This window comes from Perna viridis, chromosome 7 (assembly GCF_037379345.1).
Source record: "Perna viridis isolate PV_CMFRI_1.1 ecotype Kerala chromosome 7, ASM3737934v1, whole genome shotgun sequence".
NCBI classification, from domain to species: Eukaryota; Metazoa; Mollusca; class Bivalvia; order Mytilida; family Mytilidae; genus Perna; species Perna viridis.
In genome coordinates this window covers 20,264,167-20,336,255 of record NC_142451.1, presented here as the reverse complement: position 1 = coordinate 20,336,255, position 72,089 = coordinate 20,264,167, and the positions used below count along the sequence as shown (strand labels likewise).

The window sequence follows — 72,089 nt, the reverse complement described above, 5'->3', positions numbered from 1 at the left end:
GAAATGTTTTTTTGTTTTTTTGCTTTGTTTTTTTTTCGTTCTTGCAAAAAAACTTAAGTTTATAGGCTCGGAAGTCATTATCATTCGAATATGATTGTCTTCCTATTCTTCCATAACTGTATGAAAATCTAAACTACACCTCGTATGCACTTCAAGAAGTAATTAAGTTTTGGTGCTTGTTCCGAACAAAGAATTTATAGAGGCATGACTTAAATCATCCGAAGAGAAACCATTCGGATTGACATCACGTATGGTGTTTAAAATACAGCTGTTGTGTCTCCAAAAATGATGATTCGAGTTGGTCATTTCCTTCCAGACTTGCCCACATAGTCGATTTTGTGGAAATTTAGATAAACGGTTAAAAGTAGAGTTCTTCTTTATCTACGAAGGAAGATAGAGTTTCCCATCTTTATTCCAGCAACTATATAGCAGATATAGGCATGATAGGTATGTTAAGATTCGTGTGGCAAATAACTAGAGCGGCTTTATATTGCCAACTATCCAGCAAATCACTGCTTACCTGCGATAGTGGCTTCCAGACCGCGCACGTGTGAGTAATCGAGGGTCTGATGAAATAATTCCATTGGGCATCTCCAAAGTTTATTCGATTAACGTCACCGTGCTTTTCTAAAACACGGGTCATGTAGTTTATCTGCCCACAATCCTTCTCTTTCAAAAAGGTATTGACGTGGTACATTTTTTTGGCTCAAACTTTACATTTCAGATTTTTGGAAAACTTTTGCGATATTTGGAGGAGAGTCTGAAGTTATTTTGGTTTCTCGTCGATTCCCGGGGCTTTGCCCAATTTTGAAATTTTACGTGTTTTCAAAAGAGACTCCTTTGTGAATGTAACAGAGAGTGAATAAATATTACCATTTTATTTTACAAACTCAGAGACGTATTCCTTAAAAATGGAATCAATGGCTGAGTCTGATCCTAATAAACCAAAGTGTCTACCTAAGCAGCTATTTATGATACTACGCTCTGATTTATTATTAGAGTCGTTTATATGAAGAATCTTTTTTGTTCTGTAGGACTTCCCAAAAAGTTCCAGAGAGCCTTACTTTTATTTCGATTAGAACGACCATTCCAAACAGTTTTATTTTAGTTTGAACTTCCGTTTGTTTGATTTCGTTTTGCAGTTTTTCCTTACAATTCAGATAAAGTTCGGAAATATTTTTTTCTTGGGGCTGGGATATTTTGTTAATTTTTTTAGCTCATTTGTCTCTTGTCCCAACAGCTACGATAATTTTTCACTTTGGGAATTTTCCGTATTTACGAATCGACAGCACTGTTATGCATGGATGAATTGCAAAAACGGTTTTGCTGACCATCTTAGCACTCATTGTACTAAATATTGTGCAAAATCAACACTGATTTGATTTTTTGCAGGGCCGAATTTGATATATATAAAGCTTTTCCTTTGTGCTACCTGGATATTAGGCAAGTGTCCATACCCGCTTTATGTCTTTGTCGTTTTAATGATACCAATGAGAATTTCTATCTAAACAGGAGTTTGAATAAATATAATACATTTTAATTCATATTATTTATGATAACAGACATGTACGCAGTCTTTCGCTTAACCATTGTATTAAGGTAGATCATACCAAAAACTTAAAGTAGATATATTTCCCTGATTTCTTTTCGAAAACGAACTTAGAGAAACAAACTGTAAATTTTAATATTAAAATTAAACATAGGTGACCAAACTTATATCGAGATAATCGAGTCTATCTGTATCTTTTGAACTAATTCTGTGGGGAATTTACACATTTCCGCTTACTATTAAAATTATTACTTCTTGTAATATCTAAAAAAAATCTAATAAACCTATTACATTTCTTTTGAACATTTTCCCATCAAATATCCCCACTTTAAAGAAGGTTTTTAAAATAAATGTACAAACAAATTAATTAATAATTTAAAGACAATTATTTTGCATGTTTTCAAACAATATTTTCTAATTTGAGAGAACAAACTTCTTTACGATTTTGCAAGATGACAAAAAAAGAATGGTCTGTATAATAAATATGATCTACCTTAAAATGCAATTTTCTTTTCAACAATTGAATAAACAAACGAGTAAAATATGTCTCTTCGTCCTTTATAAATTTATCTGTCTCTCTTTGTCACTGACATGCGGTTCTTAGTTTCTTGCTAACATCCAAAATTAATCTTATTGAAAGATTGATCTCAGGAGATTTATTTTTTTGCAACTTAACGCGTCCATTCTAAATGAATTTAATTTCAGCGATTCAAAATTATATACACAGAAATAACTAGTGAAGCAATGTCTAAATCGATTGATTAATTGATAACCATACAAATGATAAATGGTTTAAACGGCTAAAACAACAGTTTCATGGATTTACCCAAGCAACCAATGTACTTTTAAAGATTTACTTAAAAATATATACATGTATATGATAATAATGTGTATCGCATATAGATAGTTTTAAATTATAATTATAATTGATGTTGACTAAATATATTTGATTGATGGTTTGATGTGGTTGCACGTTTTTAACTTCAAAATATTTGTTTAAGGTCTTTACGGATTTTTCTTTCACTGTCATATACAACTAAGGTTAAACAATCACCCTATTGAAAGAATGTTTGAAAAGACGTTTGAATTGCTACTATAAAGTATATAGCTGTCGAATGCAGTAATCTGCCGAATGATTTGATCAGGCAATATCTGGCTCTTTGCCCGTCATTAGCATTTTATTTGTTTATTCTTTTTCTTGGCAAGTCATTAGTCCGTTATCATTTTCTGTACCTAAAACATTTAAAGGCTATAGGTTTCATTCCACATCTTCTAGAACGGTGTGTGCGTCCAATTTGTCGATTACAGGCATTTACTATGCTTTTGGTTAAAATTGTATGCGTAAAAGCCCTATATCAGAAGTTAATATAAATTAGGGTGGTTAATATATACACATTTGGCTATTTGTTAGGACCCTGTGATCGGTTTTCGATTGTGGGCTATTCGCAAATTAAGTTTGTACTTGAATCATGGAAACGTTGAGATGCGTCAAATTACTAAGTTTTGATGGCAGACGGGAAGTGTTCAATTATGTAACCAAATCAAAAGAATGTGTCGAAATATGAAACCATCAAAATGCTGGTGATACACATAGGAGCTAATGTATGGAAGGGATGTTCCTCTGAAAAAGTGACAGGTTTGATGAATACTATAATGAACTCTAATATTCCGGTGCCCAAAGGCTTCCGTGGTTGAATTTGCGTAACTCAAAGAATTATTCAGCCAATAATAAGTCCCGTCATACTGTTGATAATCATAATAAGCTATTTGTTAAAAATGGGGAGATAGTGAGAAAATGAGCACATCTTTCCGATACTTGAAAAAGTATATTTCTGAACACTTTACATGGTGTCTAAATAAGTTTATTGATGATCCTAGTACATGAATAAACTTTTTCCTTCAGTTCGCCAGGAAAAATGATTGAATGATTTATATCCAATTTGATGTGATTATATGTTTATGTTGCAATGTATAAAGATAAATATATTTTAGATGCAAATTAAATTACATACATCATAATTACACTAGTGTGAATCTTTTTCATTTAGTCAAATACTGTCATTTGCGGTTTACATTGCAATCATGACTTGTTAGCACTGCCCATTTGCATATTTTACTGCATCTAATGATTTTTTTGCATAAGTAGTCTAAAGGGTTTTGGTCATTATCTGTGGTGGTTTCAAATTCTGCTGTAAACATAATGTTTGCGAACAATGATTAATATTCCCAATATATGTTGATATTTAATCTCTTATAAATGTTTCATTGGTTGCCCCATTCAAGCCATCTTGCGGTTGCCGAATATTTCACAATCTGCGATATGGTATTCAACATACATTAGTAAGTGTGATTGCAATATGCCAAGGTCTCATGCAATTGTCGTGGCATATTACATATGTTCAAACATTTTTTGTATTCATTTTGCTACAGTTATCAACAATATGTAACTATATATAGCTATATAATATTACATTCAAATATTACGATTTCCATGATGACATGCTGTGGCTCTTTTGCCACCTATAATAATTATTTTTTATTTACGCATCTGAGATTATTTAAAGTTGTTCATGGCGCAAAAAAGGAAATAACAAAAATTTTGAAATAAAATACAATGGCTCTGACGAAAACAAAATAATCAAAACCAGTCAACACTTTTTGGCGACGTATTACGAAAAACAGAAAACAAATAAAAACAAAAACAAAAAACAAAACAAATACAAAAAAAAAAAAAAAAAAAGCAAGGTTTTGTCAAAGGAGGACTAAACTAGAATAATACAAACAGCTGATGTTCAATTTTCCGATTTTGAGAAAGATATGTCTTCCCCTCTCCCAAAAACAGCCACATTGACGCTGCGCCATTTTAAGAACATTAAGTCACATCACCCTGTCTCAATATCTCTGGCAGCTAATTTGTCTGACCCATCTTTCTGCCCTGTCAGAGCGTTGTTTGTATACTTACAGCATTTTGTTTTATAGCAGTATATGTCGAATCGTATTCTAAACGAACAAATTTGCTGTATGGATGATTTTTTGACGGGTTTTTAATTTGTCGTTTGGGCAACAGTAATCAAGGGAACCAAGGTTATAGCGGTAATCAAAATAATGTAATCCAGGGACAAAGACCAGACATGGAAAACAGACATACACAACAAAGAACATGAAGTAACTAAAATCATACATACAAAGTAACAACAGCAAAAGAGCAACTCGGACTCCAATAAAAACTAAAAAGTAAGCATTTGATATTAAATGAAGTTGTAATTATAAATTTAATATTGTCATGCAAAAAATATTGACGTAGTTTGCCGACCATATTTTTGTGCTATTTCTAAGCCAATTGTTATCCATTGCATGTTTATTATGTTGTATCATGTACGTTTTTGCCTTTCTAGGACAATAACTCTAACAAGGAGTTGTCCAAAACATTTAATCTATGTAGGCTTTTATAGACATGGTAATAGGGATTATTTCAGCAAAAGAAAGTTGTTTTCTATCTATCATAATTTTAAAGATATTGGATGAAACTGTGCAAAAACGACATTTTTCACCTTTCAAAGGCAAAAACACAAACCAGGAATCGTCTGCCAACTTTGATCTATTGCAGACTTTCATAGGCCTCATGATAAGGATCATTTTGGCAATTGAAAGAATTTGGCTTAGGCTAACGGTTTTGGAGATACATGTAGTACATTTTGTGTATAAATAAATATTGTGTCAAATCTTATGCGGAGATCCAATCAATTCGAAATATCTGACATAATATGGTACTTTGTTGGTGGTCTAATAAGGAAATGATGTTATAATTATAATTCTATGTTTATCCGTTTCTCTGTAGAACCACTTTTCGGTACAATATATTTTTGTATCTTGTGATGAACAAGGACTCCAAATATATTAAATTATATATACAAAAACGAGTTGCTCGTCGCGTCCCTCCAGAGCAAGATATATAATGTGTAAAACAAGGAGTCCTGGTAATTGAAAATTCTATGTCACTAACTTACATCCTAGCAGCAAGTATTCATATTACTGTAAAACAACTAATCTTTGTAGTGTACTAAATTTCGCTATTTTGGCGGTCGGCAGAAAAACGGAATAATAGTACAAGCAAAATTAATTTTTAACATTAAATAACACTTATCATTTTTTAATCCGCGAAAAATGATACCCACGAAAATGCTCACTTAACAAAATTCGCTAAAATTACCCACCGCGAAAATTAATAGGTTTACAGTCGTCTACATTACTTAAAATTGGATGTTTGCATTAAAACCCAGTTTCCCCAAATCTCCAAAGTCCTTTACCTTTTTGTTGTTGATTTGAAACAGAAAACTAAAAATCAACCTGCAAAATTACATAAAGCTATTCCAATATGAAATATGTCAGGTTGGTTTACGAAATGGTATAACAAATCGCTTACGTAAATATTATCCCTCCAAGAGGTCAGTGCAATGAAGTTAAAATATTCTCTCTTTTCAGCCAAGATTTTCTCTTAACCTGATAAGCATCAAATCAAAAGCCATTCCAGTATCCAGTTACAAACTGTATATTCATAACGGGTATGTGTGAAGGGTACGGGTTTACCTGCCTGATTACTCATTAGTTTTACTCGCTTTTAATTTACGACAGCTTAACTCTATTAAGAACATATTCTTTCGACATCTTTGTGCTATTAGTAACGGTTATTTTTTTTTAATACAGTGGATGTCAGAGCAGTGTAGTTTGTGAATGCACAACAACATAAGTTTGTTGTCACATCCTACAAACTTGCTTCCTTATTGCCTTCGACTCCATCGTGAGACAAAGGTAGAAATTAAAATTGAAATAAAATAGACCATTCATAGGAAGTTTGATGCCCTTGCGCTCGTTACGAATTGAAAGCAGCACATGCATGACTATGCAACCAGGTTCAAATACTATGTATAAAAAAGTAAGGCTAAAAATCAAAACCAGGATAACGAACATCATGAGAATAACCAGCATAAAATCAAATTATGGACAAATATGAAGACATTGGAGACTTGGAGACATCAAATTAGGTAAATTACAATCAACTTTTTAAAAGAAAAAGAACCTTAAAGAACAAGTTAAACAAAATTACGATAGACGCAAAGAGGTGCAAATAACAAAATTCGGTCCTTGCATGCTTAAAGCATGCTTATCATAAATAAATCCAAATTCACCATATGAAGCTACCTCACTAACTTTCACCAAAAGCAAAAAAAAACAAAACAAAACAAAACAAAACAGTCAATTTTGAAAACAAATATGGCAACCGACACCAGAGGGATCAGTTTTATAATATATAAAATAAAAGAAGAAAAAGGAGAAAAAAAATTACAGAACAAAAACGAGTTCTGAAAGTTAAAAAAAAACATACACAAATTAATATGTGATTGCGTACAAATCATGTTGCTCAGAACTGGCAAGTCACATCCCGTGCAGAACGATCAAAATAACTTTAACATCGTAAACACCAAATATATTAAAGGTACGTTTCAACGTGGTTTGATGATTATAATAACATGGCATTATGGAAAAAAATAATGGAATTTGGACCGACACGCCTCAAAGTATCTAAATGAATGTTTTTATTTTAAGCAGTAATTTTTTCCTGTGATATGATGGCCATCTTGAAATGATTTAAAATTCAGATAAAACAGATAAAACCATTTGCCTAATTCTATAACAAATAACGATTTGATTTATCTAGTGTTTCCAGGAATTCACTGTGTCAATGTGGCGTATATGCATAAATGGGAATACCGATTTAAAAAAAATGATAAACGAAACAAAAATCCACCAAAACATTTCAGTGGCGATATTAAAAGAAACAAAACTAAACAAAACTATTAACTTCCAACGTTGTTTAAGGAACTCCCCCAAAATAAAAAGAAAGAATCTACACTTGCAATTTCATTTTTTTTACCCCGGACTAGACTTTTTATGAGCAACTCGGCAGGTGTTTCTAGAAAAGAAGAGGACGCTTACCCTACCGTTGCACCTGGTCCATGCATCCAGTTTTTAGTGGAGCCCGAGTAGCGCATTTGCTTTTGTCACTTTGTATGTATGATTTTAGTTACTTTATGTTCTTTGTTGTGTATGTCTGTTTTCCATGTCTGATCTTGTCCCTGAATTACATTCTTTTGATTACCGCTATAGCCTTGGTTTTCTTGATTACTCTTTTCTTCTTGAACTTGACGCTTTTCCACAATGATTAGCTAGATCATTTTCATCTCCACAGCACGGATTCTCAGTGTATTCTGTCAGTTGTCTTTTTTATACTGTTTACCCGTGACGAAGGTCGACAAAGAAAAAAAATGGGCCTCATTTTTTTTGTTTTTATATGTGTTTTTTATTGTTATTCTATTTGTATTTAGTTCCATTTTATCTTTTGAAGGGCCCCGTGCAGTCAAAAGAATAGGCCTGCAGCAGCGCTAAGCTTGTCGTAAAAGGCGACTAAATAGTTCTCAGGAACCTAGCCGGCGGCTTGGCGCTCTGCCCACGAAGCAACTGGGTTGGGTGCCCCAGGTGGTGGAATGGGGTACCCCTGGTGTGTTACATGCTGGGGTTGTCAGGCTATAATGCGGAAAACATGACCGCAAACCATAGTGGTACACAGTGTTGGGAAAGATGCCACGTTCCCTGGACGTTAAAGAACCCTGCTGTGGTACTCGATAGGATAGGAACTTTTGCGCTCCGCCACAGAATACTAAATTGCCCGACCCTACCCACTTCTCCCTATTTCCAGTGGCAATCAAAATTTGTGGACTCATCATCCTTGTGTCCCACCCCATTTTTTCATTACATCATCATTTCATGTTCATTTTATCTTCCACTTCATGTTCATCGCCTGAATATGGCAGAAATATTGCTGCTCGGGTGCTAAACCCCAACAATCAATTAATCAATCAATCTTTTGAAGGTGGCTATTGTTTACTTATATTTATTATTCCTTTAAAAAAGTATCAGACTAGGTAAACCATATTTCCTGCATTCAATTTTACTGAGAGTGTCATACTTAGTCACCCACAACCATTACACTTACAATAGTAGAACTCAGCCAATTCTATATTTGTAAAACAAGATATTTGGAAAGTTCCTTAACCCGCTGTAACACTGTAAATGTATATCTTGAGAAGGATTTAAATGAATAAATAAATAGCAATCCACATCCTAATTGTTATAATCGAGGACATGCATAAATCTTTAGAAAACAAGCTGAAATTTCAACATTGTATTTGAAATACACTTTCCTCTAAACAGTACTTTTGATCTATCAGTTGTAGTTGAATAAAGTAAAATATGTCTCATCATTCTCTTTATCATAACAAAGATATTTCTCTGCTTTTATCATTTACATGTGGTTCTCAACTAGCTAACACACAAATAAATTAATTTGATAAGAAAATCAGGTATTATGAATTTCTAGAGATAATTTTAAAGGTAACTCTCTTTTTTGTTTTCATAATCATCAAACAGTTTAAAATCGGGTATGTAAATCTTAATTTCATAGCATCATGATTGAAAAAAAAATTCTTTGTTGAAAACCACTACAATCATAAACATATTGTAACTTTAAAGAAAAGGCAATCAAGTTCAAGAGAACATAGACCTAATAAGGACAGAGATCTAGAAAGACAAAGAAATTATAAAAGTTCAAACATAGACAGACTGCGCAAACTCCACCAAAAAAACCCAGGGTGAACTCAAATGTTCAGTAAGAATGCAGTTCCTGTTTCATTACTATGGCTTTTAATTATATGTGTTACATTTAATCAACTAGAAACAAATCAACCCTAAACATGAATTAAATTTACTGCAAACTAGCATATGAATTAGGCTGAAAACACTTATGGTAGAAAAATGGCAACTTTAAGGCTACCTATGCTTGCAGCATATAAAAATAAATTAATGTTTATAAACATGAAATACAAAATACTTTATTTAAGTAACGCATTTTTCGTTCACTTTTAATTGCAGAAAAATCACTGCATTCATATAAATATAAATATTTTGCTTAAAAAATGTTTTTTTTTAATTAAGGTAAATATACAGAAGTTAACCATCTAAAAATGCTTAATTCTTTAATAATTGAACAAGAACGGAATACAAAACACCAATATATTATTTGGTGTATATATATATAAATATATATACTTAAACATATTTTACCTTGTAATCTGGCGAAAAACTTTCAAAGCTATCAGCATGAACAAGTTACAACATAAAATTTATCACTCCTTTACTGACAATGACATTCAATGTCAGAGGTTATCTGTGTTAATATAAAAGGATAATAATTTACAGAAATCAGCACACCTTGACCTGATATTTTCGAACGTGCTTTTTCTACTATAAAACACAAAAGAAATGTCGTCATTTACCACGTATACTAATAAATATTTTATTTTTATCAAGAGCAATGTATAAAATTATATAGAAATATTTCTCCATTATTATTATCATCATCACCACAATCATCATCATTATCATCATCACAATTATCATCATCATCATCATCATCATCATCATCATCATCATCATCATCATCATCATCATCATCATCATCATCATCATCACAAAGGAGAAAGGGAATGTATAGGAAATTAGTAATATATATTCAGGGATACAGACATAACCAAATGTTTCATTGTCGTACATCATGGAAAATAGGTTATTCGGCAATACTCCCTTACTTTTATTTGTTGTATTTGTGTATAAAACCGGTATCTTCCTATTAAACATATAATAATCGAACAATATACTACAGAATATACATAACAATACGTAGTAATTGAATAAAATGTCAGTCGATATAACTAATGTTCCGATTTACGCTAATAAACCCATTTTATCAACAAGTTCATTTAAAAAAATTAAATAGTTATAATATTTTATTTTAAGGACTACTTAGAACCATAATGTGTATCTTAAATATAATTAATTTGAAAAAGAAACAAATAAAACCAAAATAAAATTAACACCTTTATAGGGACATAATACACAAAAAGTGTATATGTTATTCAAAGTCCTTGTAATTTTATAAATACAAGTTAGTTTCAATTTCAAGTGCAAAATCACTTGCTTTAAAGATATTCACGCCTGAATGTTTATGCAAATCGAAGCTGTATTAAGTCCATCGTGTCTGATGTTAATCCAATAAATTATATTGTATCCCATTTTAGCAGTTTAGTATAATATTCTAGCATTAATTTTTCATTGTGAAATTTTAATACCTAAGTGAACATGACCTAATATGTGAGATAATGAGGAAAAACACCAGAGTCCATGTATGTGCTCATACAGCTGCTTTTTCTAAATTTACATTTGATCAAGTCTTAAAACAATGTATCTACTTTCATTGTTGAATTTGACCGACTAGTTGCAGAAGGTACAAGATAGTCCATGTTGTGAATTTTATTCCAAATGACGATACAAGGTTTCCTGCATTTTGAGAATCTATGCCGTTTATGAGACTTGACGTTAGTAATAGATTTTGAAAGGGAGGTCTATAAGTATGAAGCATTATATTGAGCTGTACTGAAGTTGTTTGTGGAATATAGAGCTACAGTGATTCAAAGCATCGGTCTGTGCTTGTAATTATTCCGACTTTCACGGATTTTAGTCGTACATTACATTATTCCAGTATTGTGACATTTTTATACAATTGCAATTAATTATTATCTGTTAATTAAATCATAGTTTTCTAAAGGATTCCATTTATATACATGTTTATGAAGAGAGCATACCACTCGGACATTCCTCTTCAACAGTATCAGTCAAGATACTTGAAAGCCATAATTAAAAGAAATATAAAGTTTAACTATGCAAGAGTAATCAAGGGAACCAAGGTTATAGCGGTAATCAAAAGAATGTAATGCAGGGACAAAGACCAGACAACAGAGGATTTTATTTCCAGCTGAATAGCTGAAAAGTTTCAAAACATGCTTTATGTGTTTATCATTTGTTAATTAATGCTGTGATGGTCTGACGAAGCAATGTTTAAGTAAATAGAATGCTCATGTTACATTTTGAAGTGATAAACCTTGTATAAATATTAAATTCAATTTAGAAATTGGGTTTAAAAATATCTTTTCCGATAAAAATGTATATTGATTTTTTATTTGAATTTAGCAAAACATTCATCTCCTTATTAACCATTCTAATTGACATCCTGTCTTTGTAAAGAACTTTATATTGAAAAATCAATCATGTTGATAACAACAGAAATAAATAGTGTTATACATTAAACGTAACAATGAACACACCCTGAAGTTTATTTAACAGGATTCAATATATAAATCATATACGTGATAATTACTGGGAATCTTTTCGTTTCTAGAAAACTACAGGACGCTTCCCCTACCGGTGTACCATGGTTCCAGATTTTAGTTGATTCCGAATAGCTCATTTACTTTTTTCACTTTGTATGTATCATTTTAGTTACTTAATGTCCTTTGTTGTGTTTGTCTGTTTTCCATGTCTGGTCTTTGTCCCTGGATTACATTCTTTGATTTCCTCTAGAATCTTGGTTCCCATGATTACTCTTTCATAACCTTTAAAAGTATCTTTATTTTCATTATTAAAGGGGGGATTGACAATTGGAAAGTTTAAATCATCACCTTTGACAATGCAGTACGATTTTAAAAGTCCTGTGTAATCAATGTATATGTTATAACATAGATATAAAACAGACGAAGTTAATCAAACAAAATAAACAATAAAAATAAAATAAAAACAGGACAAATGAAGCAAATATATCTTTTAGAAAAAAGAAATCTTATTCATAATGCTACGATCTGAACTATTATTTGACGACCATCAGATTTCTTTCGTATATTTTGGAATGGTTATGGTGTTGCATGAAAATGTGAAATAGTTCAAAGGTCATTTTTTTATTATCCAAACTATATTTTCCGAGTGTATTAATTGTATTTTTATTCTATTTATGTTCCGTTAAACAACTATCAACTCGATGGGTATTTCTGAAAAAGCACAGGACGCTTCACCCACCGGTGCACCTGGTCCATGCTCCCAGTTGTTAGTGGAGTCCGAGTTGCTCATTTGGTTTTGTCACTTTGTATGTATGATTGTACAACATACATCACAATGAAGACGAGATGTACATTTTATCTACACGGTATATTAAAAAAAACGTTGTTCTAATTCTACGTCTGATTTACAAAAGTAAAATTTAGACTATTATTTTAATAATTTATATTGCATCAATCAAAAGTATTTTAAAAGTAAACAAATATTACATGCATTCCAAAGGATAGAAAAGCTAATAGAAGGATAGCAGGCTATCGATTTTTGAGGATTTAATGCACCAGAAAGTAATATGGCTAAATTATATATCGATGGAAAGCTTATGTCAGGCTCTATCGAAATAGCGATGTCATACACATCGATTGTGGTCATGTCTCTAACAAAATATCGTTAAAGGTCAATAATGATTTTTGAGAAAAAAATGTATCATTTTTGTATGGCAAACCCCTTTGCTGGAGCGATTTTACATCAGAGCAGCTCAAATTCATCCCCTACAAGAATCAACAGCTATATTTAAGAACAACTAGCAAATAGTGCTGTCCGCAGCAGCTTTTGGTAAACATTCCAAAAACTTTCAATTTTAGCGGTCCGAAATGAAAGGCCGACCTTGACCTTTGAGTTATCGTAATGTAAAAACAGGAAATTAAATATTTAAAAAACACATTCTGAAATTATTTTGTAATATCTAACATTTGCAGTAAATATTAAATTTTCTTTTCTATTTAAAAAGCAGCTTTGAAAGTGTTATTCTCTTTAGTTCAAAAAGAAGTTCCAAACAAACTGTCTAATAGGCGCAATTTGTATTTTACCATCTGAGTTTCAGACAAAATTTGCTGTAAACGTTGAATTTTTCATTGACTCGAAAGAACACAACTTAACCTGTCTATAATTGTTTTCGGTTTGAAAAGCTCATTAGCCATTAATTGGAACACTTTGTAATAGTACCCATTTGTCGAAAGAATAGGTTCTTAGCAGGGTTAAGCTGTCGTAAATTTAAAGTATTGATCCTTCCGGCAGGTAAACCCGTATCCTTCACACAGACCTGCTATGAATATACAGTTTGTGACTGGATACTGGGATATCTTTTAAATTGAAGCCTGGCAGGTTATAAGAATATCTTGGCGGAAAAGAGAGGATATTTAGATTTCTTTGTACCGGCCTCTTGAAGGATAGCATTGACGAAATAGCGGTTTTCTCTATCCCTTTGTTTAACAACCTGCCATATTTCATATTATAATAGTTTTTCGTTTCAAATGAACCAAAACTAAATAGAGGACTTTGTTAGTTTGGCTCTGTGTGTTCAGTTTATGTTCTCTTTGAGTCTAATAGTAAAGCAAAAAGCCGTTTGCTACATGTAGTATCAAGTGAAACAACAAAATTATGATGTAAGCTTGACCTAAGGTCTGAAAATCATTAGTATGGTTCTTGATTGCTTGTAAAGCGTTCATTCGCTGAGGTATTTCACGATCGGTAACTGTACAGAGGCTTACTCCTTTAACCTATATATACTAGTGGGGCTGCATGTTTGAAAGGAGGAGTAAGTCCCTGTGGTTACTGTATGTATAAGCGACAGATAATTTTTGAATTGCCAACACTGCTTGTTTCTTTGTTTATAGACTTTATAATGAGAATAGATTCGGAATTACGGTATATTATACAGTTATAATTGCGAATAAAAATTTGCAGTACATTATATCACTTTAACCCTAATTTGATTCCTTGGAGTCCCTGTTCTTCACGGGGTAAAACAAATGAAAGAGTGCTATTTCAACTAAGCGTAGTAGTTATTGACTGGCCACATTATTGATTGTACACGGAATACGTGAAATTCCGCATTTATAAGGTAGCTTGTACCACCGATATTGACTTTTTTTGTTAACTTCTTATCATTACTCAAAATTGAGAGTTAATTCAGAAGGTACCCGGTTACAAAATCTATACATCTAAACCCACTGTGGTCGATAAACACGTACGAGTTTCATACAATTAATGAAAAAGGGCTTAAAATTAGCACAAAAATACGGTCTACGAAAACTACGTCAATATTTTCTCCATGACAATATATTTTAGTTAAAATTACAGCCTCATGTAATCCTTAATTATTACTTTGGAACACACTTAGATCATTAACATTTTGTTTCATGTTTTCATAATTATAATTGACTTTTTTGCAGTCTGTATTTGTGCAGGGTAACACGGAGCCCTCACAAAACGCAAAATTATACAAATTGGGACCACAATACTTTTGTACGACAATTCTAATTTGAAAGTAGAAAGATTTTCCTAAAAAATGATACCAAATTTAGCCTTACTATATTTTGGTGCATTAAACTTCGTTATTTGAAGGCTTTTTAAATATCTGCTATCCTACTATAATGTCAATGTAAAAGAAAATAAAAAGAATAATAATTGCGTTCATAATTAAGTCGCCGACCACGAAAGCTGGCGGACTCATTCAATTATAACCACCAGCATCATTATCCTTTTCATCGTTTTCTTCGCGTTTGGACTCGAACGTTCAGGAAGTGTGGACAGTTTCCATGTCCAGTTATCTATGATGACGGAAGAAATTTTTTAAACCGAAAAAGGATACTCCATATCGGTCAATCATGTCATGATTACCAGCGTAGAACTTTGTTTCAGTCTATGGGAAACCCATCTTTATAGCACTTGCGTATGTGGTGTTATGATATCTGCTGCTTACTAAGCAAATGAATATAGAGACTACAAGTTTGTATTCTGAAACACCCATATGAAATAAAAAAAATAACGATGAAAATCTGTGTGTGTGTGTGTCATTGAATTTGGTTGACTGCTTTTCTTTCAAGCCAATTTGGAGATGAAGGTCAAGACAATTATTAGAGAAGAGTATGTGTTTGTAAAATTATTAATCGAGTACTTCTCACTGACCCGAACGGCGATAAGAGTACAGACGACAACTGGCTGATGTTAATAAAATTTTGATATGTATGTTTTTTTCGCTTTAATGAAAAGAATTTCTCATTAGCAGTACATGCCAATCCCTATTAAAATTGGGTGATTATCAATTTTAATAAAATGATAGATATCCAGACATAGAAGTCATCAATCCGATTAAATTACATGAGCACTGCAATATGGAATGCAACAAAAAAACATATTTTGTTAATGATGCAATTTGCACTGGTATCAAAAATGGGAACGATTCTTATCACAAAACAATTTCCATAAGGGTATCGAATGCTAGCTATTTGACTGGATATGCTGATCAGATGTAAAACAATTAGTACGCGAGTTGAATTGATGTACCCTATACATAATAGAATAAATCTAGCTTCTAAATTGTATGCATGGTAATACAAGGCCATTAAACATGTGTGATATCACCCAATAACTAACAAACGTGCCATTGCTTTAATTTTAGGAAAAACACAATCAGATATCTATTTTCAATTTGAATGTAAAAGTAAAGAACAATGGGAATACATTTATCACTATCTTCAACATCATCCAATTTTTTTTATTTTCAAGAAAACGATACAATATTACAATGAATTGAAAAGATTAAGAACAATTAAACATTTTTTATTGAATACAAATTATTTCAGCCTTTTGTAGTCTATTCATTAGTAACACAATTCGCTTTTGTGCAATAAAAACGCAGAAGATATTACTTAAAGGTTATATATACATAATTGGAATGAAAAAAAATATTCGTCTTCATGCATGTAATATAGGCAAACAAGTAAAAAAGCGTCAACAATAGGATAATCCAAATACGTCAAAATCCAAAAATATGGCCATAAGGTGAAGAGATGAAACAAAGATGATCAACATACACAATGTAGCGAAAGAAGTGAAATATATTACATAATACACTGAAAATATTGTTTAAACTAGTGATGTGTTGTGACACATTTTGTTATATGTCACATGGGTGTCTATATGTATAAACTAACGCCATGACCGATTGATTATCCTGTGCTTAAAATCTGATATCAAGCGAGTTTTCTCCCTTTATTTATACATTATTGTTTCGTTTTTACTTAATGCTTTTATGTTGCTGGAGTATATAGGGAAGGAGGGTAAATATTTCCTTGTCCCTGAGTATAATGTTGTTTTGGGGCTTCCCTGTCCTTCTTGAAGACTCATGGGTGGCGCCTAGGTGACTTTTGTTTTGAATCGGTGGGGGTGTCTCTCGTAGACATATTCACCATATTCCTTCTCATTATACATGGTTAAAAGTTCAAAATGACTCCAATGTAATTTTGAATGCTGATTGAAACACAAACTTACATCTAACATATGTAAACCAAATAAAACAAGACATACGGCAATTACAAGATGGTTTGTTATGAATTAAAGCTGTTACGTAGGAATAATTATAAAATGTAAGTGTTTCTGCTGGGTAATCCTAGATGTCTTATTTCCCACTCCTTATTCCAATTCAATTACAATTTTACATACACAATTGGCCCTTCTCTGTTAACTAATAATTTTACTGGTTCAATTGTGACTGTCTTTATACAATAGAGGACGAAGTCATCATAACGGTAATGAACGTTACTTTTAGATAAAACAAAGAAGCATTTTTAGTCCGATTTCAAATTAAGAGGGAGTTATATCCAGCGGAACTTGCTGGGATTTCTTGATTTCAGACAAAATGACCAAGTAATTTCGAAGGAGAAAGAAAAAAATTGAATGCTAATTTCTGAACATATAACAAAATCGACCAACAGAACAGACGGCCTAAGTCTACTAGAATTTGGTTCGTCATCTTTAAGCTTAAACACTTTTAATAATCAATTTGGTTTCCAAATTAAATTCCGATTCCTTTTTTTCTATTTCACAAGAGCCACACTCAATGTACCTTCCTGATAATAAAAATATTCATTTCATTTGGGAATATCCCGCATCATAAAATTAAAAAGGATATAACATGATACAGTGCTGTTATGTCCATTTCCGATCTGCACAGAACACACAGAACCACTTTACAAGGCAGATATTTGATACATCATAAGTTTTTCTTATATGAGACAGTTGCTGCTTATAACATATGAAGATTCACAATTTATGGTTAGGAGAAGAATCCATTATGGGTTTAGTATGGACATGTAGATAGCAACAAACAAATCACGCTTTAAAAGTATTATCTAAACTTTAAAGGGCATGCAGATTTAAGTCATCCTTGTAATTTTAGATGGCTGGGTGATAACGTAGTTTTAAGAAGATGTATGGGAGGAAGCTGTCTGTCAAATATGTTCTCTGTAAACTGCACAGCGTCATTTATCAGAAACTGGATCTCCCTCAGCGAATTATCCCTGGTTCTGTATACTTCTTTTACTTTATCGAATTGTCAACCTTTAACCTGTAACGAAAAAAATATCTCCAACAAAGATTGAATAGTACGATATTTGTATTGACTTCTAAATAAAGCGGTGTTTACAATTTTTTTATGCATATTTACGTTAACTTAAAAGTTGTCATTAGAAATTTAAAAAAAAATGTAGACTGTGCTTTTCTGAGCAGTGTAAGTTACGGATCATGTATTATATCATTTTCTGTATTAATTACCACCGGAACAAAGGAAGTGTAGATTGTCCAAATATTTACATCATCTATACTACTGAAAGAAGAGACCAATTTCTTTGAGCCGCAATTCCTCCTTAACCATACAAGGTCGAATATATTTGTGATATGAGGTATAATTGTAGCTTACATGCGTTAGAAAAGTACATATTTTTGCACGCAAAAAGAAAAAAACCAAAACAATTCTGAATCAAAAAGAAAACCCAGTCTCCTTGACAGGTTATTGGTTAAACCACTATAGCAATTTGAACAAAACTGTACACCACTGATGTATTGTAGATGATCGTGGATCATTTACAACGATTACTCATTTTGTTTGGATCCGTCAATCTAGTACTGTGTCCACATTTTGCTCAAATCGGAACTTGTATAAATGAGAACGATAACTTTGACATTTCTTTCAAACAAAAGCCTTGCTTGGAAGTTTTGTTGCTGAAGTATCTGTTTTCAAGTCATGGTTCAATAAATCTGGAGGTAAGATATACACAAACCACATCAGAATCGTGACAACATAGTTCAGTCCATTGATATTTTGTGAATACTATGTCTGTACAAGTTAAGGAGGTAGGCATGAATTAAGGGACATAAGTCCTGGAATCAGTGATATGTTCGTATCATATTCAATCTCAACAATTTGAAACAGAATGAAATCAATCCAAGTTACTTTGATAATACATGAGATTGACGTAAAATGCTGCATACAAACGTTCCAATGATTTTCAAGAACCGTGCCCCTTACCTTAGGTCAACCTCCTTAATAAATATTTTCATTTTAAGTAAGCATGTCATAATTTTCATTTAGAGTTAAGACATTTGACTCAAGTCCGCCCAACATGAACAATAAAAAGTACCACAGCTTAATTTTAAAAGTCTAAACGATCATGATTTCATAAAATTAATTTATGTCTCAGTGATTTTTTTTTTGGGGTACATACTTAAGAAAATGATGATCACGAATATATAAGAAAGAGGTAAAAAAATGCTTAACACGAAATACACTAACGCTTACGTGAATTAGACTTGTTGTAAACATAGAACACCTCACAACCCTTTGACATATTTGCATGTAAATACTTCTAAAATAAATTGGATTTTCAACACAAACAGTATTCTAAAAAAAGTTTGAAAGAAGATATACAAAAGTATAACATAAATGCTTGACAAATACATAATATGCGTCCGACTATCTGGAAATTATTTAGACTGAAAATTGTTGATAAGTAACAATAAAAAATGCGAACACTATCGCAGTAGTTGATCTCAGTTTCCGCTATAAAGATGACGAATCAACGATGAACAATCTTAGTTTCGGGGATTTTCTACTTCGCATCTACCTCAAAAGGAATTGAGATAAAGAATATTACAGATACTGTAAAGTCAGCCACCTATCTTGACCTACACTTAGAGATCGATGGAAATGGAAAACTATTGACCAAACTATACGACAAATGCGATGACTATTTATTCCGTATTGTCAACATTCCTTTCATATGTGGCAACATCTCTTAAGCACGTGAGTAAGTAATTTTCAAATCACAACGCCTACGATATGTTATAAATAAATAATCGTAACTTCGCATGCTTTTTGTAGCGCGCTAGACGTCTTACAATTAGGCTTCTTGAAAAAGGTTATGTTGCAAAAAGATTGAAGTCATCACTATAGAACTTTCATGGTCGTCATCATGAGTCTTGGATAGTTTAGGTGTATTCATCTATACCATGAGAATCCATTCATTCATTTAGTCAAAGTGTCCTTTCATCTTTAGTCTACCACGGACTTGATTTGTTATTAGTAACTCAGCGGGTGTTTCTAGAAAAGCACAGGACGCTTACCCTATCAGTGCATCTAATCCATTCTCATCCTCTCAGTTTTAAGTAGAGTCCGAATTTTTGTTTCTTTGTGCGTGTCATTTTGGTTATTTCATGTGCTTTGTTGTGTGTGTTTTCTTTATTTGATCTTTCCGCTAGAATCTTTGTTCCCTTGATTACTGATTTTGTCATGATTTTTTTGTCCTAAAACGGAATGTAATATTCACTTTCTGTTTCAAGACTTTAAAAATGTGGCCATGAAGTGTACAAGAATTGATGAATAATTTAATTTTATCTTATCAACTGACCTCACCATTGTCAGACTTATCGACGTTCTTCTGACCATGACAATATACCTAAAAAGTAACGTTTGTAGAATTGAATAATTAATCATAACCTTTAACTTGCATGTACATATAGATGACATTATGTTTGAATTGGTTTCAGTCAAATTATCATTTACTCATAGAGATACAACATTTTTGTTTGTTTTTATCTAGTAAACAAAACTAACTTTAGGTACTCCAAACCATTCTTTCATTTTAAATCGTACAATTTGAATATCATAATGCCGCGTACCTTTTCTTTTAAGTAGTGTGTGTTTTGTAGGGTCGGGTAATAAATTACCCACTAAAGACACAGAGCAGAATGATGAATTGCAGAAAAAAACATTTCAAATAATATACAATGATGGAGACGTATTCTCCGTAATGCTGTCCGTCGCAGGAAAAACTAATGTCATAACGTTTCCGATCTTTCTGTAGCTGTCCTATTTCTTCTAGATTCATGTGGGCCAACCATAATCGTAAACATGTTCCTGTATTCAGCCTTGTATGAAACCCAGAATATAATGTACTGGACATCTGATAAATCAATCTAATTCAAATTAAAAGACTCATTTTACATGATATTTGTTAACATATGTCAGAAACACAAAATCACTGAGGCTTAATTCCTTGTGTCATATAAATATAGCTTCCTTGACATTTTTTGCAGAACATGGGACCTAGATTTGGTTTCATAGCTCGAACATATTGGTCTGTATTAATTCTTAGATCTTGAACTATATTTATATGTTTAATGATTTTCATGGTGCTGATATGATGTTACTTATCGAAAAACGTTTACAGCATACATAAATATGCAATTTTTTAATTATTGTTATGTTTTGTATAAATATGTAGAAGTGTGTTGTTTCAATTGCATCATTAACGGGACAAAAGCTATGACAGTAGATAAAAGGGTTAAATCATTAAACAGACAGATGATTAATCAATGTTACAATTTATTCTTAGAAAAAACATGATATTTTCATAACAGTAAAGCACAGCACATGAGTATTTTACAATGCAGTTTTACCAGACAAAATATGTGATTTTGATGCACTAATATTTTGATACTATTACATATACCTTTGATATTGAAGACACAATGCATGGCAGAAATGAGTTATAGGCATCTGAATACAGATTTTGCACAAAAGTAATTATGAAGTATAAATTATATTCTTTATTATATACACCAAAACATTCATATCTAAATATTCTTACATATAATGCACAAGTTAAAGTGAACATATGCGAAAGTAAGTGGGGACTAAAACTTTGGTTCACAATTCAGCCGTCATACAAGCATATATATAGATCAGGTGTATGAATCATTCCCCTGAAAGCATAAATATTGAAAGTGTTATGCATGTTTTTTTTAAAACCAAAGCATAAACATGTAATTGATTGATATGTTAATTTTTTTGAATTGTGAGTTGCGTTAGCTGCAGGATGTATATATTTGCGAGAGGTCACCTTTATTCTCTGTTTCATAAGGTAACAAAATTATTCGAACTTAATGTTTTAGTGGAGTCCGAGTTGCTCATTTACTTTTGATACGTTTTATTTAATATTTTAGTCACTTTATGCTATTTATTACGTTTGTCTCTTTTCTATGTCTGGCTTTATTTCTGGATTACATTCCTTTAATTTTCACTAGAATCTTGGTTCCCTTGATTACTCTTTCTAAATCAGACCGGATGAACAAGGTACGGAATTTAACGCTTACCGGATTTTACTCACTTACACTTGCAATGTTACAAGTGTTTGCAGGTGGAGCAAGACATACATAGCTTACCCGTTCAAAGCACTTAATATGAAACCATTTTTTAGTTCCTAGTGCAAGTGCTGAAGGTGTAATGAGTAATTAGTTTTTACTCATTTTAATAACTTGCGAAAACATTCACCTACCATGTATACTCTGTTAAATTCGAGACTGGCTTTAGGACGTTCTATGGAAAACTGAAATTAATTACAAGTAGATAGCTAGATTTTAAGATGAAATTAAGGTTAGTGTGTCATACACCTGCATTTTGAAATTTCAATATACAATTAATAACTTTTTTAATTTTACGTGGAACGACAGGAAATCACCATGGAAGCTGAATTTACCTTAACCCTTTAAAATATATGAGTAAAGACGTCGTTCGCATATCAACTAAACGAATACATTTCAATTGTATTAATAACCGTTTACCTTTTCTTTTCCTCCAAGAGTTTCATATATATACTCCCACGTGGAATTATATTTCCTTGAACTTCCTGAAAAAGCAAAAATGACATATAAAACTTAAGACATGAATTGATATATAACCGCTTACATACATCTGCAGCAATCTCAGGGGATCAGCTGTTTTATCTCTGTCTTTCTCTCTCAGCGGTAACTAGGATAGGCAAGATATGCTGCTATTTTGTTGAATTTTAAAATGTATTAAAAAGATATCACAATGTAATTATTTCAAACAAAATGCAAAAAATGCGAAAAAAAGTAAAAATAAATGAATAAATGAATAAATAAATAAAATAATAATAACAATTGATCTGATTTTTTCCTTATATATGTGAACATTCACTTTTAACCGGAAATTACAAAGAAATTCCCTACAAAACCATGAAGAAATATTTTCCTGTTATTCTTCTTTGAATTGCTCATTGTTAGGGGATTATGATTGTCGTATCAGGGTTAAATCATCTGAAATGTTCACCTTCAGAATGTGCTTGATAATGCCTCTCATCAATTGTTGATTATGATAGGATGCATTGCTGTTGTAGATAATTAAAGAATATCAAAGCATACAAAATAAAGTTTCTGATAAGCGTGTCGATTAACGGTTACACTATCAAAATTGTCATAATTTAAAACTATATGCCACCATAAACTTCCTCCCTAAACCCTCCAAAAAAAAAACAAAAACAAAAACAAAAACAAAAACAAAACACTTACACAAATACAAGCACAAACAAAACAATACATGAAAAAAAAACCAAAACCAAAACAAAACAAAACAAAACAAAAACTACCGTTAAACAAAAGAAACAAAAATGTCACTACTTAAAAAGAAGATGAATATTTCTCACTATTTAAAAAAAAGGTGAATATTTCTAACTATATGTTGCGCTACAATACAGTTTATTCTTAAACCTATATTATCGTAAAACGCTGTATTTATATCAAGTAGAAAACAGTTCCGTAAATTTACTTTTATACAAACCAGAGAGATTACAAATAGGTTGTTCAATGTATGATTCTTCGTCATCTTCATCCCATCTTCCGTATACGTTGCCTAGTCTGTTCCACGTATTAAATCGAGTCACAATCCTTCCATGAGAGAAACCATGATTTTGTTGATCGCTTAACAAAACAAAAAGCATTATTTGTTTCTTACTAAGTTTAGTATAAAACAATAAGTACACATTTAGAAAAATGAATCCATATCAAGGACACTGAAGTCTGTCTTACGGTATACGGTCATTTGTCGAAGGGACCAAAAGCGATTTACCCCTGAATCTGAAACCAGATAAGAAATTAAAAATAAATTGTTCAATATTTTCTCTAGAAAAAAAATCCTCATTTTACAAAAAGTTCCAAACTAATGAAGAACTGAATGACAAAAGTATAGATATAAGTAAAAATCAATCCTTTGAAATGTGTTTTTGTCATGTTTGTACTAAATATAAAACTTTCTGTAGAATATTTTCATGGAAGCACACTTTCAGTCATTAGCTACAGCACAAAAAAGGTTTGGTGAGTTGATAAAAATATAAATTTTTAGTTAAAAAATAAACTCATATCTGATCAGTAAACATTGCGTAGCGTATAACACTAAGTTTGCAGTGTGGTTTTCATAACTTACTTTGCTGTTATACAAAGCAATTATACTTTAGAGGAAACGTTTTAAGTTAAAGCCTGACGACGTCGGTGCATGTTTTTGCTTGATATTTCGGATTGAAGTGTTTCTATTAAAATGCAATTTCTTATCTTCAATTACCGTTTTTTTCTTCTTTAATTTCCAAAATATTTTGTTATGACACCTATTACCACAGGTTTACGCAATAGCCACACATATTCAATTGCTTCAATGCATGTAAATTAAAATACGATTTTTTAATTTAAAAAAATAATGATTTTCTTATATCAAAAAGTTGATTTGGGATATTGAAATACGATTTTTTAATATTAGAAAATCATTTTGCAACATTGAAAATGTGACTGATTTTGCAATATTGTAAGGTATTTGTTTTAATATTAGGAATTCATTTGCTACTGTTACTAAATAAAAAATTAGTAATATTGGAAAATTAACTATTAATATTAAACAATGGATTTCTAATTCTAATATTCAAAAATATCTTTCTAATATTACAAAATCATTTTTTTTTATTATTAAAAAATATATATGTCTCCCATATATTACAAAATATAGGTATTTGCTAATATAAAAAAGGATCTTTTTGTATATTAGAAAATACACAGACTTTTTGTATCGCACTAGAACTCTAACAAATAGGCTTCTGGAACAGGGTTTTGTTGCTACAAGACTAAAGTCATCACTACAAAAGTTTTATGGTCGTCTTCATGAACTCGTGGATCGTTATGGTGTATCCACCTGCACCATGAAAGCTGATTTATTCAACGGGTTATAGTTTTCCTTTCCTCGTTTGTCTACCCATTGACTTGACTTTTTATGAGGAACTCGTGTATGTTTCTAGAAAAGCAGAGGACGCTTACCCTAACGGTGCACCTGGTCCATGCTCCCAGTATTTAGTGGAGTCCGAGTTGCTCATTTGCTTTTGTTACTTTATATGTATAAGTTACTTTATGTTCTTTGTTGTGAATGTCTGTTTTCCATGTCTGGTCTTCGTCCCTGGATTACATTCTTTTGATTACCGCTATAACCTAGGTTCCCTTGATTACTCTTTAAAAATATTACAAATTCATTTTTAAATATTACACATTCATTTTTAAATATTACAAATTAGATTTCCAAAGATCACAAAACCCCTTATTAATATTCAAAAACGATATTTTATTATTAGAAATTGATTTCTTAATATTAGAAATAGAATGTATAATATAAGAAAAAAATGGATTTGTTGTATTCCATTATGATTTTTCAATATTAGAAAATCATTTTATAATTTTTAAAATGTGACTGATTTTGCAATATTGCAAAGTGATTTTTTTTTCTAATATTACAAATTCATTTTCTAACATTACAAATTCAGATTGTAATATTACAAAATGAATTTCTAATATCAAATATTTTTTTTCGAATATTAAAATAATGATTTTTTTATATCAAAAACATATTTTTTAATATTACAAAATATTGATTTTTGCCAACTTGTCATAAACACCACTGTAACATTATAGGACTGCAATAAAATTCTGGTAGTCTACTACCGCACTAAGACAGTAAGAATATTTTTGGATGTTGATGAAACGAAAACAAAACAAAACAAAACAGTTTCAAGAAACAATTTAAAGAAAACAAATTTAAAAGAATTTGAATCCTATTCTTACGACATTGAAGATACAAAAACAATCCATTTATTAATTATTGATTATTTATTAAATCCACATTAATTGTAGAAACTTATACATAATACATGTAATATACGATACCTGCGAAAACGTATGTTATGTCGATGTCTCATATTTCGTCTTTGTCTGTTAATTTTGGTAACGATTATCAATCCGATAATAAACAGTACAACACTTACTAAAGGAACTCCAACATAAAACCCCAGATTTGAAGTCTCTGAAATTAATTTTAAGATTTTTATATAGCCTGCATCACTCCATAATTTAATTGTCAAAAATTGATAATGTCATTAATAGATAAAATATCATTTAATATTTTGTGGCAAAATATAAATACTATAACAGGATTTTTTTAAAAGATCGAAAGAAGAGTCCACATGCATTATTTAGTTCTTACAATAATTGCATAACTTTACATCTGAACTTTCGATAATTGTTCGTGTACTATTTATACTATTCATTAGAGCGATATTGTTATCCACTAAACAGGAATAATAAGAAACAGTATACAAGTTAAAAGATATAAGTTCTAACTATTTTTAAAAGCAAACCTTAATTGTAAAAACGATAGTGATTTGTAGCACTTAAAATAAATAACAGAATATTAAAGTTGAATGAATATACACGTTTGGTCGGTGTTCATGTAAATAACTTTCAATTCAAAATATTTGAAAAGAATATCAAACTGATTTTATTACCTAATAAACTACGGTTGTCGGTTGATGTCAAAGACTCATTGGTAGTTGATTCTGTATCGGTTGATGTCAAAGACTCAGTGGTAGTTGATTCTGTCTCGGTTGAAGTCAAAGACTCAGTGGTAGTTGATTCTGTCTCGGTTGAAGTCAAAGACTCATTGGTAGTTGATTCTGTATCGGTTGATGTCAAAGACTCAGTGGTAGTTGATTCTGTCTCGGTTGAAGTCAAAGACTCAGTGGTAGTTGATTCTGTCTCGGTTGAAGTCAAAGACTCATTGGTAGTTGATTCTGTATTGGTTGATGTCAAATACTCAGTGGTAGTTGATTCTGCTTCGGTTGATGTCAAAGACTCATTGGTAGTAAATTCTGTATCGGTTGATGTCAAAGACTCAGTGGTAGTTGATTCTGTCTCGGTTGAAGTCAAAGACTCAGTGGTAGTTGATTCTGTCTCGGTTGAAGTCAAAGACTCATTGGTAGTTGATTCTGTATTGGTTGATGTCAAATACTCAGTGGTAGTTGATTCTGCTTCGGTTGATGTCAAAGACTCATTGGTAGTAAATTCTGTATCGGTTGATGTCAAAGACTCAGTGGTAGTTGATTCTGTCTCGGTTGAAGTCAAAGACTCATTGGTAGTAAATTCTGTATCGGTTGATGTCAAAGACTCAGTGGTAGTTGATTCTGTCTCGGTTGAAGTCAAAGACTCAGTGGTAGTTGATTCTGTCTCGGTTGAAGTCAAAGAGTCATTGGTAGTTGATTCTGTATTGGTTGATGTCAAATACTCAGTGGTAGTTGATTCTGCTTCGGTTGATGTCAAAGACTCATTGGTAGTAAATTCTGTATCGGTTGATGTCAAAGACTCAGTGGTAGTTGATTCTGTCTCGGTTGAAGTCAAAGACTCATGGGAAATTGATACTGTATAAGCTGATGTCAGAGACTCAGTGATCGTTGATCCTGTATCGATTGAAGTCAAAGACTCATTGGTAGTAAATTCTGTATCGGTTGATGTCAAAGACTCAGTGGTAGTTGATTCTGCCTCGGTTGAAGTCAAAGACTCAGTGATCGTTGATTCTGTATTGATTGAAGTCAAAGACTCATTGGTGGTAAATTCTGTATCGGTTGATGTCAAAGACTCAGTGGTAGTAAATTCTGTATCGGTTGATGCAAAAGACTCATTGGTTGTAAATTCTGTATCGGTTGATGACGAAGACTCATTGGTAGTTGATTCTGTATTGGTTGATGTCAAAGACTCATTGGTAGTAAATTCTGTATCGGTTGATGTCAGAGACTCAGTGGTAGTTGATTCTGTCTCGGTTGAAGTCAAAGACTCATGGGAAATTGATACTGTATAAGCTGATGTCATAGACTCAGTGATCGTTGATCCTGTATCGGTTGAAGTCAAAGACTCATTGGTAGTAAATTCTGTATCGGTTGATGTCAAAGACTCAGTGGTAGTTGATTCTGCCTCGGTTGAAGTCAAAGACTCAGTGATCGTTGATTCTGTATTGATTGAAATCAAAGACTCATTGGTAGTAAATTCTGTATCGGTTGATGTCAAAGACTCATTGGTAGTAAATTCTGTATCGGTTGATGACGAAGACTCATTGGTAGTTGATTCTGTATTGGTTGATGTCAAATACTCAGTGGTAGTTGATTCTTCTTCGGTTGATGTCCAAGACTCATTGGTAGTAAATTCTGTATCGATTGATGTCAAGGACTCAGTGGTAGTTGATTCTGCCTCGGTTGAAGTCAAATACTCATTGGAAGTTGATACTGTATAAGCTGATGTCATAGACTCAGTCATTAATGATTCTGTATCGATTGAAGTCAAAGACTCATTGGTGGTTGGTTTTGTATTGGTTGATGTCAAAGACTCATTGGTAGTAAATTCTGTATCGGTTGATGACAAAGACTCATTGGTAGTTGATTCTTCATCGGTTGAAGTGAAAGACTCAGTGGTAGTTGATTCTGCTTCGGTTGATGTCAAATACTCATTGGAAGTTGATACTGTATAAGCTGATGTCATAGACTCAGTGATCGTTGATTCTGTATCGATTGAAGTCAAAGACTCATTGATGGTTGGTTTTGTATCGGTTGATGTCAAAGACTCATTGGTAGTAAATTCTGCCTCGGTTGAAGTCAAAGACTCATTGGTAGTAACTTCCGTATCGGTTGATGTCAAGTACTCAGTGGTAGGTGATTCTACCTCGGTTGAAATCAAAGATTCATTGGAAGTTGATACTGTATAAGCTGATGTCATAGACTCAGTGATCGTTGATCCTGTATCGATTGAAGTCAAGGACTCATTGGTAGGAAATTTTGTATCGGTTGATGTCAAAGACTCAGTGGTAGTAAATTTTGTATCGGTTGATGTCAAAGGCTCAGTGGTAGTTGATTCTGTCTCGGTTGAAGTCAAAGACTCATGGGAAATTGACACTGTATAAGCTGATGTCATAGACTCAGTGATCGTTGATCCTGTATCGATTGAAGTCAAAGACTCATTGGTAGTAAATTCTGTATCGGTTGATGTCAAATACTCAGTGGTAGTTGATTCTGCTTCGGTTGATGTCAAAGACTCACTGGTAGTAAATTCTGTATCGGTTGATGTCAAAGACTCAGTGGTAGTTGATTCTGCCTCGGTTGAAGTCAAATACTCATTGGAAGTTGATACTGTATAAGCTGATGTCATAGACTCAGTGATCGTTGATTCTGTATCGATTGAAGTCAAAGACTCATTGGTGGTTGGTTTTGTATTGGTTGATGTCAAAGACTCATTGGTAGTAAATTCTGCCTCGGTTGATGACAAAGACTCATTGGTAGTTGATTCTTCATCGGTTGAAGTGAAAGATTCAGTGGTAGTTGATTCTGCTTCGGTTGATGTCAAATACTCATTGGAGGTTGATACTGTATAAGCTGATGTCATAGACTCAGTGATCGTTGATTCTGTATCGATTGAAGTCCAAGACTCATTGATGGTTGGTTTTGTATCTGTTGATGTCAAAGACTCAGTGGTAGTTGATTCTGCCTCGGTTGAAGTCAAAGACTCAGTGATCGTTGATTCTGTATTGATTGAAGTCAAAGACTCAGTGATCGTTGATTCTGTATTGATTGAAGTCAAAGACTCATTGGTAGTAAATTCTGTATCGGTTGATGTCAAAGACTCATTGGTAGTAAATTCTGTATCGGTTGATGACGAAGACTCATTGGTAGTTGATTCTGTCTCGGTTGAAGTCAAAGACTCATTGGTAGTTGATTCTGTATTGGTTGATGTCAAATACTCAGTGGTAGTTGATTCTGCTTCGGTTGATGTCAAAGACTCATTGGTAGTAAATTCTGTATCGGTTGATGTCAAAGACTCAGTGGTAGTTGATTCTGCTTCGGTTGATGTCAAAGACTCATTGGTAGTAAATTCTGTATCGGTTGATGTCAAAGACTCAGTGGTAGTTGATTCTGTCTCGGTTGAAGTCAAAGACTCAGTGGTAGTTGATTCTGTCTCGGTTGAAGTCAAAGACTCATTGGTAGTTGATTCTGTATTGGTTGATGTCAAATACTCAGTGGTAGTTGATTCTGCTTCGGTTGAAGTCAAAGACTCATGGGAAATTGATACTGTATAAGCTGATGTCAGAGACTCAGTGATCGTTGATCCTGTATCGATTGAAGTCAAAGACTCATTGGTAGTAAATTCTGTATCGGTTGATGTCAAAGACTCAGTGGTAGTTGATTCTGCCTCGGTTGAAGTCAAAGACTCAGTGATCGTTGATTCTGTATTGATTGAAGTCAAAGACTCATTGGTGGTAAATTCTGTATCGGTTGATGTCAAAGACTCAGTGGTAGTAAATTCTGTATCGGTTGATGCAAAAGACTCATTGGTAGTAAATTCTGTATCGGTTGATGACAAAGACTCATTGGTAGTTGATTCTGTATTGGTTGATGTCAAAGACTCATTGGTAGTAAATTCTGTATCGGTTGATGTCAGAGACTCAGTGGTAGTAAATTCTGTATCGGTTGATGTCAAAGACTCAGTGGTAGTTGATTCTGCTTCGGTTGATGTCAAAGACTCATTGGTAGTAAATTCTGTATCGGTTGATGTCAAAGACTCAGTGGTAGTTGATTCTGTCTCGGTTGAAGTCAAAGACTCAGTGGTAGTTGATTCTGTCTCGGTTGAAGTCAAAGACTCATTGGTAGTTGATTCTGTATTGGTTGATGTCAAATACTCAGTGGTAGTTGATTCTGCTTCGGTTGATGTCAAAGACTCATTGGTAGTAAATTCTGTATCGGTTGATGTCAAAAACTCAGTGGTAGTTGATTCTGCTTCGGTTGAAGTCAAAGACTCATGGGAAATTGATACTGTATAAGCTGATGTCAGAGACTCAGTGATCGTTGATCCTGTATCGATTGAAGTCAAAGACTCATTGGTAGTAAATTCTGTATCGGTTGATATCAAAGACTCAGTGGTAGTTGATTCTGCCTCGGTTGAAGTCAAAGACTCAGTGATCGTTGATTCTGTATTGATTGAAGTCAAAGACTCATTGGTGGTAAATTCTGTATCGGTTGATGTCAAAGACTCAGTGGTAGTAAATTCTGTATCGGTTGATGCAAAAGACTCATTGGTAGTAAATTCTGTATCGGTTGATGACGAAGACTCATTGGTAGTTGATTCTGTATTGGTTGATGTCAAAGACTCAGTGGTAGTAAATTCTGTATCGGTTGATGACGAAGACTCATTGGTAGTTGATTCTGTATTGGTTGATGTCAAATACTCAGTGGTAGTTGATTCTTCTTCGGTTGATGTCCAAGACTCATTGGTAGTAAATTCTGTATCGATTGATGTCAAGGACTCAGTGGTAGTTGATTCTGCCTCGGTTGAAGTAAAATACTCATTGGAAGTTGATACTGTATAAGCTGATGTCATAGACTCAGTCATTAATGATTCTGTATCGATTGAAGTCAAAGACTCATTGGTGGTTGGTTTTGTATTGGTTGATGTCAAAGACTCATTGGTAGTAAATTCTGTATCGGTTGATGACAAAGACTCATTGGTAGTTGATTCTTCATCGGTTGAAGTGAAAGACTCAGTGGTAGTTGATTCTGCTTCGGTTGATGTCAAATACTCATTGGAAGTTGATACTGTATAAGCTGATGTCATAGACTCAGTGGTAGTTGATTCTGCCTCGGTTGAAGTCAAAGACTCATTGGATTTTGACACTGTATAGGCTGATTTCAAAGACTTTGATGTCGCTGATTTTGCTGTATCCATTGATATCACTGTTGATACCTTATTAGTGTAATCAGTTGTCGTTTCAGTTACATTCACAATATAATCACTGTTGAAACCAAAATGAGAGTTAAGAGCTTATATCGGAGCTTATATCGAAGACGAAAAAAAAGACGTTTGTTTTATATTTGCTGACAAACAAAAGAAAGAAAAAATACATAATTCAGTCGTATTTGATTAAACCGGATCATTCTGTTGTATAATTATTTATATAATTAATTGTTTTGTAATATTGCGCACTTTAACAGGCATTTTGGTAGAAGTAAAGTACAATATTTTGCTGTCGTCTCTAAGTTGACACCCACTCTTTACAGTTTGAATCTTGATTATTGTGTACGTCAAAAATTCACATGGGCAGATTACAAAGAACTTTTGTTTGTTAATCAGTATTTTCAATAAATGTCGGTTGGCATTATTTAATATAATTTAAAATGTTATGCTTAAGCAGATATAACATAAAATTCATTATAAGAATTAAATTGAAAGAGTAATCAAGGGAACCAAGGTTATAGCAGTAATCAAAAGAATGTATTCCAGGGACAAAGACCAGACATGGAAAACAGACATACACAACAAAGAACATAAAGTAACTAAAATCATACATACAAAGTAACAAAAGTAAATGAGCAACTCGGACTCCACTAAAAACTAGGAGCATTGACCAGGTGCACCGGTAGGGTAAGCGTCCTCTGCTTTTCTAGAAACACCCGCCGAGTTGCTCATAAAAAGTCAAGTCCGGAGTAGCCAAACGAGGAAAAGAAAACTTTTAACCGTTGAATAAATCAGTTTTCATAGTGCTGATGGATACACCATAACGATCCACGAGTTCATGTTGACGACCATAAAACTTCTGTAGTGATGACTTCAATCTTGTTGCAACATAACCCTGTTCCAGAAGCCTATTTGTTAGAGTTCTAGCGCGATACAAAAAGTCTGCGTAGTTTCGGAAAACTCTGGTATAACGTATGAGTTGTGATATGAATAGGATGTTTCCACAGATGAAAGGAAAGTTGACAATTCTGAATAAAAAGTCATCACGTTTGTCGTAAAGTTTGGTCAAGAGTTTTCCTTTACCATCGATTTGTAAGTGTAGGTCAAGATATGAGGCTGACTTCACAGTGTCTGTAGTATCCTTTATCTCAAGTTCTTTTGAGTAGATGCGATGTATCAAATCCCTGAAATTAGGATTGTTTAAAGATAATACGTCATCTATATAGCGGAAACTGAGATAAAAGGATCTAGCTAAATGATATTCTTTCTTTCTGATCAGATCAGCTATAAAGTCAGCCTCATAAGAGTGAAGAAATAGGTCAGCAAGTAAAGGAGCACAATTTGTTCCCATTGGAATGCCGACCGTTTGTTGAAAAACACGTCCATCACACTGGACAAATATGTTGTCGATTAAAAATTCCAGCATTTTGTAAACATCTTCCTCTGTATATCTGGAAGATGATTTGGAATTATTTCTTACAAAGTATGAAGAATCTTTACCAAGAACTATATATTTGTATCTAGGTGTACCATCTTTTTTGGAAAAAACAACGATGTATACTGTTTTTAAGTCGGGACTTTAACTGAGTATGGGGAGTATACATTGTTGAAAAATCATAGGTTTTAATGCTATTATATTCAGATAATAGTCTTGAACTGATTGTCTCCAAAAGATCTTTCGAATTTTTCAGGATCCACATTGAATGAATACCACTACGGGAGTAACAAGTGTTGTGGTAGCACTGCAGACCCTCTTTGACAGTTGTGAGTATAGAAGTTAAAAGTTTTGAAAGAGGTTTGGTGGTACATTTTGCAGATCTAGCTATGAAACATTGTTTGTATGGATTCTTGTGGAGTTTAGGAATCCAGAACATAGACGGTAAACCACCTTCATTGTCCTTGGTAGAGAGTGCAAAAGAGGTTAGCACAGATTTATGGTTTTCCACAATCTCTTCTTTGGAGAGAGTGGTAGCAGTATAGGTATGAATAGGTCAAAATAGAAAACAAGTGACATTTGTTTTAAATAATCATATAAAGAATGCCATTGAATTTCCTTCGTATCTGTTTTTAATTACATTACTTGGAAACTACGAAGCTTTATTCTAATTACCGACACAATTCTTTTCCTTCGTTGTCTTTTTGACAAGTTGTTTCATTTACACAAAGTTTGCACAGATCAGTTTCTGGAGTGACTAAAAAAATCAATCATACAAACTGTAAAAATTGTTGGTTTTGATTAAAAAGAAATATTTGAATCATTCTTAAACAGGAAAAAAACGATAAATCCTATTTTATTTCATATAAGCAAAGGTTTAGAGAAAATGATATGTATATAAGGCTTGTATCTTGAACGTTTATGTTAAAATATTGTCAATACATCTTCACATAAAATAAGCGATTTAGCCAATTAATGCATGTTCATATACAATGTGGTAGCTTATGTAAATTGTATCGTGTAAATCTGATAAATCTGAGATCATTTTTTTATAACTGTGTAGATTTAAACCCATACTTTTTTGAAAAACGGGTACATCTTTGGTTTCGGCACTATCTGCTTTCACACAAGTTCCATTTAAACATATGCTGCAATTTGATGTTGATCTCATAAGAGTACGTAATAACATCACATTGAACGCCGTATCGTCTAAATTTGTGGTGTCAAAATTAAGAGTGTGGTTTGCTACCAAAGAAGAGGCACTGTAAAAGTATCGAAAGATATTTGCAATGCATATGATTACTCTATACCAGACAATTTTCGCGCCGTCTTTTTTTCGCGATTTATGCGATCAAACTGTTATTAAATACCTTTAAAGTTGTAATCGTTCCCCGAATCACATAAGAATTTCTTATAAAAAAATATTCACGACAGTTTCATTTTCGTGCTACAGGTCTTACCTCGACAATAGCTAAATTGAAACAGCCGTGCAAATGTGACGGTTTACAGTAAGAATATTGTAAATTAATGTGTGTGAGAAACTCAATTTTACTTTCGATTACTACTTTCATGATAATGAAATGCGGACTGCTTCGGTAATTGTTGATATAGCAATGATCTTTTGAGACGAATTAAAAGGTACATGTAGTAAAGGTTCAATTTCAAACATGCGGCTGGAATTATCCTTTTTTGATTATATAATTTTTATTGATATGGAGAAGAAAATACAAGAAACGGAGAACCTAATATAGTCATCCAAGCCTTCATCATTTAAATTTCCTCTTGCAATTTATAATTACTGGTTCCAAAAGAGTTATAATTTATAATTTAAAGATATCTTCCCGTCTAATGTGCTGATAGTGACAGGAATACCATTAGCAGAAAGCAATTTCTTTCAATGATTTAAGATACAGAACTGGTGCGGCTCAGTGATATTGAACTTCCGCTAGAGTGATCTAACGAAAAGACGATCTATTACTTCCTTAGTACGGGAATCTTAATGAGAAAATGGAGACGTACTGACGAAAACTCAAAGACAAATTGCACGTCCATTTATGAGTAAGAGTTCTTTCCCTTTATTATGGGAAATGTATTTATACATGAACGTGCACCATGACTTAGCGCAAGGGATTCATGATTTTGGTGATTTTTGATTTGTGCTTTTTTTTTGGAGGGGGGGGATGGGGGTTAAATATTGTTTATTTACTATAACATATATAAATAAGATATGCTAGTCAAATGGTTAAAAAGAAAATGAAGACCGGGCATAATTGTTGACACTTTGGGGAATTCCCGTGCTTTTTAACCATACTGACATGTTTACTCTGTATTTGAACCTTATAAAATGTTAGCCTAACTCAATTTAATTGATCAAATATTAGATATTAGATTACTGTAAAATATCCAGTATTGTCATATACAAAACTTCTACACTTCTAAATAAAATAAAATTTTCGCATCATAACAGTCAATGGGATGGCATCTGGTCGACTCAATTTTCGATTTAAAGTTGTATTAGTAACTTTTTCCATCCTTCCCCTTTCTATTGCAATCCTCAAAGGAAAGTTACAAGAGTGATGTAACTTGAAAAATTCCGGCCCTTATTCTTCTACCATAAAACATTCTGGCAACAGTGATCTTATAAATGAAATAATAGAACGTAAAAATACATATACATGTATAATACATTGTACGATTGTTTTTCAATTAGACTGAAATAAAAAAAACTTTTTCCATATCTGAGTTCTTTGCTATCCAAAAATAAATTCCACTTGAATTAATTGCACATATTGGGAAAAACAACCCAGCACAAAATTAATGAAAACATCATATAACACAAATTACTTAAAGTCTTAATCAAATGTTCTGTGTCTAATAAGGACCTTAAAGGAGTCTATGATCAGTTTCCGGTCCACTTAACAGCCATTCTTGTTTAAAATGTGATCAATGCTCAATACTTGATACCCAATTCCCCATTTAATAGAAAGTAACATGACCTTTCTAACCAACATTTTTATTTGAATCAAAATCTAAAATAAGAGGTACACGATGGGAACATACAGTAATGATTCTGTGAAAGTTTCATTCAATTCCATTTAGTGGTGAAGAAGGAGTAATGGATAAGAAATGGGTCCCAATGTCCCTAATTTACAAATAGCAAAGTCCATCTTTTGATATGTGAAACCCCTGAATTGCTTTGGATCATATTCTAAAATAGAAGGTAACAATGTGAAAAAAAGTAATATCGGTAATGATTCTAGGAAAGTTTCATTCAATTCATTTTAGATATGTAGGAGATAGGAGGAGTGCCGGATAAGAGATGGATCGTTCAATTTACCCTTCTTCACAATTGACAAAGTACCTGCTTTGATATGTAAAACACGAAAATTGGGATCAAAATTAAAAAAAAAATGGAAATATGTTATAAAGATTCAGCAAAAGTTTCATTCAATTCCATAAAGTGGTGTAGAAAGAGTAATGAATAAGAGATTGGCAACCCTTGTGTCACGGGAGGACGGACAAACACCTCTACCACTTAATACACCCCACTTTTCAAGTGGGGTACAATAATAGACCTTAATGTCAAAGTTCAAGGCCGAAGGTCATCACCCATGATACGCAACACATCACCAAGAGATGACCTTATCAATAGCAGATCTCATAAGACAAAGTTCCAGCTCTGACAAGAAGGGGTCATGTAAAATCAATTGATTAACCCCAGGGTAAAGTTCAAAGTCAAAGGTCATCGTCCATGCTGCGGGACACGTTGTTTTGTCGGGATATATTGACATACCAATACCATTCTTATTAGACACAAATATTAGAGCCTGGAGAAAAAAATGCAAATAATTCAACTTCAAAGTCAAAGTTCAAAGTCGAAGGTATTCATCCATGAATTCACAACACATCGTCTTGAGGTAATATATTCACATACCAAATATAAAAAAGCCAATCTTATAAGACAAAAACATACAGCCTGGACAAGAAAACGCTATGTAAAAATCAATAAACTAACCTCTAGGTCAAAATTCGAGGTCAAAGTTCATCAATCATGATATTAAATACTTTGTCTTAGGGTGACCTATATGCATATCAAATATCAAAAGCCCATCTCTTAAGGCAAAAATGTTAAAACCGTGACAAGGTTTAATTACGGCCGCACGGACAGAGTGTTTAAAATAGTCGATCGCCACATTTTGTGGCAGCGTCCTAATAAATTGAAACTTTTTGGATATTATATCAATCTCAGAGGTAACAATAAGGTACATTATCTATCATGATTAGAACATGAAATTAAATTAAAAGAAGGGGATTTCTGGTAAAAACAATCTTAACAATAAAGTGGATAGACCTTCCAAAAGTGAATGGTTAGAAAAAAAATAGTTAAATCTCATTTATTATCATATGTCATTACTTATAAAAAAAACACTTAATTTCCTTGTTTGCACAATTGAAAATGATTTTTTTTCAGTGGAATAAGTATTTATGCAGTGTATGATGTCAATTATTTTTTATAATAATGAATTATCTTCCTTCGATGGGGGTAATTTTTTGATCGACAGCACATTCCCAAGGATAAAATTATCATGATTTCCTATGGCTTTAAAGTGATCAATTTAGGAAAATTGCCAAAAACGTAAAACTGTTATTTCAAAAACACAATGGCCCATATTCATATTTGTAGTTTATCAAGATCTTTTAAACTCTTGTCATATTTAGAGATCTCAACATTTATTTAGAAAAAAGATGATGAACTAATTTGTCTATGAAAACTTCTGGAGATCTTATGCAATTTTTTTAATGGAAAACTGGTCAAAATCAAAATATTGTCCTTAGCAACGACCATTTGAGGTCACATGTTACCATGGCAACTGATATTCAAAGTCAAATTTACATATTTTGTTTGTACGATAGAATGATGCTATTATGTAAAGTTAATTTAATAAGTTATTTTATTGTTTTCATTTATAGCAAGATACTTGTAACTATAAGATATTTGATTGAATCCGATTTTCATCCGGTAATTGTTATTTGTTTTTATAATGAATACCAACGCGAAATTATAGAAAGTAGAACCGTCTTATTTTTCTTGGCGAGTAAAATAAGCGGCTACATATACCACTTTTTTTAAAACACGTGGCGTTTTACGATTTATTGTTAAAAGAATGTTGATTATTTTCATTTTGTAAATTGCTTAATAACATATTTTGAGGGTATACAATATGTTTTTGGTCCTTAAGATTTTCTTGTGTCTGTGTAGTTAAAGAAAATATCCTATTTTAGAACAAAAAATATACAGATTTGTTAAATAGGAAGCAATGATGTATTAAATGTACCTTGTGTAAAAAAACATTTCACACATTAAAATCAATTTGGTAATTTCACTCTCGGACATTCTCGTGCTAAAATCAATACACCGATCAAAAATAAACAATTTATCTTGAAATGAATTTAGGAATAATTTTATACAATAAATACTGGAATGATAATGCATTGGTTTATAAACAAAATACAATTACTCGTGCCGAGAACGATTGACTATTTGACTCGTTAACAAGTTCCTTAACTCGTTAACCTGTGCGATGTACGGAATATATTTCGGTTATTTACCCGAATATTAATCGTTTTGATGAAGTTGACTATGTAATTAGAACCGTTTATTTAGTCACGTAGTTCATTGATATTATAATGGAAGTGAACATTTAAAATACTTTTAGTTTTTTTTTTTATCTTGGGTTAGTATGACGGCTGCTTTAAGTCTCAGTCGAAAGAAAACATGCAGTTTTAATTTATTCATGTTGTCGTTATCTACCATGGTCACTTTTCTTGAAAGTTAAGGTACCCCCATTGTAATATTATGACAGTGAATTTTAAATACAATTTTAACAAAACAAAAGGTCTTTTATTTTGTAAGCCTACATTATGTTTTTTTCAAACTCATACTCCATGTTCACACCAAATAGAACTAAGTAATTTCGATATTCCATTAGTAGTTTGAATTTTTTATATTGAGACAAAAATATACCAACAGTTTATCGTTTTTTTAATAATATAAGGGAAATATATATAAAAGTTATCTCTGAATAATGATATTGAACAATGATTAGATTAAAATTAACATTTTAACCGTTCAAGCGATATGTCCTATTACATTTGAAACCCATGTCTTCACGGGTTACCACATGTACTTGATTTGTGGTTCACACTGTCTAAACATTGCAACATGTGTTTTTTTTTAAATGGATTAAAACTAGTCACTAACTGTCTGTAAAATTAAGTATGATTCTCTGTTTTATTTGTGCATTTGTTTAATATTGATATATGTCACGTAGACATTCCTTTTTATTATCGCAATTTTGGTTGGGTGAGTTATAAAGGCAGGAACGGATTCGTTTAAAAGCACCTGTTTTAAATCGAAAAAAAAAAGGGTTTGAATCATGTAATAACTATGATCGGTTAACTTTTATATATTGTGTATTGAATAGTGCTCAGGAGAAACTTATAATATCTTCATTTAAAGGGGAAATGCAATTTGATTTACTATAAAACTATAAAGGACTACCAATTGATTTTAATATCCGCTGTTTGATCCTACATACACTGATTGAATGGAATCTATAGTGCTAATTGTAATTAAATTGGATAACAAAATGTTATGAATTCAACAGCATCTTTTAAATATAGTCTTCACGATTTCAGAAGAAAGGGAATAAAATTAAAATCAAAAAATCATCTTCACATTTAACATGTATGAAACGTCAAAATTTGTAATTTCTACTTAATGATGTCCTTATATAACAGACAGAAATCAAATACTTTTGAATATGAACCATACATGCTAAGCTATTATTTGATGTATTAAGGCTTGATTGTCTACAAAACGAAATACGTTATACACATTTGAAAAGTCAAAAACAATTGATTCACATATGAATGATTAATCTTCGACCAGATTTTTACCGCCGGTGTCCACGATAGACAGCCACAATATCGATATCCGGATAATCATCATTCGCTCTTTCCAACAATATATTATGTGGCCGTGTTTAATACTATTGAAGCAAATCAACGAAAATCGTCCCCTGCTACACTACTATATGTTGCTATATTGCATCATGTTGAGTTGAATTATAAGATTGCTGTTTGCTTAAAGTTATTATCATTTGTTTAGTCGAGAATAATTAATATAACACAAAGTCAGATAACTTCAGAGTTAAATTCTATATTGATGTTAGTTTAAACAAGTTGCAGTTAAAATTGTATTGGAAAAACAGACAGTGAACACTTTTGGCCTATTTTTTAAAAGTTTTGTAGAACAGTCATTTTGATAAGCCTTTTTAGTTTCTGAACAGCCAGCCTTTATCTTTCAAGTTCTGAATAACAACAACGCAATTATCCTTATCCACAAAAGGTCTTGTTAGCAGAAAAAAAACTGTTACCCTTTATTTTATAGTTTTTGTAAGTGCAATCTATGTAAAATAATTCATTCTTATCATTTCAACAAATTAAAGATTAACATCTGTTATAAAAAATGAGTTTGTGAGCTCCAACGGATAAAAAAATAGTTTGCGAATATCATTGGGCATGTGCCATGCATCGGGCATCCATGTGCTTTCTCTGAATTGCAGCCTTATTGTTGATGTAAACTCATAACCTGGTATAAAAGATGAATAAACTGCTACTTTATCAATATTTTTGACAAATAAAATATCAATAGTATCATGTTACGTGCCAAACTGAAAAAAGGATTACCTGATTTATTTGATACAATCGCTCGGCAAATTATTTTGTCAGTAATTTCGTTCATATTTTAAACGATCTTTTCTTCTGAGATTATCGTCAGGTCAAGTTAAATAAAGACTAAATAAAAGAAAATGATACGATTTAGTTGTTTTGATTATCAGTAAACATCCATACAGATCGTTTGCCCGAGAGCTTAGCCTTAATAGTTCCTTTACCGACCTTAAGTTCTCAGATCTTTTCCTCCTGAGTTTTACTGAGTCAGATCGCCTAAAAGTAATCAACGTAAAATAAGTAATGACACATAACAACATATCATATTTTCATTGTAAAGTGAAATGTCGTTTGAAAGAGCATAAAATTGCTTTAATTGTGTTTTGTATTATTTTTCAAATTAATAATATATTCTTGCATGTCTGCAATTACATGTTATTTAGCTCATTTTGTTGATTGAAAGAATGAACGAACCTTATTTCTATGAGAGTTAAATTTTTCAGTGCGCTACCAATTCCTTCAGATCCGTTATAAAAATTCCAAAGCTAAAATGGAGGGAAAATATTCCATATAGTCATTATTATTCGAATCATTTGAGACGTAGTAGTCATTAGATACATATAAATTGGAAACTGATTAAGGGCGGCTTGGAATTTCCATTGTCTACCAAACTTATCAGCTAGAATATAGTTGAACTAAATACTTCAAATTTAAGAATCGTCGTAAAATTGTGTTTGTAGATAAACATGTAAGCAGATGGCAAGCTTTTAAATCCCATCTGTCGCTTTGCTCTTCGTAGTATTTTGTTGGAACCTTCGATAGCATATCTTGATATACCATGTATTCAATACATAAAATTAAACAAAATGTCGACTATATCGCATCAAGACATAACATTCCTCCTATATAAAGTATCCACAAAAATACCTTCACTAAAGCACGTGAAACTTTTGTTAAGGTGAGTCAAAAAGTAATCAAGGGAACCAAGATTATAGCGGTAATCTCAAGAATGCAATTCAAGGACAAAGACCAGACATGGAAAACAGACATATACAACAAAGAGCATGGTTTAAAAGATTGCCAAAAAATGCAAAGATTGTTAACCCTTTAGAGTCTTTGGTGTTTAACTTTGACCTTGAATATTCGAAAACTACACCACAGGAAACATTTGCAATAAGCCTAGCTCGAAGGGGATTTAAAATACATCCGAAGTGATACCAAATACAGTCATGTAGTATATCTTTAAACAAGTGTCATTTTTGAACCATTTTCTCCGCTCAAAGTATTAGGACATCCGATAATTATACGGATGTTTCAGTGTACGTAACATGCAATCTTTAATTAAACAGGCCGAGACCATGAGAATTCTGATCAACTTAATAATGTCACGCCTCTTAGACCAAATTAGAAACTCTCGTCACATGTTTTCAAATGACCAACCGCTTCAACTACCATCATTCACTAATACAATTGTATTGACAGTTGCTCATGTGTTTATTATTTTTCAGTTTACGGTTATGTTTTAGTTCAGATTCAACTGTATTGCAAATATGTATTGGGTTTATATGATATTCTGTTGATTCCATGATCACAGACATGGAAAGCAGACAAGCACAACAACGAACATATAATAATAAAATAATACATACAAAGTACGAATAATTAACAAGCAACTCGGACTCCAGTTAAAACTAAGAGCATAATAAGCGTCCTCTGTTTTTCTAGAAAAATCCACATAGTTGCTCATGAAAAGTCAAGTATGAGGCAGACAAAAGAGGAAAGGAAAACTTTGACACGTTGAACAGTTCAGTTGTCATGGTACAGATTGATACATTTTCGACGGTGGCGAAGACTTCTTATTAACCAAATAATGAACTGACGGTCAATCGGTTTGTGGAAATATTGCTATATGCAATACGTGTTATATTAGATGTCAAAAAGAAGACAACAAAGAATGTAGCGAGGTAGAGATATCAATTGAAAATGTACCTGTAAATTATATTAAAACACGCGAGAACAACTTTTAGTGAACATGCCATAATGATATATTCTGGTATCTCATTGAAGTCATTCCGGGTCATCCACTATACGTGTACAGGTATCCAATGTCATTATATAGCCGAACTCAAGAATGTTTTCAATGTCAGTTGAAAGGCGAATAAAAAAATGATTTATTTATGTACACTTATGTAAAGTTTTGAATTAAAGTAAGAAAACATTATAACTATTCCTTGATCTTTTATAAGTATTTCAGTCGGTTAAATAAAAAGTATGTATGAGTATTTTATACTTACGGCAACATTTGTGTAGTTGAACAACTCCTTGTATATAAGACTACTATGATCTCTCAGAGGAAAAATGATCTTATAAGCGATGGTCATTTTTATTGAGATTATTTTTGCACATTGTGTCGTTGAAGGCACGGTAGTGAGTGAATAAAATTGCGTGCCAGTATGTATCGGAACAGATGTCGAAAATATTGTTGTTGGTGTTGTTGTACTAAACGATGAGGATTGGTCCAAGTTATCTAATAACGTAGTTGATGACAAGGACCGTGCTGCTGTAGTTCTTGAAAAAGGTACTAAAGTTGTAGATAGAGCAGTATTACTTTGTGTTATTGGTGAAATAGGTTGACTCACAAAGGAACTTCTTGAAACGTCTCCCATTTTAGAAATACTTGTTAGCAGTACATTTGACATTGACATTACTTCACTAGATGTTAACAATTTATCACTAAATTCATGGTTTTGCATTGACATTGTCACTAACTGTTGTCTTGAGAAAGTGTCTTTATCTGTATTTCTTATGGTAGCGTCAATTGGTAATGTCTCAGTTTGTATTTTAGAAGAAAGCGAAGCTTCAACAAATGTTGGATTATTTACATTTGTTTCCATTCCTCTTTCAATCAATGTAGCACTTTCTATAATCATTGACCGTGTAGTTTGAACTGCTGTTGGTTTCATTTGCGATACGTGAATAAAAGCTCCAGTTGAAGTTGTTTCTATTGTGTTTGCCGTCTTTGTAGCTGCAATTAGAGAATTAGACCACATAGGTAGAACCGAAAGGGTTCCCATATCTGGTTGCACCTTTATATCACTTGATGTCGATTCTGCTACAAAATCTGATTTTGTAGCTTCAATACCACTTTGCTCGAATACTAATACTAATCCTGAGGTCGTTTGAGATGTGGTATCTGTTACTAACCATGATATTGATTGAAAACCAGGTGTTGTCATTATTACTTCATTTGATGTTACATCTACTTCAAATACTGACTTGATGAAAGCAAGTGTGTTAGATTTTGTGTCACTTGATGCTGGCATGGGTTCCATAAGAGAGTTATGAGCGTCAGTTGACACGTGTTTTGTTTCTCTTGATGTGGTTTCAGTTCCATAAACTAATGGTGGTGTGTGAGAAGTTTGTGGTATCGAAATTTGAGTTGATATTCCTTCTCCTTTCAATGATGACATATTTCTGTCGTCAAATGATGTCGATGCTTCAAGAGGATTTGATGTTAATTGACTAATTGGAATTGCCTTTATGATCTGATTAACCGTTGCGTCAAATGCCATTGTAGAAACTTGAATATACTCTACGGATGATGACTCAATCAATGAATTTGTCACACTGTCTTCATATGATGTTGGGTCTACTTGAAGAATATGTGCAAAATCTTTGGTGGATTTTGGTAGCGGGACAGAAGTCAATGTAATGATGTCTTCTTTTGTAGTCACTTCCGGGTTAGTTTTAACAGCAGATGATATTGTAGCTTCTTTTGTTGCTTGACCTGTTGAAGGTGTTAGTAAAGAAGTTGCCTCATAAACTTTGGTATATGTCCTATCAGAATAATCATTGATTTTCATTATTGGAATACTTGATGTACTTTTTTCGGTATCGGTTGCCATTACAGCTTCAATCGATAATTGTCTCGACACTGGAGTGGTTATTTCATGTTCACTATGTGTTGATCCTATCACATTTATTGACGTCTCCATTTTAAGGGATGGCGTTGATTTAACAACAAATGATGGTTTGAATGTTTTAATTGGTTTTTCGTCAGTTTCCGAAATCGTCACTACAGGGCTTCCTAAAACGTCTCCACTTTTAGAAATAGTTGTTAGTAGTTCGTTTGACATTGTCATTACTTCACTAGATGTTAACAATTTATCACTAAATTCATGGTTTTGCATTGACATTGTCACTAACTGTTGTCTTGAGAAAGTGTCTTTATCTGTATTTCTTATGGTAGCGTCAACTGGTAATGTCTCACTTTGTATTTTAGAAGAATGCGAAGCTTCAACAAATGTTGGATTATTTACATTTGTTTCCATTCCTCTTTCAATCAATGTAGCACTTTCTATAATCATTGACCGTGTAGTTTGAACTGCTGTTGGTTTCATTTGCGATACGTGAATAAAATCTTCAATTGAAGTTGTCTCTATTGTGTTTGCCGTCTTTGTAGCTGCAATTAGAGAATTAGACCACATAGGTAGAACCGAAAGGGTTCCCATATCTGGTTGCACCTTTATATCACTTGATGTCGATTCTGCTACAAAATCTGATTTTGTAGTTTCAATGCCACTTTGCTCGAATACTAATCCTGAGGTCGTTTGAGATGTGGTATCTGTTACTAACCATGATATTGATTGAAAACCAGGTGTTGTCATTATTACTTCATTTGATGTTACATCTACTTCAAATACTGACTTGATGAAAGCAAGTGTGTTAGATTTTGTGTCACTTGATGCTGGCATGGGTTCCATAAGAGAGTTATGAGCGTCAGTTGACACGTGTTTTGTTTCTCTTGATGTGGTTTCAGTTCCATAAACTAATGGTGGTGTGTGAGAAGTTTGTGGTATCGAAATTTGAGTTGATATTCCTTCTCCTTTCAATGATGACATATTTCTGTCGTCAAATGATGTCGATGCTTCAAGAGGATTTGATGTTAATTGACTAATTGGAATTGCCTTTATGATCTGATTAACCGTTGCGTCAAATGCCATTGTAGAAACTTGAATATACTCTACGGATGATGACTCAATCAATGAATTTGTCACACTGTCTTCATATGATGTTGAGTCTACTTGAGGAATATGTGCAAAATCTTTGGTGGATTTTGGTAGCGGGACAGAAGTCAATGTAATGATGTCTTCTTTTGTAGTCACTTCCGGATTAGTTTTAACAGCAGATAATATTGTAGCTTCTTTTGTTGCTTGACCTGTTGAAGGTGTTAGTAAAGAAGTTGCCTCATAAACTTTGAGATATGTCCTATCAGAATAATCATTGATTTTCATTATTGGAATACTTGATGTACTTTTTTCGGTATCGGTTGCCATTGCAGCTTCAATCGATAATTGTCTCGACACTGGCGTGGTTATTTCGTGTTCACTATGTGTTGATCCTATCACATTTATTGACGTCTCCATTTTAAGGGATGGCGTTGATTTTACAACAATTGATGGTTTGAATGTTTTAATTGGTTTTTCGTCAGTTTCCGAAATCGTCACTACAGGGCTTCCCAAAACGTCTCCACTTTTAGAATTAGTTGTTAGTAGTTCGTTTGACATTGTCATTACTTCACTAGATGTTAACAATTTATCACTAAATTCATGGTTTTGCATTGACATTGTCACTAACTGTTGTCTTGAGGAAGTGTCTTTATCTGTATTTCTTATGGTAGCGTCAATTGGTAATGTCTCCGTTTCTATTTTAGAAGAAAGCGAAGCTTCAACAAATGTTGGATTATTTACATTTGTTTCCATTCCTCTTTCAATCAATGTAGCACTTTCTATAATCATTGACCGTGTAGTTTGAACTGCTGTTGGTTTCATTTGCGATACGTGAATAAAATCTTCAATTGAAGCTGTCTCTATTGTGTTTGCCGTCTTTGTAGCTGCAATTAGAGAATTAGACCACATAGGTAGAACCGAAAGGGTTCCCATATCTGGTTGCACCTTTATATCACTTGATGTCGGTTCTGCTACAAAATCTGATTTTGTAGTTTCAATACCACTTTGCTCGAATACTAATCGTGAGGTCGTTTGAGATGTGGTATCTGTTACTAACCATGATATTGATTGAAAACCAGGTGTTGTCATTATTACTTCATTTGATGTTCCATCTACTTCAAATACTGACTTGATGAAAGCAAGTGTGTTAGATTTTGTGTCACTTGATGCTGGCATGGGTTCCATAAGAGAGTTATGAGCGTCAGTTGACACGTGTTTTGTTTCTCTTGATGTGGTTTCAGTTCCATAAACTAATGGTGGTGTGTGAGAAGTTTGTGGTATCGAAATTTGAGTTGATATTCCTTCTCCTTTCAATGATGACATATTTCTGTCGTCAAATGATGTCGATGCTTCAAGAGGATTTGATGTTAATTGACTAATTGGAATTGCCTTTATGATCTGATTAACCGTTGCGTCAAATGCCATTGTAGAAACTTGAATATACTCTACGGAAGATGACTCAATCAATGAATTTGTCACACTGTCTTCATATGATGTTGAGTCTACTTGAGGAATATGTGCAAAATCTTTGGTGGATTTTGGTAGCGGGACAGAAGTCAATGTAATGATGTCTTCTTTTGTAGTCACTTCCGGATTAGTTTTAACAGCAGATGATATTGTAGCTTCTTTTGTTGCTTGACCTGTTGAAGGTGTTAGTAAAGAAGTTGCCTCATAAACTTTGATATATGTCCTATCAGAATAATCATTGATTTTCATTATTGGAATACTTGATGTACTTTTTTCGGTATCGGTTGCCATTGCAGCTTCAATCGATAATTGTCTCGACACTGGCGTGGTTTTTTCGTGTTCACTATGTGTTGATCCTATCACATTTATTGACGTCTCCATTTTAAGGGATGGCGTTGATTTTACAACAATTGATGGTTTGAATGTTTTAATTGGTTTTTCGTCAGTTTCCGAAATCGTCACTACAGGGCTTCCCAAAACGTCTCCACTTTTAGAATTAGTTGTTAGTAGTTCGTTTGACATTGTCATTACTTCACTAGATGTTAACAATTTATCACTAAATTCATGGTTTTGCATTGAAATTGTCACTAACTGTTGTCTTGAGGAAGTGTCTTTATCTGTATTTCTTATGGTAGCGTCAATTGGTAATGTCTCAGTTTCTATTTTAGAAGAAAGCGAAGCTTCAACAAATGTTGGATTATTTACATTTGTTTCCATTCCTCTTTCAATCAATGTAGCACTTTCTATAATCATTGACCGTGTAGTTTGAACTGCTATTGGTTTCATTTGCGATACGTGAATAAAATCTTCAATTGAAGCTGTCTCTATTGTGTTTGCCGTCTTTGTAGCTGCAATTAGAGAATTAGACCACATAGGTAGAACCGAAAGGGTTCCCATATCTGGTTGCACCTTTATATCACTTGATGTCGGTTCTGCTACAAAATCTGATTTTGTAGTTTCAATACCACTTTGCTCGAATACTAATCGTGAGGTCGTTTGAGATGTGGTATCTGTTACTAACCATGATATTGATTGAAAACCAGGTGTTGTCATTATTACTTCATTTGATGTTCTATCTACTTCAAATACTGACTTGATGAAAGCAAGTGTGTTAGATTTTGTGTCACTTGATGCTGGCATGGGTTCCATAAGAGAGTTATGAGCGTCAGTTGACACGTGTTTTGTTTCTCTTGATGTGGTTTCAGTTCCATAAACTAATGGTGGTGTGTGAGAAGTTTGTGGTATCGAAATTTGAGTTGATATTCCTTCTCCTTTCAATGATGACATATTTCTGTCGTCAAATGATGTCGATGCTTCAAGAGGATTTGATGTTAATTGACTAATTGGAATTGCCTTTATGATCTGATTAACCGTTGCGTCAAATGCCATTGTAGAAACTTGAATATACTCTACGGAAGATGACTCAATCAATGAATTTGTCACACTGTCTTCATATGATGTTGAGTCTACTTGAGGAATATGTGCAAAATCTTTGGTGGATTTTGGTAGCGGGACAGAAGTCAATGTAATGATGTCTTCTTTTGTAGTCACTTCCGGATTAGTTTTAACAGCAGATGATATTGTAGCTTCTTTTGTTGCTTGACCTGTTGAAGGTGTTAGTAAAGAAGTTGCCTCATAAACTTTGATATATGTCCTATCAGAATAATCATTGATTTTCATTATTGGAATACTTGATGTACTTTTTTCGGTATCGGTTGCCATTGCAGCTTCAATCGATAATTGTCTCGACACTGGCGTGGTTTTTTCGTGTTCACTATGTGTTGATCCTATCACATTTATTGACGTCTCCATTTTAAGGGATGGCGTTGATTTTACAACAATTGATGGTTTGAATGTTTTAATTGGTTTTTCGTCAGTTTCCGAAATCGTCACTACAGGGCTTCCCAAAACGTCTCCACTTTTAGAATTAGTTGTTAGTAGTTGGTTTGACATTGTCATTACTTCACTAGATGTTAACAATTTATCACTAAATTCATGGTTTTGCATTGAAATTGTCACTAACTGTTGTCTTGAGGAAGTGTCTTTATCTGTATTTCTTATGGTAGCGTCAATTGGTAATGTCTCGGTTTGTATTTTAGAAGAAAGCGAAGCTTCAACAAATGTTGGATTATTTACATTTGTTTCCATTCCTTTTTCAATCAATGTAGCACTTTCTATAATCATTGACCGTGTAGTTTGAACTGCTGTTGGTTTCATTTGCGATACGTGAATAAAAGCTCCAGTTGAAGTTGTCTCTATTGTGTTTGCCGTCTTTGTAGCTGCAATTAGAGAATTAGACCACATAGGTAGAACCGAAAGGGTTCCCATATCTGGTTGCACCTTTATATCACTTGATGTCGGTTCTGCTACAAAATCTGATTTTGTATTTTCAATACCACTCTGCTCGAATACTAATCCTGAGGTCGTTTGAGATGTGGTATCTGTTACTAACCATGATATTGATTGAAAACCAGGTGTTGTCATTATTACTTCATTTGATGTTCTATCTACTTCAAATACTGACTTGATGAAAGCAAGTGTGTTAGATTTTGTGTCACTTGATGCTGGCATGGGTTCCATAAGAGAGTTATGAGCGTCAGTTGACACGTGTTTTGTTTCTCTTGATGTGGTTTCAGTTCCATAAACTAATGGTGGTGTGTGAGAAGTTTGTGGTATCGAAATTTGAGTTGATATTCCTTCTCCTTTCAATGATGACATATTTCTGTCGTCAAATGATGTCGATGCTTCAAGAGGATTTGATGTTAATTGACTAATTGGAATTGCCTTTATGATCTGATTAACCGTTGCGTCAAATGCCATTGTAGAAACTTGAATATACTCTACGGAAGATGACTCAATCAATGAATTTGTCACACTGTCTTCATATGATGTTGAGTCTACTTGAGGAATATGTGCAAAATCTTTGGTGGATTTTGGTAGCGGGACAGAAGTCAATGTAATGATGTCTTCTTTTGTAGTCACTTCCGGATTAGTTTTAACAGCAGATGATATTGTAACTTCTTTTGTTGCTTGACCTGTTGAAGGTGTTAGTAAAGAAGTTGCCTCATAAACTTTGATATATGTCCTATCAGAATAATCATTGATTTTCATTATTGGAATACTTGATGTACTTTTTTCGGTATCGGTTGCCATTGCAGCTTCAATCGATAATTGTCTCGACACTGGCGTGGTTTTTTCGTGTTCACTATGTGTTGATCCTATCACATTTATTGACGTCTCCATTTTAAGGGATGGCGTTGATTTTACAACAATTGATGGTTTGAATGTTTTAATTGGTTTTTCGTCAGTTTCCGAAATCGTCACTACAGGGCTTCCCAAAACGTCTCCACTTTTAGAATTAGTTGTTAGTAGTTCGTTTGACATTGTCATTACTTCACTAGATGTTAACAATTTATCACTAAATTCATGGTTTTGCATTGAAATTGTCACTAACTGTTGTCTTGAGGAAGTGTCTTTATCTGTATTTCTTATGGTAGCGTCAATTGGTAATGTCTCGGTTTGTATTTTAGAAGAAAGCGAAGCTTCAACAAATGTTGGATTATTTACATTTGTTTCCATTCCTTTTTCAATCAATGTAGCACTTTCTATAATCATTGACCGTGTAGTTTGAACTGCTGTTGGTTTCATTTGCGATACGTGAATAAAAGCTCCAGTTGAAGTTGTCTCTATTGTGTTTGCCGTCTTTGTAGCTGCAATTAGAGAATTAGACCACATAGGTAGAACCGAAAGGGTTCCCATATCTGGTTGCACCTTTATATCACTTGATGTCGGTTCTGCTACAAAATCTGATTTTGTATTTTCAATACCACTCTGCTCGAATACTAATCGTGAGGTCGTTTGAGATGTGGTATCTGTTACTAACCATGATATTGATTGAAAACCAGGTGTTGTCATTATTACTTCATTTGATGTTCCATCTACTTCAAATACTGACTTGATGAAAGCAAGTGTGTTAGATTTTGTGTCACTTGATGCTGGCATGGGTTCCATAAGAGAGTTATGAGCGTCAGTTGACACGTGTTTTGTTTCTCTTGATGTGGTTTCCGTTCCATAAACTAATGGTGGTGTGTGAGAAGTTTGTGGTATCGAAATTTGAGTTGATATTCCTTCTCCTTTCAATGATGACATATTTCTGTCGTCAAATGATGTCGATGCTTCAAGAGGATTTGATGTTAATTGACTAATTGGAATTGCCTTTATGATCTGATTAACCGTTGCGTCAAATGCCATTGTAGAAACTTGAATATACTCTACGGAAGATGACTCAATCAATGAATTTGTCACACTGTCTTCATATGATGTTGGGTCTACTTGAGGAATATGTGCAAAATCTTTGGTGGATTTTGGTAGCGGGACAGAAGTCAATGTAATGATGTCTTCTTTTGTAGTCACTTCCGGATTAGTTTTAACAGCGGATGATATTGTAGCTTCTTTTGTTGCTTGACCTGTTGAAGGTGTTAGTAAAGAAGTTGCCTCATAAACTTTGATATATGTCCTATCAGAATAATCATTGATTTTCATTATTGGAATACTTGATGTACTTTTTTCGGTATCGGTTGTCATTGCAGCTTCAATCGATAATTGTCTCGACACTGGCGTGGTTTTTTCGTGTTCACTATGTGTTGATCCTATCACATTTATTGACGTCTCCATTTTAAGGGATGGCGTTGATTTTACAACAATTGATGGTTTGAATGTTTTAATTGGTTTTTCGTCAGTTTCCGAAATCGTCACTACAGGGCTTCCTAAAACGTCTCCACTTTTAGAATTAGTTGTTAGTAGTTCGTTTGACATTGTCATTACTTCACTAGATGTTAACAAGTTATCACTAAATTCATGGTTTTGCATTGACATTGTCACTAACTGTTGTCTTGAGGAAGTGTCTTTATCTGTATTTCTTATGGTAGCGTCAATTGGTAATGTCTCAGTTTGTATTTTAGAAGAAAGCGAAGCTTCAACAAATGTTGGATTATTTACATTTGTTTCCATTCCTCTTTCAATCAATGTAGCACTTTCTATAATCATTGACCGTGTAGTTTGAACTGCTGTTGGTTTCATTTGCGATACGTGAATAAAAGCTCCAGTTGAAGTTGTCTCTATTGTGTTTGCCGTCTTTGTAGCTGCAATTAGAGAATTAGACCACATAGGTAGAACCGAAAGGGTTCCCATATCTGGTTGCACCTTTATATCACTTGATGTCGGTTCTGCTACAAAATCTGATTTTGTAGTTTCAATACCACTTTGCTCGAATACTAATCCTGAGGTCGTTTGAGATGTGGTATCTGTTACTAACCATGATATTGATTGAAAACCAGGTGTTGTCATTATTACTTCATTTGATGTTCCATCTACTTCAAATACTGACTTGATGAAAGCAAGTGTGTTAGATTTTGTGTCACTTGATGCTGGCATGGGTTCCATAAGAGAGTTATGAGCGTCAGTTGACACGTGTTTTGTTTCTCTTGATGTGGTTTCAGTTCCATAAACTAACGGTGGTGTGTGAGAAGTTTGTGGTATCGAAATTTGAGTTGATATTCCTTCTCCTTTCAATGATGACATATTTCTGTCGACAAATGATGTCGATGCTTCAAGAGGATTTGATGTTAATTGACTAATTGGAATTGCCTTTATGATCTGATTAACCGTTGCGTCAAATGCCATTGTAGAAACTTGAATATACTCTACGGAAGATGACTCAATCAATGAATTTGTCACACTGTCTTCATATGATGTTGAGTCTACTTGAGGAATATGTGCAAAATCTTTGGTGGATTTTGGTAGCGGGACAGAAGTCAATGAAATGATGTGTTCATTTTTAGTCATTTCTGGATTAGTTCTTATTGCAGATGATATTGTAGCTTCATTTATTGCTTGACCCGTCGATGGTGTTAATAAAGAAGTTACGTCATAAACTTTGATATATGTGCTATCGGAATAATTATTGAATTCCTTTATTGTAGTATATGATAAACCTCTATCTGTATCGTTTGCCATTGCAGCTTCAATCGATAATAGTTTCGACACAGGAGACGTCAATAAATGTGTACTATGTGTTGTTCCTGTCACATATTTTGACGTCTCTATTTCTTTAACAACAATTGATTTTGTGATTTGCTGAATCAGTTTTTCTGTAGTTACTGACATGGTCTCCATTGAGGTTCTTGAAGCAATTTCCTTCATAGAAATAGTAGATGGTAGAACATTTGTCATTGACATTGTTTCACCTATCGGTAACAATTTATCAGTAAGTGCACTGTTGTTCATTGACGATGTCACAAACTGTTGTCTTGGGAAAGTGTCCTGATCTGTATTACGTATGGTAGCGTCAGTTAGTATTGTCACGGTTTGTATTTTAGAAGATAGTGAAGCTTCAACAAATGATGGCTCAGTTGCTATTGATTTCTTTTCTCCTTTAATCAATGTAGCGCTTTCTACAATCATTGACCGTGTAGCTAGAACTGATGTTGGTATCATTTGCGATACAAGAATAAAAGCTCCAGTTGAGGTTGTTTCTTTTGTGTTTGTCGTCTTTGTAGCCGCAATTCCCGAAGACTCAGTGCGAAAATTAGACCACAAAGGTAGAACTGATAGGGTTACCAAATCTATGAACATAAAATGGTATTTGTCATTTTCGAGTCATATCCTTGATAAACTTTTTATCGACCATTTTGCCATTTTTATAAAGCGTCGATTTAATAAAATCCAAAATTGATTGTGTCGCTGTCTAATATTTAAAATATTGTTTCAATATATAGTGCTGGATATATTGTTTCACTACACAATTTACTGGTTTGTATGTATGATATAGGAATAAAAGGCTCTCTGTGATTAAGTTACTATAGAAAACAAAATTGTCATATATTCCTTTGAACAGTTTTTTGCCAATTTTAAAAGGGAATGGTGCTATTTATTTCAAGAAGGTTAAAAATATTACCCATAAAAATTAAATAGATGGAGACTAGGTTATCGTAAGACCACTGATCATCATGATTTATGATACGTTCCAGTCAAAATTTTGCACATGCATCAGTTGAAGAAGCGTTACAAAAGAAGGTTGACGTATCACAAGATATTTTTTTGACAGTTTTTTGCTTCATGATTAGAATTAAAAGAATTAATTATTTGTTTTTGTGAATTGCTATATCTGACATAATTTGCTTGTTCTCTTGAATATAAAGTCACTCGATTCCCCTGTAATGTAAAAGTAAAAAAGTACAAAGGAAGATAAATATTGTCGGTTATCTGGTCACTATCCATGTATTTGTTTTACCGTATAATAGCACTTAATAGTAATTAGTTTACAAGAAAATATTAACACCGGCCGCATAATTCGTGTCAGCATCATGGTTTTCCCACTTTTGTTCTTCAGCACGTGAGCAGACGGTTTACATGTACATGTTTACAAGACTGAAGCAATTCGTACTCGTGGATTAGCAAAGTGCAGTGTTGATTTACTTCAGGATAAATGGTTAAGATATTGCTTTACATGTAGCGAATTTCATTTATATTCATTTACTATTTCTGTAATGGTTGCAAGTACGAATTACCCGATCCAAACATAGTCAGAAAATACATATGAAAGAAACTTTGTACTAATAACCGATAATGTAGTTTATCATATTATCCTATGTTCATCGTATGTATATCATTCTATCCAATGCTCATTGTTCAAAACACTGTTTACAGTTGTAGAAATATCGAACATTAGCTTACATGTGTTTAACTTTTTTTCTGTATGAGACTAACCTGTATTTTGAGTGTTGGTCATTTCTAAATTTAACAGGAAAAGCAACATATATGCAGCGTTATGTATCTTCATCTTTTTGTTGGCCTAGGGTAATCCATCAAGAAGTGCCTGAAATAAAAAAAACATGTTTAAGTCTGCCTTTAAAAAGGACGGTACAAATAGATACAAATATATAATTATTGGTAGACATTCGTCAAACTCTGTGAAAATTAATTCCAAATCATCTATCATACATACCGGGGAAATATTTCAAAATGCAGGAATTTTTGATCGACAACACATTTGTGTGGTGGACGCCTTTTTCAACCAACGGTTGGCATTCCAATTGGACAAAATTGTACCAGTCTACTTTCTGGCCTATTCCTTCACTCTATGAGGCTGGCTTTATATTCAAAAGAAGAATCTCAGTTTCGGCTATACAGATGTCGAATTATCGTTAAACAAACCAAGTTCTACGTCAAAGCAATTGATACAAAGGATACTTCAGACACTGTGAAGTGAGCCTCATATCTTGACCTAAACGTAGAGATAAATGGTAAAGGAGAACAAGTGACCAAACTATATGAAAAACGCAATGACATTTCATTCCGTATTGTAAACTTTCCTTTCATCTGTGGCAATATCCCTTCAACACCTGCGTATGGTGTTTTCATATCACAACTTATACCTTCCGCTAGAGATTCCATTGCCGTAACTTTTCAGACTTTTTTTTGTATCGTACAATACTTCTTACAATTAGACTTCTGGAACAGTGTAATATTGCTACAAGATTGAAGTCATCGCAACAGAAGTTTTATAGTCATCATAAACTCCTGGTCGTTACGATGTATCTATCTCCATCACGAAAACTTATTTGTTCAAAATGTCATAGTTTTCTTTTTCTCATTCGTGTACCCAATTTTTAAATTCTTATGAGCAACTCGGCGGGTGTTTGTAGAAAAGCAGAGGACGCTTACGCTACCGGTGCACCTTGTCCATGCCCACAGTTCTTTTGGAGGCGAGTTGCTTATTTACCTTTATTACTTTGTATGTATTATTTTGGTTATTTTTTGTTGTTTGATGTGTGTGTCAATTTTCCATATCTGGTTTTTCTCCCAGGATTACATTCTTTTGATTTTCGCTAGGATCTCGGTTCCCTTGATTACTCTTACAGACCCTCAAACTAACTACCAGAATAAACATTGTAAATGTTTGTATAATTTATATAAATTATTTTGCGTCATATTAACGCGAGTTTCAAGTGTGAAATACTAACGAAATATATAGCTGTATATATAAAAACAAAAAATGACCCAATTAAATTGTTTAGAAATTGTCAGAAATAAATCAAATGGCGATGTTTTGTTTTTCACAATGTACTTATTTTCACTGCTTTAACAGAAGACACAACAGTGTAAAAATAGTTATAGCGAATTTAATTTCTCAGTTTTTTTTTTAGACATTTCACTCCTCACCAATCTACAATAAGTTATATTAACTTATATCATCAATCTATAGAGTTAGTTTTCGGTAATAAATGTTGTCTGTTGTACTTTTCTTTTCCGACGCAGTCGGTATATTTTCGCTTTTCACCGTTTGACCTTAAGGACGCTCTTCTATGGAAACGCAAGTCACCTGACTGATTGCAATTCTGTTTCCGATTGGCCAAATGCTGATAACTAAGTGGCGTTCGAAAAAAAACTGTATCGAAAATTATAATTGCGTGGAACGTTTTATTTTCTTGAAATGTAGAAACTCATAATGTAAAAAGAAAAACATTAGTGCGTCGGCTATCTTTTTTTAAAGATAGTACATGTTAAACAATATGATTTGATACGTGAATATTCGTTTTTTTCCCTTTCTTTATTGAACATTTAAACTATATTTATTGAAAGTTTAAAAGATGACTTAATCCAAACACACTAGACTAATTGGCTGTTACAACTGTAACGTATCAAAGGTATCCTTTGAGACTTTGATTATTTTTTTACTAATTTAAATGTTTGCATGAGGATGTTTTATCCAAATATATCAGTCATATGGTTCCGCAAACTTCATTTTTGTCATTATTTGTCATGAAACAATGTTTTTTTTTGTTGGAATATTAAAAGATACTGAAGCTTGTGATAGATATCTCCTGCAATGAAAAACGTAATGAAATTGATTTTTATTTCTTAATTTGGCAGGATTTACAAATTTTGGCTCAATTTTGCACTGAATTGTCTATGTTGCAATGCAAATGAGGTTTTGTTAGCAAATTAAGGACACATTTTAATAAATATCATGTATTATTAATACTGATTTGAGAAAGTTTATTTTTAAAACGTGATATAAACCGAGCATTACCTTTCTCCAAAGAACCATAATCCATTGTAAATAACCAGAATGTATATTAAAGTTCCCAAAACCAGGATTGTTTCCAAAATGTGTTAAATTTTATCAAATAATATAAAGTATGATTACTTTAAATCATAAAATCAAAACTATGTTTCTCTCTAATTTTGTCAATAAATCCAAACCTATACTTGGACAAAAAGTTGACACCAGGGATAGAATAGATTGCCTTATTTGAAGAAAGAGTCTGTATTTTGTTTTTGGAACTTTAAATAGTTCCAGTGATACAAGATTTCCTGTCAACCATCGCTTTTAACATTTAATCACTCTTCTTTCTTCACCGAAATGTTATATCTTACCTTCAATCTTTTATTTTTTTATGAAACCGGGCCGCACCCTTCCTTAATTTTACCGGCAGGTTGTGATGATCATTTTTAGTTTTCATACATGTTGATCTAAATGAAGGGTATCAAAGTGTACAAAATTATGTCAAAATGATCACTAAATAAGTGATGCGCATTTTAGGTATTCGTATACATTCTATACAGAGTTTATCAAATATTGGTGTAATACAGGTAGAGGTTCATATTGGACTAAGTACATACCCCTAAGCGATCAACCTCTACACCAACTATCATCGAGGGTGCTTACATTTTGTTTTCCGAGAAATATACACACATATATATACTTTATAACCTATCAGGAAAGAAATACATCGCTTTACTTTTCCATTTATTGGGCGTCATTGAAAAATTCAAAAAGTCGTCAAATAACGAAAGGAAAAGTTTCAAAACATAATAAGGCCTCATTCTTAAATTAAGACATTTTTTTAAATATAATGTGTACACCTGTTTACAATAAAGGACATGCTTCAATGGGCGGTGGCTTTGGGTTGGTGAAAGTCCTTTTTGTAATTACAAAAATCTGTACAGGCGGACACAATATGAAGTTTATTTTGTTACTGCAAAAATCTAAAACTAGACTTATTACATATAGAAGAAACACTGAAGTCACACGTTTACTAGATTACAATCTTTGTTTTCCAACATAACAGTCGTAAACCTGCATCTTTTGCTGTTAATTATGCAATTTCACTAGCATGACAGAAGACTTTTCTGAAGATAAACTGGACGCAAAGCAGTTTATGCAAGCAATTGAAACTCTTCAAAGAGCAGTAAATCAAAACCAGCGATCAAAAGTTCACAGAAGCAGTGATGTTCAAAGGGAGTATTTGCGTTTGAAAGACTCTCTCGCAAAGGTGAAGTTACCGTATGAAGTCAAATTATTTGACAATAAAACTGGTATCAAACGTGATGAGCAGCAGCATTTAACCATCATCAATAAATTAGAAAAATATACAGTGGCATACCTCAAGTAACTTGCGACAATCACAGAGTCCTCTACAATAGATGACTTAGCAATTGATTACAATTTGTTGATGGCACACATGAACTTTTTGCAATCAGAATACACAAGTTTACTGGTAAAAGTACAACTCGATAAGGGCACTGCATCGTTATGTAAGTACCGCGAACGTAATACTACACGGTTGACGCCAGACAGCCTTGAAAGTCTTCATACAGCAGCAAAAATATCTGGTATGAAGAGTCTAAAACCAGAGTATTCTATAAAAATCTACACACATGGCAAGGGTCACATTGTTCAAGAGGCGAAATTTATAATTGAGAGGCAAAAACATCGGTACACTTGTCTTACACGAGACAATATGATATTTCACGATCAGGTCTCATTATTCATTACGTTCTTTTGGATAAAGAATAAAGCCTTCAGGTTAGAATTTGAGATGCGCACTCCACCAACTCAAAATCTCATAAAACTCCTAATGATGGGCCTCTATTTTGGAGACTGTCAAACCGTATAATGGCATCAAACATGATGTGTTTAAGAGTTTACTTGAATCTATAGAAATATTAGGTTTAGGCGGACACTGCTATGAAACAAAATGTTTCAGTCCAACAGCAGCAAATGCAGCTATACAAGCAGGGTTCACCCCTGAAACAGCCATGTATATAGGTCACTTGAAAACAACAGAAGTATTTTTCAATCATTATGTGTTTCCACTTGCGCCGAAACAGTACTAGTACACTGCAGAATTCTTTAAATATACTGATTTGTATTATCACAATTAGTTTCGTAAACAAGTATTCGTTATTATGAGTTATTCAGTTATTTTTATAACATTACATTTGATACATTTAGTATTGCATTATTATGAATTTAGTATTTGTACTTTTGGGGATTTTAATCTACAAAGTCACACTTTTTTATTTAGTTATGTTCTGAATTGCCAAGTGCACATTTGTGGATTATCTCTATTTAAGGCATTCATACTAATGAAGTATTGAAATGTGACGTAAGTTTTGCTTTTGTCTTTAATTTATATTCTGTATTCTTATGTATACGAAGTTACAGTAATTTATTTCACGACATTAAAACTGCGTCTTTTGACATTAACCAATTTTTCCAAGATTATAATGTGAGTTATATTACTTTGTAAAATGGCATATGTATGTGAAATTGTACTTGGTATTAGATAAGCATTTCAAATTAGTAACGTTTTAGAGTTTTTATTTGTCAAACATTCAGCTGTTTTTCTAGGAGCTTGTTTTGTGTGAAAGATATAAGCAATTTCTTATCAATTTTATACAACACGTGCATATATATTGATAAAAGAAATACAATTGAAAGGTTTTTTAACTAGCATCTTCAAAATTAACGACTAAAAGTATTTTAACAAGTGAAAAAAGTTCAAGAATATTTGTGTGTTCCTAGTCATTCACGACTTTTCACATGTTTTGTGTGTACCCAAATTAATACAGTGACCAGCTGGTTAGTAACAAGCAATCGATATGCTAATAATATCAATTTATTGAACACGATTTGGATACGTTGGCATTTTTGATAACATACGTAATCTTGTTTGTTATAGTTCTACAAAACCTAAGTTATAGTTACATATCAGTGTTCTGAGCAAATTTAATTGTAATGAAGCTTGTTGATGATATAAGGGAGATCCGAAAGAAGCAGTGTTTTAACGCAAATAAGGTATTTTGTAAGCAATGGACAAAAAAAATTTAAAACAAATTAGATTAGCTTAAAATTGATCTTTATCGGACATGATACAGATTTTCACCAAGGATTCATGTTGATCAATGATTTGTACAAATTGTGTATGTTTCTTAGTTAAATTTAACAACTCTGTATGTCTCACAGGCTTTATCAATCGTGTTGTGTATTGTCGTCATAATTTTGCTGCACACACACACACACACACACACACACACACACACACACACACACACACACACACACACACACACACACACACACACACACACACACACACATATATATATTTCTATAAGTGGGAACCAGTTTATGTTAAATTGTGACGCACACTCTTGCTCTGAGTCCGACATGACTGAAATGACAGGGGAAGTCGTCTACAAACTGATAATGAATCAAATCTGAACGAGATTTGGGATTTGCCATATATAAGACAGTGAAAAAAATACAAACAAAATCATTATTTGGTTTACATAAAATATTTTATTTCATTCAGGTGAAAACGAAAAAAAAAGCAAAAAAAAAAGATTAACCGAATACGCAATCGCAATTTGTTTATATCGTATCTATGGTGGCGGCCATGATTAATTTACGCATACCAGAAAAAAGTAGTTCCGCCGATCACGTGAGTGGGAGGAGCCAGAAAGTCGATAATCTGTTAATGTACGGACACAGCAAAAACAATAACCGTATACCTTTATTCGTTTAACAAATAACCTCATTGCAGGATAAAACGCTGTAAGGATCTTTTTTTCTAATCTTTAATACAAATATATTAAGGCGATTAAACTACGCAAACACTGTTTTTTTCAACTCTTGTTGGTAAAACCGCAAACAAAATTAAAATTATTGACTTTATAATACTCACAGTGTATGCTAGGGTCTTTATCTTACTTTTGCAGACAGGTTAGTGCTTAGGTTAGTATATATATTCAAAATAGAATAAAGTGCACACAGGTACGCTTGTTTGAACCAAGGTTATAGCAGTAATCAAATGAATGTAATCCAGGGACAAAGACCCGACATGGAAAACATACATACACAACAAAGAACATACAGTAACTAAAATCATACATACAAAGTAACAAAAGCATATGAGCAACTCGGACTCCACTAAAAACTGGGAGCATGAACCAGGTGCACCGGTAGGGTAGGCGTCCGAATATATTCGCTCGAATTCTGGTTCTTCTGGGTCATTTTTTTTAAATGCTGATCCATGTTCCAGATTTATAGTTTAAATATCTATTGATTGTTCATAAGTATACCTACATTATTATCTCTGAATTTAAACGACAATTATTCGTTCTTAACTCCATTGCTTATGATTGATTATTAATCAAATGAACAGTGCAAATTATATGTTACATGGCTTATATCGCTTCGACATGGTATAGAGCTGATTAAAGGCGTTTGATAGTATTATAATTTTGCATCGTATATCACAACAACTTTAATTAAAAGAGTATGATTATCAGTAATCCCAGCTACATCGAACATTGAAATCGACATACACTTTACGTCGAATGCTATCACTGGCAATGTTTATTCACTGAAGTCTCCAAGAACAAAAATGGTCATTTAATATATTTAATATATTAACGGAAAAAAATAGAAAAACTACTTACTGTTTTCCAGAATATTTGAATGTGTTTTATTGAATCCACACATGAAATGCATTTGTTTCGTGATTGATTTGTCAGATTTTACATATCGATAAATTCCCGAAAAAAGTGTAACATCCTATGATAAAAGGATTGTAACTTATGACGATTAATAAACAGTAGTTTGATATTATTTGATTTTGTACATTTGATCTTATTTGTTTTTTTTTTTAGTTAAACATGTTACACTATTAAGTCATAAATACTGGGAGGATTTCATGTTTGTAAATTGCTCTTGTTTTACATTTAGATCTTGTAATTGGATTTTGATATTTTAAAATATGTCCGTTTATTTGTTTAAGCATCGGTATTTTATCAAAAACTGCAGAAAAAGTGAGGGTAAATAAAATTATACATCTTAGTTATCGTAATAACAAAATCATCGAACTGACGGACTAACTCGGGTCAAAAGTCAAAAATTCCAACGAAGGAAAAGTCCACCTAACAAATGGACACATCAGAAAACGAAAAGTTGTGAACAGCCGTAATGGTTCTGACTTGGTAAAGGGATCTCCGAAAGAAACCAAAACTATATATAGCATTAACACCCCTTTTGATTAATTTGTTTAATTATTTACAGTTAACTGCATATTAAACGGGCAACAAAATGTTAAAACTGGCATAAAATGGTAAAAGTGGTTAAATATTTGGAATAATAACCTTAAGTAACAAATTTTAGGAATTGCCCTTCTTACATTTGAATGTTTTGTTGATGATAAATTTATCATGAGGTAAGTAAGTATATAGTTTTGAAAAGTCAAAACATTAATAGCAAAGGCGCAAGATTTACGATTATGAACTCGGTGATCGTTACAGTGTATCCATCTGCACCATAAAAACTGATTTATTCTACGGACTTGACTTTTTAAGAGCAACTTGGCGGGTGTTTCTGGACCAGCAGAGGACGCTTATCCTAACGATTTACCTGGTCCATGCTCCCAGTTTTAAGTGGAGTCCGAGTTGCTCATTTACTTATGTTACTTTGTATATATGATTTAGGTTACTTTATATTCTTTGCTGTGTATGTCTGTTTTCCATGTCTGGTCTAAATCAAAATCTAAAATAGGTGGTGCACAACTGGAACAATAAATGTATCAAACATTCAGTGAAAGTCCCAATCAATTTCATTCTGTTAAACAGGAGAAGTGATGGATAAGAGATGGGTCTCCCATGATCCCATATTTACAAATGACAAACACCATGGTTTGCTATGTCATCCCCAAATTCTTATAAATCAAAATCTATAATTTGGAGGTACACAATAAAAACATGCAATACAGATTCTGTGAAGGTTTCATTCAATCGCATTTAGTTGAATATGATGAGTAAAGGATACGTTTCTTTGTTTGTTTGTTGGGGTTTAACGCCCGAGCATCAACATTTCAGCTATATTCTGGCGATGAACATGAAAGGGATGCAAAATGAACATGAAACGATGAATGAAAAAAGGAATGGGACACAAGGACGATGGGGTGGACAAATATTGATCGCCACGAGGCAAAAGGGGGAAAGGGTAGGGTTGGGCAATTTAGCCTCCTGTGGCGGAGCGCAAAGGTTCCTACTCCAATCGAATACCACAGCTGGTTCTGCGAGGAACGTGGCATCTTTCCCAACACGGTGCACCACTATGGTTTGTGGTCAGGTTTACCGTATAATAGCCTGACAACCCCAGCATGTAACACGCCAGGGGTACCACATTCCACCACCTGGGGCACACATCCCAGTTGCTCCGTGGGCAGAGCGCCAAGCCCCCGGGTAGGTTTTTGAGCACTATTTAGTTGCCTTTTACGACAATCTTAGTGCTGCGTGCTGCCTATTATTTTGACACCGAGACCTGTACGGGGCGAATAAAGGTTGAGAGATGGATCCCCACCCACCCTGTGTAAAGGCAGGAAGGAAGGACATTAGGATGTAATTACATTATCACTATATGACTCGCACTTTGCAAGTGAGGGTATAAACATTTTATCATATTATTATTAAATTAATCAGAACCAGTGATCTGGCGCGACAAAAGGTATGTCAATCATGTAAAAAGTATAGACATATTTCGATCACTATGTATAATATAAAGGCATGTAAATACCGTAAGACTTCCCATCGACCTGAACAGTTTAAAATTTAAATTTGGCATTTTTAACTACAAATGTCTAGCTTATGTCTAGGTATATGTATACTAAACTATGTGCAATAGTTAAATACAAACTGGACATAAGAATGACCAAAAAGATCACAGTTCATAAATAGATAAAGGTAATTTTCAACGGAGTTATAAATTCCGTCAGAGCAAAAACCATTGCTCATTTACAAATAGAACATCACTTCGTAATAAAACTTGAAACTGTTCTAATACACATGTCATGCTTATTTCTATGTCATACAGATGATGAAACATGCGTAAAATTTAATGACACAATAAATGGAAACGTAACGCAAAACGTGTTTTAAGCATGTTCGTTAGCGGTCGATGGACACTACCCATAAATACAAAAAAAATAATTAAAAAAAATTAAATATAGTATCACAACAATGTGTAAGAGTAAATAAGGGAACATATATTTCTGCGGGAATCAAAAGAGTGTAACCCAGGGACAAAGACTAGACATGGAAAGTTCTTTTGGGCAGATGCGATATATCAAATCCCTGAAACTAGTATTGTTTAACGATAAAACGACATCTGTATAACGGAAACTGAGAATAAAAGATCTAGTTAAACGATGTTCTTTCTTTCTAATTCATATCAGCTATAATGCCAGCCTCATAAGAGTGAAGGAATAGGTCAACAAGTAGAGGAGCACAAGTTTTCCCCCATTGTAATGCCGACCATTTGTTGAAAAATACGTCCACCACACTGGACAAATATGCTGTCGATAAAAAATAAATACAGCATTTTGAAAAAACTCTTCTACGGTATATTTTGAAGTTGATTTGGAATTTTTTGTTTTACAAAGTATGAGGAATCTCTATCAAGAACTACATATTTGATTCTTGGTGTACTGTATTCTTTAAGTAACAACGATGTATGATATTTTAAGTAAGGATTGAACAATCATAGGTTTTCATGCTATTGCATTCTGATAATATTCTTATATTGAGGGTGTCCTAGAGATCTTTCGAATTTTTCAGGATTCACATTAAATTTATACCACTACGGGAGTAGCAAGTGTCATGGTAGGACTGGAGACACTCTTTGACAGCTGTGAGTATAGAAGATGAACGTTGTGTAAGCGGTTAGGTGATACATTTTTTTTTCAGTTCTAGCTATGTAGCGTTATTTGCATGGATCCTTGTGTAGTTTAGGAATCCAGTATAAAGACGGTAGATCACAATCATCGTCTTTGGTAGAAAGACAAAAAGAGGATGGCACAGATTTATGGTTTTCCACTATATCTTCTTTGAAGATATGACATAAATATGAATGAAAGGGTGCTCCTAAAACATTGTATAGAATGTTTACAGTAAGCAGACACATATCTTTGACAACGATTTCAACAACAGAACTATTAAGGTCACATAAAAGACCAGTCGAAACAGTAAAGGGAAAGGCGTATGGTGTTAAATTAAAAATGTTCATTCAATGGCGTTTGATATTTCATTTTAGTGCAAAATAAACGAAGAAAAAACGGTTAACTAATATACAATTATTTACTGAAATTTCATCAAGTTTTATGAGATCAATTAATTGAGACCTCATTGCCTATTTCAATTCTATAAACAAATGAATGATCTTAAGTATAAGATGTACTTATTGAAAGTACTTCGATAGGTTTTCCGTTATGTCTCGTTTTCCGTTAATATGGATGTTAACTAAAATTTACCTAGCATTTGCATGTGATTTGTTAAAACCTTACCAAATCCAAGAACCAAATTATAAACACAAAGTTATCTGTACGACGACAGTATCATACCATGCACACCCATTTTGTTTCTTACTGGGTGCAGCTTAAGTAATACATGTTTTCAGTTGGGTAACTCCGATAAAGGCATACGATTTACATTCAAAAGATATATGAAATTCCATGAGATAAATGGGGTATACTTAGATGGTTTGCTGTTTGTCGCAAACGCACTGATTGGTTGAATATTACCATAACAATAATCTTGAATTTAGAGTGTGTAAAAGATCTGTCGAATTTGTCAGGATCCTCATTGAATTGACCCCACTTCGGAAGTAACAAGTGTTGTGGTAAGACTGGAACCCTCTTTGACATCTGTGAGTACAGAAGTTAAATGCTTTGAAAAAGGTTTGGTGGTGCATTTTGCAAATTATCTATGTATTTTTCGTTTTAAATGACGGGAAATTGCCATAAATATTGTCGATTTCCATACATTATTGGGGCTTTTTGTCAAACGCACAAAGGTCTGTTGCCATGGTAACATTCCTGATTTGTGTTACTCAGAAGTCTTCAAATTGTTACAATTCTGACACTTTGCATGCAATGTCTAACGACATATATGACTGATCTTGTCCTTACAAATAATTGTTATTAATGTCATGTAGAACGAGTCATATTACACATATTCATTAAAGTGCGAAAAAACAGAAGCGACCAATATGAGATACAGTGAGAACAGGGGAGCTGCAGAGTTCACTTTTTTGAAAATTCAATGTCTATCCAATTTCCCGTATAGTTTAAAACATGGAGGTCTGTCACCGTATTTAGGGTTTGGGATAAATGTAAATTTAGTTGAAAATCTGAGGCTAAAAGAGGCCTCAGCTGTATGGACAACAAAGTATATGTCATGATTGGTGCACAATGATTCTGTCTTTAAGTCTTTAAGAAAACGAATTCGTACATTCAATAGGATATTCGATTGATTTATACTCTTGAAAATCTCCCTTCTTATGTATAGTCCTCTATTTGTCCATTACTTTTTAAAGTCAAATTAAAGATAACATGGCCCTTTAGCTATGACTTCAAGAATATCTTTTTTTTTTGTAATATTTAAATCGCGTATTTTTTTTCCAACCGACTACCCATATCGGTATAAGGATATGCAAAACCAATATGTGTATATCGCTTATACGGCATTTAAGATTCAATTTTAAAAGTACTGGTATAAGAAAAAGTGTTGAATTGTGCAATGTAACACTGATAGAATAAACAAAAAAATGTTTGCATTACGATATTATTTTATTTGCCTCTAGATGTGAGGATAATGGCACTATACAGCAACATCGGGAATTTTCGACCAAGTATATGGCGAAAAGTTCTATGACTTACGGTTTTCTTTTGAAGTTGTTCATGGAGTTTAAACTATGCTTTTAGAAGTTGACTTTTATATCATATTTGAGTTCATTAGAAAATAAATCTAATCAGTCAGTCAACATGAAACCAATATGGGGGCCGTGTAGTTCGAAAAAGTAAAGCGAACCAAATGGTATAATATAGCCGTAAGAATAGTTTATTACATCCACATTGATTTTACCGGTCATTTGTTTTTACATCTCTAGATTAATTTTCAGCTCGGGAAAGAACTTATAAATGCTTAAAATCTAGCTACAAGTAAATTTGCCCCATGATTAAATTGTTCCAGAACTAGATTTTATAAATACATTTACCGGTTCAACACATTTCAAAAAAATAATACCCAAATGTCGGAATAGAATTATAAGGATTAAACAGCTATTTTCGGGCGTTCATCCATGCATGAACGGATCTCTCCACTCCCAAATATTACAAGAACGGTCTTCAGCCGTTCTTTAGTTCGGGAGCCCCAAGATGACCGAAAATAGCTGTTTAATAATATGATAATTATAAAATACCAATAAAAGAATATTTACAATAACTATGACATGAAATTGAATTTAAAAAGCCATATTAACATTATTAATGAAGTTCCAAGTTACATTTTGTTCTCATTGTGCACGTAACGTCAAAAAGTTATTTTTTGACTAAAATAAGTGCCAACCTATATCATGATGAAAACCTCATATTATTATGAAGTTCTTTTGATATTTGATGATGAAACTTGTAAATACAAAGGGGCTTTTAAATTATATTTGAATGAATAAAAGGGTAATCTTAAAACGAATGAATACAAGCGTAATCTTAAAATAAGGATATGTTTATATTTACGCAGGATTCAGTTAAATGGATACTTGGTTACTTAAGTAAAGGTTATTTTCCTAAACAGAAAACCAACGATAACAGTAGATAAACATTAATCTCCTTGTACTTTTGAATTTTGGTTGCACCACCTTTCTTGACTACACATATTCTTTTTTTGCTGAGCCAGTATTTTTTCATAATACTGTAGAGAATTATAAAGGGGGAACACCAGATGATATCATTACAATATGTAAGTTATATTGTTTGTTACAAACTGAGTTTTATTTTTCAAGTGGAAAATAATCAAAACAATGGTAAAAGTCAGTTGCAAGCAATTAACACCATAAAGTTGCTCGTTTATTGAACATATTCAAAATCAATATGTTTATATCATCAAAATGTTAAAATTATACCATGTGACACAATATACTTGATTGAATCTTGATCGAATATAATGTATATATATTTGTACCTATTTACCGTATACATAGAAAGAGTCTATGCATAGCTTTTTACACATGCATTTGTCTGTTTTAATAACAAAAGCCTTCAAATATCGCTTCAAATAATTACACTTTTATGATTTTTTAAGTGATATAGGATAACGATTTATACGTATTGTGTCTAGCGGAATTTAGTTTACTGATCAAAATCGTATATTTGTCACTGAGCTATTCCATTTGTTATAACTGTCTACAATAACTATTTCAATTCAGATACTTGTTTTTTGTTTCCGACATACCATAATTTATTTTTTTCTTTTTTCTTTTGGCATAAAAATAAATTGAGTCTATGAAGCCTACAATTTTTGAAGTTGCCTCAGTGGTATCAAATATAAAATACAATTTGGAAACGACAAACATGTCGTCATATTCACAACGACAAATCTTCTGAAGAAAACTTTGACTACTTTTATTGAATAAGAATACAGAGTGAAGGAATAACTCAAAATCAATAAATCCTGTACACTGTAGCATCCATTGTATGGAGGGGATTTATGGTCAAAACAAAAATGTTTGTACGTAATGCAATTTCGATCATACCACATTCATGTTACAAAGTCAATTAAAAAAAAAGAAAATAATTTCCAAAAATGTAGGATTTAATTACCAAATAAAACAAATATTTATTCATGCATTTGTTAATAACTTAATTTCGCATTTTACATTTCAAATTGCCTTTTTAACAAGAAACTGTAATTGATTTAGTTTCTCCATTCGGTATACGATACGACTCAGCAATGCATCGTTTTCAGGTTCCACTCTATTAATAGATCATTACAGGTAATTGTATGACATTTGTGGAAATGAAGCTATATTGTTTTTCCTGTAAAAGAATATATTTTCCAAAACTTTACATCATGAAGATCCACGAAAAAAAAAATTATAATTTGTCATAAAAATCCGTAGCCAATTATGTAATAAAAAAAAGTATATCAGTTTTCATAAAATAAATGTGGTGCCTTCCAAAAAAACACCAGGTTTCAGCCAGTTGGTGCAAAGGAGAGAATCAATTCCGACGAGAACCTGAATCTTCCCGGATAGCTTGAAGCATGTATTTTACACCTCTTTCCCTTCACAAGTATTTTAATCTATGTATACACGAATGCTCTCCACATACAATCAATATTCCCACAAAGTTTCGCTTTTTTTTATTTTTAAGTTTAAAAAAAAAGTTACACCGAGTCAATTTTGTGTATGAAACAGTGCACTTCAATTGCATCTGTACAGTGCAGGTGTAATCTTAATACATATCTTAATCAATATTTTTTCATTGTAACGTTGCTTTGTTTGTCAGAAAAGGGGCGTTGTTAACTCGTGAAATAAAGCATTTACAATCAATACCGGAAGTTTATTAAGTGGATAAGTGGAACAAAAATGGGGGGAGGATTTTAGAGGCAAAAGAAATAAAACCGAACGCTTCGTGGTTTCATGCTTCACAATTTCCAGATAGTTAAGTTAGTTTATGTAAATTATTATAAGCAGAGAGGACAATTTTTGACATTCGAACGTAAAGCACACTATTAGACTGTATATTCCTATCGTGGTATCAATGTAAAGCCGAATAGGAAGGCTTTTCCAGATTACCAAATTTTATTAATTATTTTTCATAGTAGAAAAAAGAAAGATTTAGAAATTGAATTATAATAGAACAAAATATAAATTTTACATTCGGAATTCATATCGTTGTTTTTACTGTACATAATCTGCAAATTATATATTCGAACAAATGATTCGTTAATTAAAGGTACATGTTTACCTTAAAAACATCTGAACATATCAAGTTACTGACACCTAAATGATAAAGGTAGACATGTTTAAGTAGCTGAAAATCATAGCCCCATAATTCCGCAAGAGGGGTCAGTGTTTCCCGTTATGCCCAATGGACCATTTTTGCACATATTTAAGTACCTATATCAGAACATTTTTTAAAGAGTCAACATGATTTGTTTTCGATTCAATCTTTATTCATCTAAAGCTTATTTGTTATAATATGGATTTTGCAATTCTTTTGTTTTAATCAAAATGCTAATGCTCCTACAAAACACATATTTCGTTAATTGTTTTCTTTTTTTTCCTCACGACACAAATACGGGAAATCTACCAAATAGTATTTTCTATTAACACATTTTCACTTCAGAGTAGAAGATGAATTGCTTAGTCGTGTACAACTCAGTAGAACATATTCTTGGGAAACTTTTTTCTGGATACGCAAGCCTTGTGTGTAAACGACCATGGTTTTTCAGTTTGATTCCTTTTATGATTAATGGACTGCTTGGCATAGGGTTGATTAATTTAAAGTCAAACAATGATGTTGAGCAGTTGTATACACCGAGCAATAGCCAGGCTTCAAAGGACAGAGTGACACTTCAAAGAACCTTTGCTGATTTTTCTCTTAGCAATTTTTACGTTAAAAGCGAAGTAGAAACCGGTCTATATGGCGACATAATTTTTGAATCAAAGACCAAACAGCAAACTCTTCAGGCAAATTCTATATCAGAAATGAAACACGTTGTCCACGAAATTGAGGCAATGAAATATAATGTTTCTGGTAGAAGTTTTTCCGATGTATGTGCCATCAGAAACAACAAATGTGTTGTAGATGGGAACATTATATTTTCAAGCTGGTTTTCAAATCATCTCAGTGCTAACAACATACCATATCCTGGGATTGGCTCAAATTCGTTAGACGGAATTTTCGGTGACACAATTGTTGTTGGAAATATTTCAAGGGATGCCTCCGTGGCTAAATTTCCATTTCATTTGAGACACAATTCAAAAACATCAGAGTCAGAGTCGAAGAAATGGATGGACAAATTTCTTACCAAAATGAAAACAATATCAGGCAACAATACAAACATCTTTTATGCACATTCAAACACTCGTGGCGAAGAATTAAATGCTAATGTTAGTGGTGACATTGCATTTTTTTTCGCTTACATTTCTTCTGATGATAGTATATGCCACCGTAGCAACATCTAACCGTAACTGCATTTCGGAAAGAGGAAACCTCGGACGAGCCGGAGTTATAGGATTTACATTTTCAATTCTAGGGGCATTTGGTCTATATCCAGCTTTGGATTGGAGTTTGTTAGTATTGTTGGTTTAATGCCCTTTCTCATAATGGGTAACTTATATATTTTAATTACGCGACAAAACAGAAATTTTCAGTTTTACAATATGACACACGAACAATATTTTAAAACATACACACCACAAGGAGTTATAAAAACATACACAAAATGACTC

General features: G+C 33.0%; 1 protein-coding gene across 1 annotated transcript; it reads right to left on the bottom strand.

Moving 5' to 3' along the window:
- Nucleotides 1–21,252: 21,252 nt before the first annotated feature.
- LOC148611724 (uncharacterized) lies at nucleotides 21,253–55,336 on the bottom strand. Its single transcript, XM_088592553.1, has 12 exons — nucleotides 55,226–55,336; nucleotides 43,277–54,081; nucleotides 41,457–41,527; nucleotides 41,211–41,258; nucleotides 34,326–34,510; nucleotides 33,924–34,005; nucleotides 26,554–31,871; nucleotides 25,937–26,072; nucleotides 23,523–23,662; nucleotides 22,508–22,572; nucleotides 22,222–22,272; nucleotides 21,253–21,649 (listed from the first exon to the last, which is right to left on the bottom strand). Exons 1-12 carry the CDS (start codon nucleotides 55,245–55,247, stop codon nucleotides 21,629–21,631), a joined length of 16,944 nt encoding a protein of 5,647 aa, XP_088448679.1. The 5' UTR covers nucleotides 55,248–55,336; the 3' UTR covers nucleotides 21,253–21,628.
- Nucleotides 55,337–72,089: the final 16,753 nt, after the last annotated feature.

What these genes read in the sequence shown, in the direction of transcription:
- LOC148611724 (XM_088592553.1), bottom strand. Translation starts at nt 55,247, where the DNA reads ATGACCAACACTCAAAATACAG. An exon ending in GAAGGAAAAGAATTGTGTCG is followed by an intron (nt 31,872 to 33,923) that starts GTAATTAGAATA and finishes TGGTTTCAACAG; the next exon opens with TGATTATATTGTGAATGTAA. An exon ending in CTCTTGGAGGAAAAGAAAAG is followed by an intron (nt 22,273 to 22,507) that starts GTAAACGGTTAT and finishes AATTAATTTCAG; the next exon opens with TTTTCCATAGAACGTCCTAA.